General features: G+C 36.9%; 1 protein-coding gene across 1 annotated transcript; it reads right to left on the bottom strand.

Moving 5' to 3' along the window:
* Window positions 1–22,956: 22,956 nt before the first annotated feature.
* On the bottom strand, window positions 22,957–23,316 carry LOC131026757 (uncharacterized). Its single transcript, XM_057956699.1, has one exon. It carries the CDS (start codon window positions 23,314–23,316, stop codon window positions 22,957–22,959), a length of 360 nt encoding a protein of 119 aa, XP_057812682.1.
* Window positions 23,317–72,089: the final 48,773 nt, after the last annotated feature.

Raw genomic sequence — 72,089 nt, 5'->3', positions numbered from 1 at the left:
AATTTTATGTTGTTATTTCTCAACTATTTCCTTAGAGATCCTTTCCCTATCATTCATTGCACTCTAATTTTTTTTTAAGTAACCCTAGAGAGTATCATTCTGAACCTTGGCAGCACCAATGTTATACAAATACTCTTTGATATGCACTACCATAGGTCTATCATATCCCCATTGGACCTGAACTACTCCTTGAACTTCATTCATGAAGTAAAAGTACAAGTATAGGATCAAAGTGCCATACTTGAATGTGTGCTTCTTGTCCTTCTTGATCTCATTCATGTTCTTTATTAGCTCACTCCAGAGTAGTTCACAAAAGTCATATTTCTTGTTCTCCTTAATTATTTCATATGCAACTTAAATAATTATTTTGGACACAAATTTATCCTTGCTGGAGTGTTATATCCTATATGCTATCACCATAAAAGAAAACTTAACACCATACTCTAGAATATCATTGATTGTCATGGCTCTTCAGTCAAATTTTGATCTGGTTGCATCTTTAACCATCTAGTTCTTCACAACCTTCAATGTGGGTAAGTCACTGGTTATGCACATACCATTAACAACCCTAATAATTTTTTTTTTTATCTTGAACGACTTATTTAACCACATAAATGCATCGTGCATCCTACTAAGTATGTACTAGACCCATTCGGGTTCATCAAATATTAAAAATTTGAAATATTCTGCAAAGCCCTATTCCTCCATAGCTTTGAATTTAGGTTTTAGACTACCAACCTCATCTATCATCTGCTTGGTGTATAAATTCAATATTTGTGCACTTCCAAGCTCCTCAATGTTGCAATGCATGAAAACCCTAAAATCCTCAATATACAAACATTGTGTGGTACCGATGAGAATGCACTCTTTGGATCATCTTCCATGGATATAAATGGGTTCTTCTTAAAATCTAGTCAAACTCTCTTGATGATATCTATGACTAGCAGGGTTGTAGTTCCAAAGGTAGCCATTTCATAAATTCAAACTTCAAACTTGAAAGGTTTCACCGATAAATACCTTGATCACTAGATTAGGAAATTCGCATGACAAATCTTCTTCATGCTTTGATCTTTGAAAATTCTACTTGTAGAGCTCTCTCTTCTTCTTCTCTTCAAATGAAAAGTGAAAAATGAAGTGATTAAGTCACCTTTTATCTTCCGCATACCTAACTTTTAGGTGTAATAAATTCACTTTTCCCTAATACTTCTGGATACCCTACATACACAAAATTTATCCACAAAAATCGTCTACGAACCTTGAATATTTCTCAAGCACTTCTGAAAATTCTTTGAATACATCAGTAATCATGAAATACAACTTTTGCAACCTACTAGAATTAGGCACAGATCCCAAACAGGGGGTTTATAAGATTTTCATGAAAACGCCCCCAAGGCCAGATGTCATAGCTTAGTTATTGGATGAAGTTCCAATAATGGAATCAGCTGCGGACCGATTTCTAGTATCTAATTCACTCTTCTTTATCCGTGGCTTTTTTAGTTTGATTTTTTATCTACTACTCTTTTTCTTTCCCTTTCTTGTCTGACTGCACACTCTTATTCTTTTCTACCAGACCATTCCTATTTACATTTCTTTTTCTATATTATCTTGTAATGTGACCAGATTTGTCGCAATTGTAGCATATCACATTTCCATGTCTAGGCCTGAAATCCCCTTGACCTTCTCTTGATTTTAATTATTTAGCAACATTTCCAAACCTACCACATGCATAACATCTAAAATTCCTTATATTTTGAAGGTTATTTATCATACTTCTGCATTCATTTGACTTACGACCATACTTATTGCATTTGAAACAATGACCAGAGAAAGATGAACCATTCTGATTTATTCTATTTCTATATTGCCTAGCCATATGAACAAATTTATTGCAAAAAAATAGTTACCATTGAACTTATGAGCATTAGGTTGTCTTACCAGAGATACTTTATGATGTAGGAGCATCCCTATTTTTTGACAATCTTGCATCAACAAAAACCATTTCTTTTTAGTTTGTTTCTTATTTTACAGTTTTATAATTTCATCCTATATTTTCTTGCATTTTCTCATTGGATTTTGCAGAGTTAGATTTTTCTTGTGGACATGATGATCTTCCTTACCCTAAGTCCGTAGGACATTTGGTTCTTTTTCTGGTAAGTTATTACTTCTGAATTCTGGAATAATTTTCTAGCTTAGAACACTGGAACTGCTTGAACCTATTCTTCTATTGGTGAATCTTGTGGATCTTTTACATAGCTTACAGAGCCTCAGTTTATTGCTTCCAACGTTCCTTGGTGTGTGGCCAATCTTCCCTTTGGTCCACACTTCATCCTTTGGATTTTTCAGAGGATTCTCTTTGGCCGAGGCTGACTTGGTGGGTTTACATGTTTCATTTTGTTCATCGATATTTGATTCATCTTGGGCCAGCACAAATCCATCTAGATCATATAAATCAATATAAATTAGCTTGTATAATAAGTTTTTTTAGGATATCTAGAAGATCTATCTTGAGATTAAGAGATCCAAAGTTGACCAATACTATAATTGGAGCATCTATGTGTTTAGGCCAGTGAGTCAAATCTTATAGCCCACATGTTGCTACTAGATTGTAATTGGTTTTCATGATATAATTAAATAAATTATGTATTACCTCCATCATCTTGTCTTGTTTCTATTGCATTTTACTCTTGTTGCATAGTCTGGATTGATCTCATTGAGGTCCCTCCCAAGCGTGATTTCATCAAGTAGGATCAGAGCGAGATTGCATTGTCTTGTAAGATTTTGTTATAGGGTGGAAAATTGTGGATCCAACCTGTAGCTATAGAGGACTAGCATGAAGATGGTGCAAAGAGGAAATAGGAATGGTGGAGTGTGTGGGAATGTAGACCCTGTTGTGATGGAAATGTTGAGAGGAATTGCAGCTTGGTTAGAAGATGTTGAAATAGCCTGGAGAAGAGGTTGACATATTGAAGATGTGAGTGAAGATGAAGAAGAAGAAGCACCAAAAGAACAAGTAGAAAATCCATCGATGAATGATCTAGATGAAGAAAATTTTATAAGAGCATTGTCAAGAGCGAATACCACACAATATTTTAGTCCACCGGATTATGATAGCAAGTTGGATTCAGATGAATTATTAGATTGGATCACGAAGATGGAAAAGTATTTTTATTTTGAAGGCATCGTGGAAGATAAGAAGGTAAGATATGCATGTACTAAGTTGAAAGGTCATTCATCTCTTTGGTGGGAACATTTGGAGGTTGATAGTCAAAGAAGAGGTAAAGAAAAGATCAAATCATGGGAGTGGATGGTTACCAATTTGAAATTGAAGTTTATGCTAGTTGATTATCAAGTGAATTTGTTTCAAAAATTATAGAACCTGATGTAGAAGGAATCAAGTGGGGAGGAGTATATCGAATTATTCTACAAGTTGAATATCCAATCTGGACATATTGATGATGAGGTTGAACAAGTTGTGAGATATTTTAATGGGTTGTAGATGTCTATACAAGATAAACTCAATTTGATCAAGTTGCAGAGTGTTGAAGAAGATTATCTATATGACCTGAAAGCAGAGGAGAAAATGAACAAAAGACATCAGTAGAGACAAAGAGGTAGAGGTGGAAGGTTTTCCATAGGAAGATTTCAAGGAAGAAGAGGTTATTCCAGAGGAAGAGGAACCTATGTTGATCAAAACAAGGACAAGGAAGAAAGAAAGGATGGTAGATTGTGTTGTCTTGATGATGATTGTAATAGATGTCTTTGTGTTGTCATTGATGGTACATGTATCCACTCACATATGTTTACATTTTCTTAGTCATCTTAGTTAAGACAAATCGGTATTACTCCTAATTCTTTGTATTGCAAAACTATTATTATATGTATAGTAAATTTCAAATGGTTTTGAGGGTGTCTAACCAGTATATGTAGACAACCAGTATTTGTAGGAATGACATGACACCAACTTGGAGATTCAGATGAGACCATCAAAGAAACAATTGGAGGATAATCAGTCCATGAGTTGGAAGAGGTTAACTCTTAATCGGTATCGGTGTTCCAACCTATTTTCATTGATTGTGTGAAAAGTTATCACCGGTCGTGATGAGTTATCCCTAACCAATAGATTTGGCAGCAATATGTGATGTGTTATGTTAGATTGTCCAGATACACTTCACCTAGGAAATTGTGATATGATTCCTAAGCTGACATGAAATCTAATGTCTATATAATGATATTATGATGAACTATTTTTATGGTGTGAGATAGAAGTGTTAAGGTGTTGTGATTTGCTGAAGGAATAGAAGAGTATGTCGGCAATGTAGTTTTGAGTGAGCAAAAGAGGATCTATTCAGGAAAGTTGTGCTACTTCTAGATCACACCACCTCGTGTTTTCTAATTACTACAATAGTTAAATCCCTTAACTGGGTAAGCTCTAACAAGCTTCATTATACAAATCCTCTAACAAGGTGATCCATTAGTTTGGGTTTGAAATCCTCTACCGAGGTTAATCCTAATTGGGTACTACCATTAATAGGGTATAGCTCTTAATAGAGCTTTTGGGATCTTTAACAAGATTCACTCCTAGCAGAGCAATTTGTAGACCTTAACTGGTCAGTTACCTATTACTACAGATAGTTAACTTGCGAGTCCCATCTCACCGTAGTTTTTCCTAGTTGGGTTTTCCACATTTAAACACTTGTTTTATGGTGGATGTTTTACTTGTTGTGGATGATTTACTATCATTTTGGATTGCATGCATAGTATTAAGTAAACTGGTTAACTGTCTTTACTAGTTTGTGTTTAAAGTGGTATTGTTTTTGCTGTCACTGATTCACCCCCCCTCTCAATGTTTCATAAGTCTATCAATTGGTATCAGAGCCAAACTTCCTTAAGGCTTAATCGCTTGGAAGGAAACCCTAAAGCCACAATGGGGGATATGAGTTATTTAGAGATGGCTAGAATGCTTGATGGTACCAAGGAAGAGCTTGAAACCCTAAGGGTCAAATTTAAAGCTTCATAAGTCAAAAAGAGAGAGTTGATTGAGCAACTATTGGAGATATCTGATAATAGTTCTTTAGATGAGGCTAACATTGATGCATTGGCTGAAGAAGTTGAAAAACTGAATGGTGAAAAGCTAAATCTGAGGAGAGAGCTTGAATCCCTAACCATCCACATGAGCCAAGAGATTGAAGCGAGAAGGGTAGCTAAAGACCTAATCAAAGAAAGAGATCATGAGATTACTAAAATCAAATAATAGAATACAACTTTACATGAGAATTGACATGAAGAAAAGGAAGAGAAGGAGGATTTGTAGCTAGATCTTGAAATGGCAACATCTCTAAGAGAGACTCTTACAATACACAATGAAGATCTTACTAGAGAGCTCATTGAAGCTAATGGAAAGTTGGAAAAGTTCAATAAGATTTATTCTATGTTGGATGAGCAGATCCAATGTCAGAGGATGAAAGGTGACACATATGGACTAGGTTTCAATACATTTGAGAAAGGATAATCTTCGGGTACAAAGAGAAACATACACAATGGTAAAACTTCTCCTAAGGCTAACAAGCCTACTGATAAGAAAGATTTTAAACCTGTTTTCGTTATTTGTCACAAACCTAGACATACTGTAAATGTGTGTAGAAGAAGACCTAATGTGAATACAAACTATAATGCAAATGATAGGTATGCCTCTAGGATATTTGAAGGTCATTATTTCACATGAAACATGTATGGACATAGATCAATTGAATGCAGATATAGAGAAAACAATCTGACACCTCACATGAATTGAAGACCTAATGGTAACTGGAGAAGAACCTATGACAATCGGAGAAACATGAACTAGCAGAAACCCTATGTCAATCGGTTCAGTCCATATGAAATAGAAAAGGTAACTAATGTGATTTGCACTATTTGTAATAATTATAGTCAATGTGGCTATGAACTGTAGAAGGAGAACTAGAAGAGGTAATGCAGGACCTTGGAGATCATCTGGGATGGCTTGCTATCATTATCACAAACTAGGATACATGGCAAAGTTCTGTAGAAGAAGGAACAATAAACCAGTTAACCACTTTGAAGATCAGAAAGGTAAGTAGAAGGTCAATGTTGAGGAAACCAGAGAGGAGATGAACAGAATCTGGAAAAAGAAGAGTGAGGACAAGCTTGCAGAAGAATCTATCCCTTCACCTAGTGTGGAGAATCCTACATTGAAGAACTAAGCCTTTCAAATAGGCCTAAGGGGAGCATAGCAGTAAATCTACTTCCGGACCTCTTGAAGAATGCGTGGTAAGAGAGTTTTGCATTTTGAGTTGTTTTGTGAGAATTCTTGATATCATAGTCTATCATTTTTTCAAAAGATTGTCAACCGGTTATATACTTGTTAGTATTGGTGAGTTTTGTTAAGCGGTATATTAGGGTTTGTTACCCTATCGGTTAAGCAATTAATGCAGTGGGTAAGTTTATGAAAGCAATTTTTAATATGTTATTTTTACCCTAATTACATTCGAAGAAGATTTATTGAGCACCTATAGAGCGAAAAAGAGAATTGCAAGCTGATTGTAGAATGATTTGTGTTGCGGATCAAAAGATTGAATCAGATTCAAAGATTAGTGAAGGCACAATGGGTGTACATTCGAGAGATCAACCGGAAACCTTGCTAGCGTGGAGGAATTAAGGTATTCTTTTGTGAATCTCTCAAATCAAGTTTATCCAAAATGACATCGTCGTCTAAGCAAGTAGAGAGACTTATAATCACTGTTGAAACTATGGAGTCCATGGAATCAGACAAAATAGTATCATATAATGCATTGTCTCAAGTAACTAATTGCTTTTTATGATAAAAGGTGATTTATCTAGTTACATTGACTATAAAATTGAGGATTTAGGATCATTATCAATTTATTCTCAAGTAAAATCCTTGTGTGATAAAAGTGGGAAAATCAAACTAGAGTACATTAGGGTTTATGAAAAGGTTTTTCACAATGCGGCATATTTTCTTGAAGATTTTGAAGAACATGTTAGGATAATTCTTAGTTGTGTGCATGGAGAAAATATGCATCTTGAGAAGTCACGCACAATCACAAAGGAAAAAATTCATGCAGTGACTGGTTTTTGGCAAACTAGTGAAGTTCCAAAGATGAGGAAAATTTCAAAAGAGACTGTGGTTACACTAACTAAGACTACTTCTGATGGTTGTGAGTTTTTAGTCAACAACATTACAGACCCAACAGTTAGACTTGCAACTATGGTCATTGGTTATAGGATATTTTATTCCAATGGGATGAACACTGTGTCATCTACTGATGTGCATACAACTTATAGGATGATTGCTGAGAATGAAGATTATGACCTATACGAGGCTATAAGGGGCCAATTGATGTTGAACCTACAATCAATTAAGAAAGACAATAGTCAAAGGTTCAAATTTGGTGAACTATTGATTGGTCTATTCTTTTATTTTCAGAATTTCCTATCGGGAATTGGTGACATTCAATGGCCAAAGGACATACCAGTATTTTCTCAAATAAAGAACAACATTAAGGTTGTAAATAGGTATTTTAATGAGTTCCAAAAGAAGATGAGTATGAGAGTAAGGTTGCCTAAAGATGTCGTGAAACACTTTGCAAAAGACATTTGTTTCACAATCACCACAGGCTTTTGTCTTATAGAGGCTATAGAACCTAGGGAAGATGAAATGGATGAAATGAGTACATTAACTATGACTTATTAACTGGATATGCCAACAACCTTTTGGCATCTCCCAAGGATAAGAAGAAGAAAAGACTGGGAACTTACAAGGAAATAAATGCACCTACTGAGCCCGATACTACCAAAGAGAAGAAGAAGAAGAAAATTGAGAAAGTACCTTTAGTGACTACCGATACAAGGGTGACAAGAAGTGTTCAAGTCAAAAGGAATAGGCACCTAAAGTACAAGCTATGAAGAAGACTGCAATGAAGAAGAGAGGTAGGCAACTTATTCTTCAAGAAGAATCTGAGGATACTGACATTGAAGAGGAACCCAATAAAATGAAAGCAACTGGTAAGAAAGCCAAACTAGTAGAAGTGTCAAAGCCAAGTATTCCTATTATTGTTTTATCTTACAAGCCTATGACTAATTTTGAGAAGACATTGAAAACATTAGGGGGGAGTAGGTTTGATAATGTGAAAAAATGTTTTGATTCATTTGATGATGATCAGAAGAAACAAATTGTTCAAGAGATAATCAACCACTTGTGTCAATACAATTGGTTGCCTAAGGATATTGAAAAGGATATTTTAGATTCTTTGTATTCTATTCTTGCAAATAAGTGGAAAATGGTTGTTGACCAAGATCAAGAAATTATTGATAGTATTTTCATTCAATATTTTTCTAAATTATCTAGAGATGAATTATTAGCATTGCTTGATAATTTCAAAGGACAATTTCATTCTAAGGCAAGAAGATTGAAGTTATTGAATGGGAAGGTTCAATCTGTTGAAGTTGAAACTCATCAGATAGATAGAAATATTCAAAGGATGCATGAGAAGATGAAGTCTCGTAATGATGACCAAATAGAGACTGGAGATTGACCAAGGCTAGATGAAGAAGAGATTATTCCACCAGATATTGTCTATCATATTAAGCATAAGGATGACAATACTTCTCTACTGATTATCTTTGTAGACGACATTGATGAAATCTAGGACACTATTGATACAACTAGAAATATCATTGCACCAGTTATGGAACCTTTACAAGAACCGATTATTAGTGTTACATAGGAAGAAACTGAAGCATCGATAATTCAACCTAGTATGTATGTTAAACTGCCACCAAAAAAAAAAATGCCAAGTGGAAAATCAACTGCAAGCAGTTACAACAGATTCACTGGAGAAAAAAAGAAAAGAAGAAATAGAGAAAGAGAAACCTAAGAAAGAGGTTCAAGTGAAGGAAATTGAACAAAAAAAGGAGGAAGTGAAAGATAAAACAAAGGAGAAGATAGAAGGGAAAACAAATGAACATGAAAAAGAAATGATAAAGTAGCAAATTGATAATGAGCATGACTCAATAAGCATCAAAGGGCCTATAGATGTAGATAATATGAGTGCATTTGAACTCATGGAGATTGCAGTAGTGATACAATCTAGAGCTCAAAAGAAAAGATTGAAAGACCACATGAAGGAAGCAGAAACAATTCAAACTGTCATTGAGATTCTGTCAAGTCTTCTGTCGGAGACTAACATTAGAAATTTGTCAACTCCTCTCGGAAAGATTGGCCAGTTGGTTGCTGATGCATCTAACAAACTGAAGTCCCTTGAAGAAGCTACTCAAACTTTAGCTGAGAAAAATTACAGAAAGAAGAGAGGAGAGAAAATAATGAAAGATATTGATATAGGGAAGATTGCTTTATCCCTAAACAAAGATCTTTTGAGGACTGCTATTCAAACTGGAGGAAGGATACTAGCCTATACATCTAACATTTCATTTTACTATACTAATCTGATTAAGAGGTGAGAGGAGACAAAACAAGAACTCGAAAGGATATGTACTGCCTATATACCTTTACAGTATTCAGCCTTAGCATTTGGCATATCAGTTAGATATCTATGATCGTGAATAAGCTAAGAGACTTTGATCCTTGAAGGAACTCAAGAACCAATTGAGACCCAAAGTGGACATCTTACAATGGGCATATAGGGATGTAGAAGCAGTTTTGGCAACTTAAGAGATGAGCACAGTGGATGCGATGGAATGACAACCATTGAGATCACCCAAACATTATTGGAAACATGGGAAAATGATTTTTCTCAAATGAATATCACTTTCAGTGATATTTTCTTGAAAATTGTAGTGAACACTCCTTGATAAAGGCTCTTATATTTTTGTATATGTAATTTTTGATGCAAATTTTGATATTATATATATACATACATATATATATATATATATATATATTACTTTTCAATTTGACATTGTTGTCAAAGTGGGAGTAGAAATATGTATGTGTTGTGAAAATTTTGTATATATTATTAAGGGGGAGTAGAAATATGATTGTACAATATTTGTAAGCACACTTAGTTGTAAAGATGTAAAATTTTCTAATTGTTGCCATCAATGCCAAAGGGGGAGATTGTTGGCTTGATGATGATTGTAATAGATGAATTCATGTGTTTTCATTGATGGCATATGTATACGCTCACATATGTTCACATTGTCTTAGTCATCTTAGTTAAGACAAACCGGTATTACTCCTAAGTCTTTGTATTGCAAAACCAGTATTATATGTATAGTAAAGTTCAAATAGTTTTGAGGGTGTCTAACCGATATATGTAGACAACTGGTATTTGTAGGAATGACATGACACCAACTTGGAGATTCGGAGGAGACTATCAAAGAAGCAATTGGAGGACAATCAGTCTATGAGTTGGAAGAGGTTAACTCTTAACCGATATTAGTGTTCCAACCGGTTTTCACTGATTGTGTGATGAGTTATCACCAGTCATGATGAGTTATCCCTAACTGACAGATTTGGTGGAAATCTATGATGAGTTATGTTAGATACACTACACATAAGAAATTGTGATATGATTCTTGAGCCGACATGAAATCTAATGTCTATATAATGACATTATGTTGAACTATTTTTATGATGCGAGATAGAAGTGTTAAGGCATTGTGATTTACTGAAGGCATAGCAGAAGATGTCAGTGATGTAGTTTTGAATGAGTAGAAGAGGATCTATTCAAGAAAGTTGTGCTACTTCTAGATCACACCACCTATCATTTTCTAATCACTACAATAGTAAAATCCCTTAATCGGGTAAGATCTAACAAGCTTCATTGTACAAATCCTATAATAAGGTGATCCATTAGTTTGGGTTTGAAATCCTCTATCGAGGTTACTCCTAACAGAGTACTACCTTTAATAGGGTATAGCTCCTAAGAGAGATTTTAAGATCTTTAACAGGATTCGCTCCTAGTAGAGCACTTTGTAGACCTTGACCAAGTTACCTATTACTGTAGATAGTTAACTTGTGAGTCCCATTTCACCATCGTTTTTCCCAGTTGGGTTTTCCACGTATAAACACTTGTGTTATGGTGGATGTTTTACTTGTTGTGGATGCTTTAATATCATTTTGGATAGCATGCATAGTATTAAGTAAACTAGTTAACTGTCTTTACCAGTCCATGTTTAAAGTGGTATTGTTTTTGTTGTCACCGATTCACCCCACCCCTCTCAGTGCTTTATAACTCTATCAGATTGTACCAGAAAGATTACAAAAATTTCTACTAGAGAAGAAAACTTGATTGTTACCAAAATGAGGGTTATGGAAACGATGATAGAAGACAAGATAAGAGAGCGTTTAAAGGAACTTTCTTTAAGTGTAGAGGAGAAGGATATCATTCTTTTCAATGTAGGAAGGTAGAAACCACTAGAAAAATGACATTGGTAGAACAAGACCCTACCGAACTAGCTAACAAACAAGAAGATGGTGAACTATTGATGATGAGGAGAGCCTTGTATCATACCGGAGAGGATGAAGAGCTCTTCTAGAGGAGAAATTTGTTCAAGAGCAAATGTAAGGTATCTGGTAAGTGGTGTAAGCTCATTATTGATAGTAGTAGTTCAAACAATCTTGTTTCAGAGGAGATGGTGAATAAGTTAAAGTTGGAAAGATTGAAACATCATAAGCCTTACCAAATAGCATGTATTCAAGATAATCATAGGTTGTTCGTAAGTGAATAATTATTGGTGAAATTGAAAATGGGAAATTATCATGATGAAGTTTTGTGTGATATTATTCCTATGGGTATTTGTCACATTTTGTTGGGAAGACCTTGGTGGTTTGATAAATAGGAAATAGATGATGGGTGGAAGAACATGTTGGCAATATGCTGAAATTTTTAATGTGTTGTCATTGATGTCAAAATTGTGCTCTGGTCAGTTATGGTTATGTCCCAGTTGGTTACTACTATCTCGGTTGGTTCCTGTACTGGTTGGACTTGGTTATCAGTGATTCTAATCTGGTATGATCAGATTGGCTGTTTAGGTTTTGGATGGTTATTTAGGATGGTTATATTCTTGTCATATTCAGTTGGTTCATCATTCGGTGCTCCAGAAGCTATCTCTTATGTTTTGGATCACCGGTTGATATTTCTTAGTACCGGTTGGCTTTACTGGTTGGCGATATTCAATGATTTGGTAAAGTGATTTTGGTCTGGCTTATAAAAATGGTTCCTAACAAGCTGAAGCCATTCTTGATCCTATCCTAATTGTTTGGTGGCTTCGCATTGACTGGTGTGATGATTTGGTAGTCCTATTTAGATCCGGTTGGTTATTTTGTGTTGTTTGCACTGAGGGTTTCTACCGATTGATGAAACGTGTTGATATAGGTCTTAGAAGAATTTATAGTGGATATAATTGTTTGGGAATTTGAATTAGGTCCGTGCTATGTAATATAAATCATAATATTGGTTCGATGGTATCATGTGGCGAATTTTTTTGTAATTATGGTTTATGGGTTTAGGTTTTAGCCGACCTTGTTATCAAGGTTGATGGTCTCTATTTATAGGTGAGTTATTCATGTAATTTTTATATCGATATGGTTATGTCTGGATTTTGAGAGTGGATTATGTGCAAATAGAGATATGTCATTTAGCAAAGGGTTGCGAAGGATTTAGAGTTCCAGGGCAGACATCTTTTCTTAACAAGAACTGTATCAAGCATTAGGAGATGATATTTTCAGAGTTTATTTTCTCTGGATTGTAGTCTGATGTTTATGTAAGTTAGTGAGACTTCCCTTTTATGTTGAGTAGTGAGCTCTAGGCGGTTGGCCTGATTGCAAGTGCAATCCCCATTGTAATTATTTCACATACTATTGTAGAAGTATTATTTGACTATGGGTAGGGTTTCCCACTATGGTTATTCCCTTTACCATGTTTTCCACATCAAAATATTGGTGTTGTGTGTTCTGTGCTTTTATGCTTTATCTTTCACTATGCTATTTATATTGTGCTTCGGTAAATGGTTTATCATCACATTGTTTTCAGTTAAAGTTCGCACGCGAATTTTTGATCGGGATGCTTCTTTTCTTTCTTTAGCTTTCTAGTCGCACTCGACGTATGGGCCAAGTGTCATCTCAGTGTTGTCCTGATGGCTCATGGTGTATGTATCGAAGTCTCAAAGAGCGTAGAGGTGACAAATGGATCGGTTCTGGTGACTCCACTTTTCTGTTGGGCCATGCGCTGTGGTTCGAGAAAGATGGAGACACCTGGTATCTCCGCATTGTTGGTAATATTTCGGTTGGGAGGCTCTTTCGAAGAGGTTCCCCTGAGCTTCCACGTGTCCTTCAACATGTGTGGTCTACCAGTTAATGCGATGACATGGTTTTTCTATTCAGGCATGTATGAAGATTGTCGTGGTTGGGTGGGAGTAACAACTTCAGAGGTCATTTTGCTGGGTGTGTTCCTGTGGAGTGCCACGACATGTTTTTTTTTTTTTTTTTTCTGGGGTGTTTGTGCTTAGCTGGTGGATGTTTGGGCTATTAGCAGAGCCGTGGGATCTATTTATGCTTGTTTTTTCCCTATTAGGGGGGTTCAGAACTTTCAAAAAAAAACAATTAAGTTTTCTTAGTTAGAATTTTAGCCTTTTAGTTGTTACTATTTTTCCAAGAAGGTTAATCAAATTGTGCCTGCGGCCTTTGTGATGCCTCTTTTCAGCATGCTTTGATGGTTTTTTGTGCTTTCCATTGTGATTCTTATAACTTTGGAAATATATCTAAGACTCTGTCAATTAAACTATGTTTTGCACTTTTTATCTAGTAGATACATGATTGATATTTCTTTATGTTTCAAAGGAATTTTGATTGTATCTTAGTTGTGGTTATGTCCAGCTATGTAGATTGTTGAATGGGCTTTAAAACCACATGTCTTTGGGTTTTATATGTTGTTAATATTTTTTATAAAATGCTCTAGCGTATTGCCTCAGTAGTTAAGATCTTGTTGTTTTGAGTTTTTCCTTCTTCCCCTTTTCTCAAAACCATAAGGGAGAGTCGGCTTCTTAAACCTAGAGGTCATTCAGTGAGTCTCATGCAATTGGTCCCCCATCACTGAATTTCCCATAAGGCTATTTACTTTCACAGTAAATTTTAGAGTCAACAGTTCTTTTTCTAGCATGCTCGGTGGGATCACTTAAAGCTCAAATAAAACTCTGAGTCAGTTTATGAGTCACAGGCCTGTTACCAGGAGTCAAACAACCTTGAATCCTAGTCTACTCTTACCACCTCTGCTGACCACTCATTCAGCCATATCCTCATCCTCACAGAGTTTGCCCGTCTTCCCTACTATCTCTCTCACAACGATGGCACATATTGCCCCCACGAATTTTGTGACCTGGGATAACGGGAGCCCTCTTACTCCCCCAACCCCACCTGTGGTCTGGGGACCCATCCCTACAGTTGCATTGAAAGTCATGCCAAAGTTCACTAGAGAATTCCATAAAACCCTTGGGGAACATTTACAAGATGTAGCCACTGTCTGTACTGTCCATGGCATTAATGAACAAAATGTGGCCTTGAGATTTCTCATAGCTTCTTTCAAGGGAAGAGCTTTGGATTGGTTCAGATCTTCGAGTCTTAATACTATAGGAGATTGGGATCAGTTGGGCGACTTCTTTTTCCAAAGATTCTCCGATAAGGCTGACAGATCATCCTTGATGCACCAATTGATCACAATAAAGAAAGCCGCTCAGGAAGCACTGGTTGATTTCAGTCTAAGATTTTAGAGGACCTAACGGAGGATAACTCTATCCACCTTCCCTCCTGCGGATATGGTATTTGTATTCTACTTAAAAGCCTGCAATTCTGATATATCAGTGATGATTCAATCCTTAGGAGGCAATACTCTCCCACAAGCATTTGACATAGCAATCCAAGAAGAAAATAATTTGATCGATGCCAGAAAGCTTACCCCCCATCCCATCATGTCAGTCTTCCCTGAGATATCCCCTCAAATTCTAGAGGAAGCCTCTCCTAGCACATCTACCCCATAGTCTATGTACTCGTATCTAGTTCCCCCGCCATCATCCTTGGCCACCAAAGTTAGCGATATGAAGAACTTATTGAGATCCTTCTCCAATGAGATTGTTAATCTAAATAGAGCCCAAGTTCTGCCTACCAGACCCCCTTTTCAGCAGAGCTTTCAAGGGAACCGACCTCCATACCAGCATAACCAACATGCAAATCACCGTACTGACAAGCCCGCCCAGTCGAATGGCCAAATAGTCCCAGTCTTGAATCCATTGCAATTTGTCTATCCAAACACTCGTAAAGAGCTGGCAATAGGTCAGAATAACATTGTGGATGATACCAATTCCTAGTGCTTTCCATGTAATAATGCTCACACTCTGAGGAATTGCCCAAGAGGAAATTTGTAGCAGAAAGTTGCAGAGCAAAGGAGTCTAGGCATGGCCTTAGATGAGTCTGTTTATACATCTTTGGGTATGGATAATGTGTCTCTTGTTGCTCAAATGTAGGACATGTCATTGCAACAAGAGGCAGAGATCACCCCAAATCATGCGCTATTTTCTTGGATGGAGGACGAGGGTGCAATGTTCACCAACAATGTATCCACTTCAAGGGAGGGAGCCCCCTTTGTGCAGTTGGATTATAACCTCTACTCCAAAAGACATTTCATGAGGGAGAATACCAGCACTTCAGGACAAACTCCCGTAGATAAAACTCCTGAACAACCGGTGATTGGCCCTACATATCCAAGGAAAGAATTCATCCCCTATAAGTCAAAAGAGCCGAAGGTTCCCACACCCACAATACTAGACATTTTGGAGCAGCTGAAGAAAGCTACGACTCATGTTTCCCTGTGGGATCTCCTAAGTATTCCCTTGAAGAAGAACTGGCTAAAGGAAGCCCTATCTAAGGGCAAGATAAATGCAAGCGAGGGCACCAACAAAGCTCCACGGACCAACGAAATGGGTTTCCAACTCACTGCCGACAAGTCATACTCTTCAGCCATGTTGACCAATGAGGTTTCACCTCCCAAGTCTCAACTAGAAGGTAAGCCCAAGTTGAACCCATATTATCTTACCCTTATAGTCGGGGATAAACTCTTGCATAATTCTATGATAGATTCCGGAGCTAGCACCACCATCATGCCTAGGCAAATCGCCAAAATTTTGAATATCAGGTATGAACCTTTAAATAGGGGGGTTATGTAGCTTGATGGGAACAAGTTCCAAACCATAGGTCTTATTAGAAGTCTCCCTCTGACTTTATTTGCATGTGCTAGTGTTACTGTATCCCAAGAAGTAGTGGGCATTGGCATCCTGCCTATTTTTGGGCTCTCCCTTTCCCAAGACTTCACTGCAAAAATAGGAGGTTATCTGTCTTTAGATTGGTCCCACCTCATCCTCCACACTTAGCATGGCACCAAGCTCAAAATTCTCTTAGAACCCCTCCATGTCGAACATGTAGCACACTAGCCCATGATTAATTTTGAGCTCACTCACACTTCTATTTCAAATGAGGAGAGGAAATTTGTAGAACTCCTGGAAGATGAAGAAGTAACTGGGGAGATTTCACCCAAACAAGAGGTTTTCTTGAATGAATTCATAAAATCTGATCCCTACTCCAACTACAACACCATTAGCCTAGGTACCTATTGCATATTTGATGAAAACCAGGTCATCCCAAAGCTTACTAAAGAACCATTTTCTAAAGAGCAGTTATCTTTGATACTATGGACCCTACACTTTGATGGTGCAAAATGCAAGATAGGTTCCGCAGCCAAAATCTGCCTCACCCCACCCTCAGGCAAGAAAATTTTGAAGTCTTTCCATTTACAATTTGCATGTTCTAACAATGAAGTAGATTACGAGGGACTGATCCAGGGTCTAAGCTTGGCGAAAAGAATGGGCATTAAAAAGTTGAAGGTCTTGGGTGACTCCAAGCTGGTGGTCCACCAAGTTTGTAGGTTGTCCAGTACCAGACATGTCCGCATGAGATCCTACCATGCCAGAACATGGGATTTAATTGAAAGATTTGATGCTTTCAATATTGTGAGCATTCCCTGGAAACTAAATGTTGTTGCTGATCAGATGGCTACGATCAGATCATAGTTTGATCCCACCACAGATTTACTCACTGGCTCCCAAGCGATCTGTGTAGTCATCTGACTAGCTATCCTTGATAACGATACCCACTAACAAGTTTTCAAGAGTGATGATAAGATCACATTATTCATCCAAAGATCAAGAGAATTTGCAGATCAGCTACAACCTAAGGTGAAAGAGGCTTATGGAGATCGGATCATCTAGTTGAAATCCAATAAGCTTCCTAATGTTCTAATCACTCTGGAGAATTTGTTTGACCATGATGATGCCAAAAATGATAAGCGAAAGCTTACAACCAGCAAAGGAGATTATACCAAGATGTTGGTAGGAAATGGGATAGTACTTCAAGTAGGAAAAGGTGTTTCTCCTGAGGACTCGAAGAGGTTGGCCCAATGCTATGATGAATACATGCATGTCCTGGCTCGGTCTTATGATGACTAAAAAGGTTATGATCCTAGTGTCATTCAGCATACCATTGAGCTTGCTGATGGAGCTAAGCCAGTTCGGGAGAAGCAAAGGTCAGTCAACCCAAAGGTCGAGTCCCTCATGGCTCAAGAGTTAAGGAAGTTGATCGAATTAAGGATCATTTACCCTATAAAACATGGAACATGGGTATCCAATCTGGTTCTCGTAAGGAAAAAGAATGGAGATATTTGACTCTATGTAGATTTCCGAGATTTGAATCAAGAATTTATCAAAGACCACTACCCCTTGCCATCAATGGAGCAACTACTGAGCATGGTGGCGGGGTTGGAAATATTCTTAATGCTCGATAGTTTCTTGGGATACAACCAAGTCCTAGTATAAACAAAAGATCAACACAAGACAATGTTATGTCATTCGGGTTGTCAAATGTCGGAGAAACTTTTCAAAGAGCTATGAATTTGGCCTTCAAAGAGATAATCAATAAGATTATTTTAAAATACTTGGATGACCTGACAGTATTTTCTAAACACTGAGAGGATCATTTTGATCATCTCGAGCTGGTTTTCCAAAAATGCCTCGAATTTTGGATTTACCTAAATCCAAAGAAATGCATCTTTGGTGTCCCTAAAGGCAAGCTACTTGGACATATAGTGTCCAAAGAAGGTGTTTCCATCGACCTAGACAGAGTCAAGGCCATAAAATACCTCCTTGTTCCGGTCAATAAAAAGGGAGTCCAGTCCTTTCTAGGAAAGGTCAATTTTGTTAGCCATTTTATTTCTGATTTTGCTAGAATTATAAGGCCCATCACCCTAATCTTCAAGAAGGATACACACTTCAAATGGACTCCTGAGGCTAAAAGAGCTTTTGATAGAATACAAGATGCTATCTATTTATCCCCTGTGTTATCTAACCCGAATATGTCAAAAGACTTCATAATGTACATTTTTTTTTATCAATATAGCATTTCCATGGTCTTGAACCAAAAAGATGCTGAAAAAGGAAGTGAGCATCCTATAGCATTCCATTCAAAGACCCTCAAGGAATATAAGGCCAAATATAACTTTGTTGAAAAATAGGCCTTGGTCGTGGTAAAGGGACTCAAGAAATTCAAGAATTTCATTGCTTGCAATTAAACCATGGTGTACGTATCTCATCCTACAGCCTGAGAGTACATCATGGAGGGGGACATCACCAAAAAGAGGGCTAAATGGATCACTAAGATCCTCGAGTACGATGTTAACATCAGGCTGACAAAGCTCATTTCCAAAAAGTGCATATGTGAGTACATAATTCAGGGGTGGGAACCCCGTGAAGACGAAATGGCTACATAAGAGGTCGTTATGCTTTCGCCCAAGTTTCCAAAAGCATGCTGGATAGAGGCCAGTAATCAATTCATGAAGACCAAGGTTTTTCCCAAGCACCTCCCTCCTAAAAAGAGAAGGTTCTATAGACTCCAAAACATCGGTTTCTACTTGATAGACAAAGTAATTTTCAAAAGGAATTTTGATGGAGTTTTGCTCTGCTGTGTAGATCGAAGACAAGTGGATAAAATTCTACATTGTCATGCCCCGCCAGGGAACCCGGTAGGACAAGAACAAAAGTTCCAAAATATGCTACAATTTTTTTTTAATATAACATACATTTACCACTTCTAGAAAGTAAACATACTTAATGCCCTTACAGGTTCCCTTTAATGTTCATCAACATAATTGAAAGATATAACAACTTAACACATAACATAATGTGAATAAAATAAACATTCAACGATCTTCTTAATTTTTAGCATGATATAATATTTCACAACACACTAACTTTAATATCTATTTGATACGCTACAAATCTTTTATCATTTCATTTGAGACCAAAGTAAAAGTACATAACAATCCTATTTCCCATAATCCCATTCTCACTATAGAATGAATAACTATCCTTTGCATCATTTTCCCCTTGATTATTATTTACAACATCCATGTAATTAATATGTTTTATTTGATAACAACATATATAATAATGCAATTGTAGTTTCTATTAATGTTTTCTACTCAATTTTCATAATAACACAATAAGATCATAAAGAGATAGGATAGGAAGGGTAACATAATTTTTAAAAACATTGTTTCAAATACAAAGTAATCATCCCTTATCATAGTTCCTATAAACTACCCTCCCTTTTACAATAATTTTATAAAATTACATATTTATTATAAGACCAATCATGGCTGACAAATAATCTTTACAATATTTGAATGTACTAGTTCAAAAGCAAGGTCTTCAACATCTTCAACCAAGCATCAAGAAGCATCATCAAAAGAGATCACAAACACACTTCAAAAAATATTGACCACCCAACCATGTGGAACCACAAAGGTCCACTCCCCCGTGCTAGGAGATAAAACCAAGGTCCACGCAAGTACTAGGGCAATACTAAGGCCATGAGACATGTTTCCCCAAAACAATAAAGAAGAACCACATATCACATAACAACATCAAATAACATCACAAGAGAGAGAGAACCAGAACACCTATTAGGTGGGTGTCATCATATAGCCTTAATGTCAGGATCCACCCTGCCTACCATGTACTGTAGTCCCCTCTAAAAGGGATCCACCCAGCCTATAATAATGGTTGCGGTACTCCAACATGCCTATATGGACTAAAATAATAATTTATCTTGTATTAGTGTGTTATAGCCCAACCCAACCCAAGTTCATTTTAAAAAGGTTATCACTTGAATTAAACCCACTCATTGGATCTCCTAGCAACCACTTTGGGTCCTAGCAACCTATAGTGAGCCACCCACCTAGGGTATCTAGTTACCATACTAAAATATTCATTAAATAAAAAATAATAATTCATCTCACACAATTAGCATATAAGTTCAAGTACTCTCCCATGTCCTCTGAACCATAAGGATGAGTCTGACCCTTATCTCTAAGCCACAATCAAGCATGAGAAGGAGGTGGGAAATGCATAACATATATAAAACACTATATTTTTTTTTATCATGAACACCTCTCATACATGAATTAGAGGTCTTTAAAATAGAGGTACCTACTATAGAAAGCACCCAAACCCCTAGGAAAGCAAAACAACTCAAAGACCAACTCAACACCCCATAATATTGAACCATGTTTCCTTGTTGTTTAATAGATATTTATCTTGATAAACGGTTTGAGTGAAGACTGAAATATATTTGAGAAAATAGTATAATGATTTATATTTAATTTGAAATAATTTTTAGCCTCAACCAAAGATTATAATAAAAGTTTAAATAAATTTTCATAAAACTATTTAAAACCCTCTTTGATAGAGTTGTGTAAAAGAGTTTGTTCATAATTTCATTTTAAACCATTAAAAGATAAAATATTTTGGATTATTATAATATTTGGAGTTATCTTTCATATCCATTTATTTTAAAATCATTTGGTTTTAGTTTGAGGAAGATATTTGATGCCCTAGTGACACAAACAATGAATTTTTTTGAGTTTTTATTGACATAAAATTAGTCTCGGTACGGGGAACTTAACTTTCAAACGAACCATTGGATTTCCCTACATTTTGGATATTTTTAGTACACCTAGATTACTAAGTTTTCACTGAAGCGATTTGAAAAATATTACATGTAATGAAAGTTATGAATAACAGAATCAAAACTATCAAAACTGGGACAATAATAAGAATGGAAATCTTGTTTGTTGGGTTGATACTTGACACTTGAAGAATAGTTGTTGGTTAAGATATGGCATTTAATTATAGATGTATTTTTATTTTTGAATCACGATAGATCATAAATAATTTTTATATAAAAAATAAAAATAAAAATAAATACAAGAGTCATTACTCCCCAACATGACACTCATTTTCTCCATATTGAATTTCCCAACCAAAGCTTATCCCTTACAAAAACAAGGAAAGAAGCAAAAGAAAGTATTTCTAGAATAATATTCATATTTTAAAATTAAAACTTTCATCTAATATTCATTTAAATTATGCAAGCATAACATACAACACAAAAATCACAACACAAGCAAGCCACATGGATTCTTCCTGGAATGAGACCTACCTTGGGTCCGGTGGAGAAAATATTTTGAGAAAGAACACGCAAAAATCCAACCCCTTCCTGTGCAAATCTCTCTTCTTGCTCCTAAACCTTCAAATTTCTTCTGATTTATCTTCCCCCAAAATACAAACCCCTTCCTCCAAAATAAAAACTTCAATAAATAATACCAACTTGTATAGTTGGAGAAGTTGTTTTACGGGAATCAACCGTTCCAATCTCTACGGTTGGTATTATTTATTAACACTAACTATAATAGTTTATTTAAAATTTAATAGATACCCCACGGAAATAAGTATACTAAATACTAGATTGCTAAATAAAAATCTCAAATAACACATATAGCTCAATGGTAACTATCAAGACTCATACAAGAGAAGTCATAGGTTCAAAACTCATTGACTAAGATAACATTATTTTAATCCTCGATCTTTTTATTTTATCCTTTTTTTTAATATATAGAATTAATAAAAATAAATCTTATATTACACATACACACACAATATAAATAAATAAATAAATATATATATATATATATATATATATATATATATATATATATATATATATATATATATATATAACATAATACATCTATACTACTTTTGTTTCATCATTTTAACGTAACATAACATAAGCCACTTAAATCATTTAATGTGTAGGTATCCTATCAAAGAATTAATCAAAAATTATATAAAAATCATTACGAACAACATAAATCAGAACCAATCAAAATACTCAAACCAATACCCATCATAAACATGACATTGCCCAACCCTCAAGATAGGGTTATCTTCCTAAACGGGAGACCTATGTTCAATAGGTTTACTTGTGGGAACCTTGGTGTTATCTCTACAACAACAACATTCGAGGATTTAGAGTCACACTTAGACTTGTGTAGCCAGGTGGAGTCGATGCCTAGTACCTACAATCTTGCATCACCAAAACGATAGAAATATATATCCATATATAAATGAAAAACAAGGAGGGGGAGTGCAGCATCGCGTGGGTCTTCGTAGAGTAACTACGACTACCTCCCCTCATCCTACAGATATCTCATATAATAATCTATTCCAAGCATGATTGGGTTAGCATTGTTAGCTCGAGATAATAAACATATAATATAGAAGCCATATGAAAAGATTATCATAATGAAATCATGTACATAAACCAATGAAACCTGTAACTCACTAATGCATTAGATAACATAATGAACCATAAAGGTTCAAATATAACTAAATATGTCTCATCATCTACTCTAACAAGGAAATATAGAGTCCAATATCACCAAACATAACAAATAATGTCCATGCCAAGAAAAGTCGCTAGGGTGGGTATTACATCCTCCCCCCCTAGAACTAGGCTTACTCTTGGAATCCTATAAACAAATAGGGGTAAGAAGCTCTAAGTCTTCCAAAATCCTCCCATGTAGCTGAAGTTTCATCATTTCTATCCCATTGGACCCTTACCTCTTCTTTGGTGTGACCCCTGAGGGTAAGGGTCCACTGTTGCAGTATATGTACTAGCTCCAAAGCCAGCTGCTTGTCTGCGACCTGTAAAGAATTCCAATCCAATACATGTATCAAATCTGGAGTATATTTTCTAAGAATAGAAACATAAAATACGTCATGAATACATGTAAGGCTAGGCAGCAGGGCAAGTCGATAAGAAACTGGTCCTATCCTCTCCAGGATCTCAAATGGACCTACAAATCTAGGTGCCATCTTAGAACCTTTTCCATAACAAATTGGGCTTTTACGAGGGTGGACCCTCAAAAATACCCTATACGCATCTCCATACTTCTTCTATCTATCTTGTGCAGTTGCCAAATGTTCTCTGATACCTCGAACCTATAATTCCATATCCTCTAACATTTCTGATCCAAGAAGTGTCCTGTCATCCAATATATCCCAACTCAAGGGTGTGCGACAAGGTCTACCATACAAGGCCTGATTGGGTGACATGCCGATGGAACTGTGATACCCATTGTTATATGCAAACTTGACTAGATACAAGTAATCCTCCCAAGCAAACTGTTGATCCATCACATACATCCTCAACATGTCCTCCAAAATTTGATTAACTCGCTTTGTCTGACCATCGGTCTTAGGATGGTAAGCAGTACTATAGTTTAGCTGAGTCCCTAAATCATGTTGCAAGGCTGTCCAAAAAGCCAAAGTGAACATTGGATCCTGATCTGAAATAATCTTATGTGGAATTCCATGTAATCTAACAATGTCTCTGACAAAAAATTGTGCTACTGAAGATGCTATATATGAAGATCTAAGAGGAGAAAAATGAGTGACCTTAGTCAACCGATCAATGGTAACCATAATGGCATCATGACCTCGCAAAGATGTAGGCAAGCCAACTATGAAATCCATAGAAATGATGTCCATTTCCATTCTAGAACTACATGGGACTATAAATATCCTACTGGATGTTGGTGCTCTGCCTTCACCCTTTGACACTCAAGGCAACAAGATACAAAGTCTACTATGTTTCTCCTCATTCCTGTCCAATAGTAAAGTTGCCTCAAATCTGCATGCATCTTCTTGACACCAGGATGTGCTGAGTAAGGTGCACGATGGGCTTCCACTAAAATTAACCTTTGAATTCCATCAGAGGGTGGAACATAAATATGTCCCATACACCTAAGAAGACCATCAATATCCATTGAATATCTAGTATATCTGCCTTCTAGCATTCTGCCTGAAGCAATCTCTGATCGGACCTCTTGATACTAGTCATCTGATGGGAGTGCATTAAGTATCTTACTCTTCAAATCAACTTCAACTATTACTGTTGATAACTCATGCCTCCTACGGCTCAAGGCATCCACAACTATATTTTCTTTTCCTTGATCGTATTTTACTTCAAAATCATATTCACACAAAAATTCCATCCACCTACGTTGTTTGGCATTGAGATTGGGCTGAGTAAATATGTACTGAAGGTTGCAGTGATCTGTATGGAGTTCAAATCGATGTCCTAATAAGAAATGTCTCCATCGATTCAAGGCATGAACTACAGCCGCTAACTCTAAATCATGAGTAAGATAGCTGAGTTCATGGTCTTTCAACTTCCTAAACTCATAAGCAATAACTCTACCTTGTTGCATTAACACTGCCCCTATGCCTTCCAAGGAAGCGTTTGTGTAGACCATAAAATCTTCTGAGGGGTTAGGTATTGCCAAAATCGGAGCACTAGTTAGCTTCTCCTTTAAAAATTGAAAAGCTTCTTCACATTTTTTGGTCCAAATAAACTTCTTCCCCTTCCTCTGTAAGGAAGTGATAGGATGAGCTATCTTGGAAAAACCCATAACCAAACATCGATAATAGCTGCTAGGCCCATGAAAATGAGAACTTTTGAGACATTAGCGGGTGTTGGCCATTCTACTATGGCTTGAATCTTTGTTGGGTACACAGATATTACTTCCCCTGAGATAACGTGACCAAGATACTTAACTTCACTTTGGAAGAACTCACATTTCTTAACATTAGCATATAATTGATTCTCTTGTAGGCATTGTAACACTTGGCGTAGATGTTGTTCATGCTCTTCCATTGTTTTTTAGTACACTAGTATATCATCTAAGAAAACTATCACAAACTTATCCAAGTAAGTTCTGAATACTCCATTCATAAGGCTCATGATTACTGAAGGAGCATTAGTTAGACCAAAAGGCACCATAGTGAATTCATAGTGGCCGTATCGAGTACGAAAGGTTGTAAGATAGATGTCGGCCTCGAGGATCCTTAGCTGGTGGTATCCTGAGTTAAGGTCAATTTTGGAAAATACCTTTTCCCCTTTCATTTGATCAAACAAGTCATCAATATGGGATAGTGGGTATCAATTCTTAATGGTAACTTTTTTGAGTTGTCGATAATCAATACAAAGCCTAAGAGAACCATCCTTCTTCTTCACAAAAATCACTAGAGCACCCCATGGTGATACACTAGGCCTGATAAAACCCTTTTCCAATAGTTCCTCTAATTGTAACTTTAACTCACTTAGTTCCTGAGTAGTCATGTGATTTGGAGCCTTGGAGATGGGTTCTACTCCCCGTACCAAGTCTATACAAAAATCAATATCCCTTTTTGGAGGCATTCTTGGGATTTGCTTAGGAAATACATCAGCAAACTCTTGAAGCAAGGGGTGATCAAGTGCTACTTCCTTACTTTCCTCTTCATCAAGATCCTTAACTAAGACTACAAAAAGTTGACATCCCTTTCGCATGCATCCCTTGAGTTGCATTGCAGATATCATACAGAGAGATATGGGTCGCTAAATACTCACTATCACTCTATGCTCACCAAAATCATCAATACAATATATAGTTTTCTTTCTACACTCTATGTTGGATTCATGCTCCTCTAGCCAATCCATACCTAAAACAACCCCATAAGAGTCAAGAGGGATTACATGAAGGTCTACTTTTGTAGTGAAGGGTCCTAATCCCAGTTCACATTCTTGGACACATAAATTTGTGGTCATTTCGGTCCCAGAGGCTAGTTCTACTTGCCACTTAACTCCTTGACCTTTCACCACTAGCCCACACTTTTCTACTAAGGATGGAGATATAAAGGAATCAGTTGCTCTAGAATCAAATAAAATAGATATAGTTTTACCCTTTAACAAACCTGTGGTTTCAATAACTGTACCTTGGTAATCAACTTGCCTTTTCTCTATTGTGGAAAATATTCTATTGGACTGGCCTGCATTTCCTACTGTGGGTTCAGAGGCTACCTGATTCTGGTTTGTGAGGGACTTGGTGCATTGAGGACAATGTACTGCAATATGCCCATGCTGCCCACAAGAATAACAACCCGTGTTTCTCACAAAATTTCTTGTAGATGGTGCACTCGATTGCTGGTAACTCCCTTTATTAATGTTCTGAGAATTTTAGGATGGTTGAGGGGTATACTTCTACTGGGTGAGATAATTACCACAATTTTGTTCGTATTGAAATTTTCTACCACTTTGATTGTAATTCTGGGACTTTTTCTTGTGTGAGAAATGTCCTCCTTTGAGAGTTGATTGTTGATTCTTAGAGCCTGATGTCCCTTAATATTGGTTCCCCTTAGAGATGGCCCCAACACTATTACCTCAATTGCTGGAATGACCTCCTAAACCCAAATTGACATTCCTCTCAACTAGAAAGGCTTTGGCTATTGCATCTCGAAGACTCTTTGGTTCAAAGACCACTACATCCCCAGAAATATGGTCATTCAATCCCCTAATAAAATATTGCACCAGCATAGGTCCATCCTCCTTGTAACCCAAGAAGGGCTTAAGTTCATAGAACTTTCGCCCATAATCTTCAACCAGCATGTTGTTTTATTTTAGGTGATGAAATTCTTCTGCTCTACCCTATCTCCATTGATCTGACATGAATCTATCTTTAAAGCTTTCTAAAAATAATTCCCAAGAAATGGTGTTTATGTTGAGCTAGAGTTTTTCTTCCTCCATTCACCACCATGTTGAAGCAAACTTTCTTAAGTGCATAATGGCACATCTAGCTTTAACATTGCTACTAAAAGGGTGCACGGTGAAACATCTTTCAAGATCAAATATCCAAGTTTCCATCATAGATCCCCCCTCATTGCCAAAGAAAATAGGTATCTTAGCCCTAAGTAAATCCCTCATGTGAGTAGTAGAATCACTATCTAGTCTTTTTGTCTCTCTCCTAGGGCTCCTATATCTTTCCCTATCATGATGTTGAGAGTTATTTCCTTCCTCATGTTTTGATTTATTTTCAATTGTATCTAACCTCTGTAGGATCTCCCACATCATGAGCCTCAATTGAGCCCCTTCAGATTCATTATTCTTACTTTCATCTCTCTCTTCCCTATGGGTACCTTGGGATTGTTCTCCCTCATGGTCTGGTTGGAAACTCTCTTGCTGAGACCTAGAGGCAGAGTTTTGGTTTCCATCCCTAGCTTCTCTATAGGTAATGGGGGCCATCTTGGAGAGTAACACAACATAAGAAGGATATATATAGATTTAAAATATAATCTAACTAAGCATAATAGACCCTAGAGCTTCCAGTGTAGCAACCTAGGGCTCTGATAACAATTGTCATGCCCCACTAGGGAACCCGATAGGACAAGAACAAAAGTTCAAAAATATGCTACAATTTTTTTTTAATATAACATACATCTACAACTTCTAGAAAGTAAACGTACTTAATGCCTTACAGGTTCCCTTTAATGTTCATCAAAATAATTGAAATATATAACATCTTAACACATAACATAATGTGCATAAAATAAACATACAATGATCTTCTTAATTTTGAGCATGATATAATATTTCACAACACATTAAATTTACTATATGTTTGATATGATACAAAGCTTTTATCATTTCATTTGAGACCAAAGTAAAAGTACATAACAATCCTATTTCCCATAATCCAATTCCCACTATAGAATGAATAACTATCCTTTGCATCATTTTCCCCTTGATTATTATTTACAACATCCATGTAATTAATACATTTCATTTGATAATAACATATATAATAATGCAATTGTAGTTTCTATTAATGCCTTTTACTCAATTTTCATAACAATACAATAAGATCTTGAAGAGATAGGATAGGAAGGGTAACATAACTTTTAAAAACATTGTTTCAATACAAAGTAATCATCCCTTATCATAGTTCCTATAAACTACCCTCCCTTTTACAATGCTTTTCATAAAATTACATGTTTATTATAGGGCCATTCATGGCTGACAAATAATCTTTACAATATTTGAATGTACTAGTTCAAAAGAAAGGTCTTCAACATCTTCAACCAAGGATGAAGAAGCATCATCAAAAGAGATCATGAACACACCTCAAAAAATATTTACCACCCAACCACGTGGAACCACAAGGTCCACTCCCCCGTGATAGGAGATAAAACCAAGGTCCACGCAAGTACTAGGGCAATACTAAGGCCATGAGACATGTTTCCCCAAAACAATAAAGAAGAACCACATATCACATAACAACATCAAATAACATCACGAGAGAGAGAGAGAACCAAAACACCTATTAAGTGGGTGTCATCATATAGCCTTAATGTCGGGATCCACCTTGCCTACCATGTACCGTGGTCCCCTCTCAAAAGGATCCACCTAGCTTGTAACAATGGTCGTGGTACTCCAACAGGCCTATATGGACTAAAATAATCATTTATCTTGTATTAGTGTGTTATATCCCAAACCAACCCAAGTTCATTTTAAAAAGGTTATCACTTGAATTAAATCCACTCATTGGATCTCCTAGCAACCACTTTGTGTCTTGGCAACCTATAGTGAGCCACCCACTTAGGGTATCTAGTTACCCTACTCAAACATTCATCAAATAAAAAATAATAAATCATGTCACACAATCAGTATATAAGTTCAAGTACTCTCCCATGTCCTCTGAACCATAAGGATGAGTCTTACCCTTATCTCTAAGCCACAATCAAGCATGAGAAGGAGGTGGCCAACGCATAACATATATAAAACACTAATTTTATTTTTTTATCATGAACACCACACATACATGAATTAGAGGTCTTTAAAATAGAGGTACCTACTATAGAAAGCACCCAAACCCCTAGGAAGGAAAAGCAACCCAAAGAACAACTCAAAACCCCATAAAATGGAACCATGTTTCCTTGTTGTTTAATAGATATTTATCTTGATAAATGGTTTGAGTGAAGATTGAAATATATTTGAGAAAATAGTATAATGATTTATATTTAATCTGAAATAATTTTTAGCCTCAACCAAAGATTATAATAAAAGTTTAAATAAATTTTCTTAAAACTATTTAAAACCCTCTTTGATTGAGTTGTGTAAAAGAGTTTGTTCATAAATTCATTTTAAGCCATTAAAAGATGAAATATTTTGGATTAATATAATATTTGGAGTTATCTTTCATATCCATTTATTTTAAAATCATTTGCTTTTAGTTTGAGGAAGATATTTGATGCCCTAGTGACACAAACAATGATTTTTTTTTGAGTTTTTATTGACAGAAAATTAGTCTCAGTACGGGGAACTTAAATTTCAAATGAACTGTTGGATTTCCCTACATTTTGGATATTTTTAGTACACCTAGATTTCTATGTTTTCACTGAAGCGATTTGAAAAATATTATCTGTAATTAAAGCTATGAATAACAGAATCAAAACTATCAAAATTGGGACAATCATAAGAATGGAAATCTTGTTTGTTGGGTTGATACTTGACACTTGAAGAATAGTTGTTGGTTGAGATATGACATTTAATTATAGATGTATTTTTATATTTGAATCACTACAGATCATAAATAATTTTTATATTAAAAATAAACATAAAAATAAATACAAGAGTCATTACTCTCCAACATTAAACTCATTTTCTCCAAATTGAATTTCCCAACCAAAGAATATCCCTTACACAAACAAGGAAAGAAGCAAAATAAAGTATTTCTAGAATAATATTCAGATTTTTCAATTTAAATTTTCATCTAATATTCATTTAAATTATGCAAGCATAACATACAACACAAGCAAGCCACATGGATTCTTCTTGGAATGAGGCCTACCTTGGGTCTGGCGAAGAAAATCTTTTGAGAAAGAACAAGAAAAAATCCAACCCCTTGTGCAAATCTCTCTTCCTACTCCTAAACCTTCAAATTTATTCTGATTTATCTTCCTGAAAAATACCAACCCCTTCCTCTAAAATACAAACTTCAATAAATAATACCAACTTGTATAGTTGGAGAGGTTGTTTTACGAGAAGCAACCATTCCAACCTCTACGGTTGGTATTATTTATTAACACTAACTATAATAGTTTATTTAAAATTTAATAGATACCCCACGAAAATAAGTATACTAAATACTAGATAGCTAAATAAAAATCTCAAATAACACATATAGCCCAATGGTAACTATCAAGACTTATACAAGAGAATTCATAGGTTCAAAACTCATTGACTAAGATAATATTATTTTAAACCTCGGTCTTTTTATTTTATCCTTTTTTATATATATATAGAATTAATAAAAACAATTCTTATATTACACATACACACACACAATATATATATTTATATATATATATGTTCATAAATATAACATAATACATCTATATTACTTCTTTTTCATTTTTTTAATGCCACATAACATAAGCCACTTAAATCATTTAATGTGTAGGTATCCTATAAAATAAATAATCAAACATTATATAAAAAATCATTACGAACAACATAAATTAGAACCAATCAAAATACTCAAACCAATAGCCATCATAAACATGACATTGCCCAACCCTCAAGATAGGGTGATCTTCCTAAACGGGATACCTACATCCAATAGTTTTGCTTGTGGGAACCTTGGTGTTATCTCCGCAACAACAACATTCGAGGATTTAGAGGCATGCTCAGGCCTATGTAGCCAGGTGGAGTCGATGCCTAGTACCTGCAATCCTGCATCACCGAAACGATAGAAATATATATCTATATACAAATGACAAACAAAGAGGGGGAGTGCGGCATCGTGTGGGTCTCCATATAGTAACTATGACTACCTCCCCTCATCCTATAGATATCTCATATAATAATCTATTCCAAGCATGACTAGGTTAGCATTGTTAGCTGGAGATAATAAACTTATAATATATCAGCCATTTGAAAAGATTATCATAATGAGATCATGTACATAAACTAATGAAACGCCTAACTCACTAATGCATCAGATAACATACTGAACCATAAAGGTGCAAATATAACTAAATATGTCTCATCATCTACTCTAACAAGGAAATATAGAGTCCCATATCACCAAATATAACAAATAATGTCCATGCCAAGAAAACTCACTAGGGTGGGTATTACATACATGAATTTCACTATGGTTCATCCGGAGGCCACTTCTCGACTCCCATAACCATCATCAAAATTACCTAGGCTAGATATTTTTGGCCTTCCATTTTTAAGGATGCGCACAATTTGGTAAGAGAATGCAAGGAGTGCCAGTATTATATTGGTAGAGGCAGAAAAGAAGCAATGCCCCTCAGGCCTATGTTAGTATAAGAGCCTTTCTCTCAGTGGGGACTTGATTTCATCAGGATGATCAATCCCCCAAGTTCGGCTGGACACAAGTGGATCCTGACCGCCATTGATTATTTTGCCAGATGGTCCAAAGTCGTTCCTTTAAAGAATTCATCAGAAAGTGAAGTGTTGGCTTTCCTAGTAGACTTGGCATGTCGATACAGTTCCCCAAAACCATCTTATCAGACAATGTGTGTGCATTCACCGGCTAGAGAATTACCCAATTCACCATCAATAGAGGTATCTATCTCAAAATCTCGTCTAACTACTACCCTCAGGGGAATGGACTTGCCGAGTCCACCAACAAGAACTTGATTAGGATTATCAAGAGGATAGGTTCAGAATATAAGAGGGAGTGGCACCATCATTTGAGAAGTGCATTATGGGTGGATAGAATACCAACCAAGTAGGTCCTAAAAACTTCCCCATACAAGCTGGTCTATGGGAAGGATGCACTTTTTCCTACCTCTTTAGAGATCCCAACCCTACAGGTACTTAAGTCTATCGAGGTGGCAGAAAACGGCCCCATGACCATAAGATTGGTAGAAATTATGGAGCTGGGAGAGGCTAGAGAGACAGCCTTCATCACTCTCCAGGATAGGTAGGAAACCATCAAAAATTGGTTTGACAGTAAAAAGAGCTCTAGTGCAGTTTTCAGCCCTGTGGATCTCATGCTGAAATACAATGAAAGGGTGGCAAAGCCCGACCATCATGCCAAGTTTGATTGTTTGTGGAAGGGGCCTTTCCACATTTTAAATTGGAGGGGTGCTAACGCATTCGACCTCAAAGACATGAATGGACGCCCCCTTTGGATCCCAGTTAATGGTTTCCACCTTATGCCTTTCTATTAAAGTTTTCTTCCTCCCCATATGTATAAATTGTAAATAGTGCTTTTGCATGCCTTATTTATTTTAATTATTCTTAGTCATATCCAAGCAAGGTAATAGAAATAACAAAATATGCCATGATTGAACAAAAGAGAAAATTTATCATATTATGCATTTTGTTTTTCTTTTACATTAAAGAGCAAGGCTTCTGCCCCCCTCCTATTTTTACAAAATGACAAGTCAAAATCAAAACTACAAGGTAGGCCATTGCTAGTTCATTGATCTTCTTTGTCCTCATCATCCTCTATCAGGAAGTTTGGGTCTCCACTATGATCAGGAGTGTCATCCTCCTTCGACCACTCGAGGTCATAATCACCTCCAAGCACCCCAGCCATAAAGATAACAACCACATTTAGTTGTATGTGCAGTGTCAGGACTGAAGGGAATATATAGTCCCTAAAATCAAAATACCATTCGATCTCTCCAGGGATAGGGACTATCATATGGACCTGCAAGAGGAATTTTGCAGCAAGCTCGACGCGAAACCGATGAAAAGACAATGTCATCATCTTCAGACCGCTGATGAGTGGATGCCAGGGTACTTCATTGCTAGAAAGGGACATGATAAAATAAAATGTCTCAGGTCAGATGATAAAGGGAGCCCCCTGAAAGGGACATCATATGTAATTACCTCCTCCAATCTTCCTAGAGAGTCCTGGAAAATGAGAGCCTTGGTAAGCTGCGAAGCTAGTGGCCTAGGCAGACCACAATCTAGTAGTGAGGCTATAAAGCACGAACAAATATTAGTGTTCACATGGTATCAATCTGCATTTTTTATGAAGTCCTCTCCAAGTACCCACTTAATAGCAGCAATTATCATAGGATTCTTTTGCCGCATCATCAGCTGCAGCCTCTGATCAGAGATATTTCCAAGGAAATCGACCTACGCTTTGCTGCTGACAAGCCTAACAGGAGTATCCATGGTTGAAGAAACTCCGTTGTTGAAGCTAGCACTATACAAAAGAATGTCTGAAAAGACATATTTATAGAAAAATTGCAGCTCGCAATGACGAATTCTTGAGGTGCCAACCTTCCCAAACTCCAATGCTCTTGCCATTTTTCCATTAATTAATCCAAGGAAATCAACCTAGATTCAGAGTTGGCAATGTCCTACAAGGTGTTGGTATTTTGGTATGGTTTTGTCATTTATGTCAACACCTATCAACACTTATCAACTCTAGCACTTTGGAGGATCAGCAATGTTCACCGACAAGCAAGTGACTTATGCATAGTCACTGGTATCTAGTACACCGACAAGATATAATGTTCACCGACACTTGGAATGATATGGAAAACACCTAGTTATGTCGAAGACATCAGTTGGATACTTTGTCTTGGAGATTTTTTCATTGGCATATTCGTATTTTCATATTTGCTACTACTAGCAAATAGGTCCAGGTTATACACCAGCAGGTTTATCTATTCCAGATCAGCACGACATGCTTTGGTGATAATTTTGTTGTTATTGTAAATGAATTAAGCCGACATGTTGAATCAGATATTGCATCGGCTATTGATTTACTTGTAATTGTTTTACTGTAATATCTTTTAGAGATGACCTACTAAAATTGGTCTTAGGTTATGGTATATATGTAAGATCTTATTTTTAAGATCGATATGCGATAAGGATAAGGAATTGTAAGAAGGTATATGCGAGAATAAGAAGAGCTATACACGTAGACATCATTTGAAGGTGAAGCAAGGTATTTGTAAAGACAATCAGAACTACACCGATACTGAATCCAGCATATGAAGATGCTATTTTGAGCAGTACATTCTTATTGGATTTAACCATCCAATTGTGGTCAATGTGACTCCTATTTGTGTTTGAGCAATGAACTCTGGGTGCTTGGCCTTTCTACATGTACAGACCCCATTTGTATACACATACTATATGCAGTAGTATCATCTGATTGTGGGTAAGGTTTCCCACCATAGTATTTCCCCTTACGGGGTTTCCACGTACAAATATTGGTGTTACATGTTGTGGATGTTATTTTCTTTCTATTTCATGCATTAATATTTACCGCTACTATAATTAATTGATAAACTATCTACCGGCATAAAGTTTGGTTTACTGGTATTAAGCATTAAGGTTGGTTAAGTTGTTTTTGGTTTGAATTTGGTTGACAACTGATTCACATTCCCCCCCCCCTTAGTTGTCTCTGGGACCTAACAATTGGTATCAGAGCCTAGTCCTCTTTTTGCAGAAGTTTAACAGCTTGAGGAGATCCAATGTCTACTAACTATTTTAGGAAGGACAGTCTTAAACTTGATGGAACCAACTATGGAATATGGAAGATCAGAGTGCAGACACATCTAAATTGCATTGGAAAGGACATCTAGGATGTTACAAAGAATGGCTATACAACTCCTACAAACAGTTAGCCTAATCCACCACACTTGGCTAAAGATGAGGAAAATGATTGCAAAGAAAGAGAAGCACTTTTGAGTGCATTAACAGATCAGAAAATCATGGGATTATCAAATAGGTCTACTACTAAAGATATTTGGGATCATTTGGAAACATTGAATGAAGGAGATTCCACAGTCAAAATTGCAAAACTTGAAAGCTTCCGAGTCAGGTATGAAAATTTAAAAATGGAAGAAGATGAAAGGATTTCTGCTTTTATGAAAAGAGTAAATGAAATTGTTTTGGGTATTAAATGTTATGGAGGAACCTTAAGTAAAGATGAAATTGTTTGAAAAATTTTAAGAGGATTGTCATCGACATAAAAAATGAAAGTCACTGCTATAAATGAGTTGAGAACAATGCCTAATACATCAGTAACTAGGGATACATTGATTGGAAAACTTTCAGCTTTTGAAATTGAGGAATTTGGTCCTGTTGCTACTATAAAGACAGATTTAGCTTTTAAGGCATCAACATCATATGCACCATCATTTGACAAGTCTGATTGGAAAGCCTTTTATGCAAAAGAACTTGAGGAAAGCAGGAGAGAAATTGAAGAACTTGAAGAACTTGAAGCACTATTTGCAAGGAAAATGCCTAAAGGTCCAGTTGGAAGTAAGTATGAAGGTAAAGCACCCTTTAAATGCTTTAACTGTAATAAGATTGGTCATATGGCTTCAAGATGCCCTGATAGACATGCTAGACTAAGAGAAGAAGCTAGAAGAACATACAAGCCTAACCCTGAATACCAGAGATACAGATTTAAGAAGAACAAAGATAAATATTGCTATCTCGCCGATGAAGGAGTCATTGATGATTCTGATGAAGATCTGATGGACAATGGATGGGTTTTTGTTGCTATAACAGAAGATCAAATGGCACCTACTGTTCAACCGGTAGAGCAGGCCCTGACAACTAAAGTTGAAGTTAAGGATGAATGGATCATTGATTCAGGATGTTCACATCATATGACTGGTGTTAAAGGTAAATTCTTGAACTTTCAGGAATATAATGGAGGTCTGGTAAGATTTGGAGATGACAAATCTTGTTTAATCAAAGGAAAAGGTACCATATCTTTTGGTGGAAAGCATAATACTAACAATGTTTACTATGTAGAAGGTTTAAAGCATAATCTTTTGAGTGTTGGTCAACTAGTTGAAAAAGGATTTCAGTTACAATTCAAGAATGCTAAATGCAAAATCATGAACATAACTAGTTTGGAAATTGCAACCGGTAATCAAACTAGAGGTAATCTCTTTCATTTGAATAACAGCGAAAAGACATTCTTGATTGCACATATTGATAAAAGTTGGCTATGGCATAAGAGACTTTGTCATGTAAATTTTGATTGCATGGTAAAAATCAGTACTACTAAGGCAGTTAGAGATTTACCTAAGATTGTCAAACCTCACAATCCAGTATGTAAGGAATGTCAATTTGGAAAACAAGTTAGAGCATCTTTTAAAAGTATTCTAGAAAAATCAAATAGTGCTCTTGACTTAATTCATACTGATTTATGTGGTCCAGCTAGAACTAAAAGCTTACAAGGTGATAGATATTTCATGCTAATTATTGATGACTATTCTAGAATGTGTTGGGTTACTTTTCTCAGAGAAAAATCAGAAGCACTTGGAAAGTTCAAACTATTCAAAGCAATGGTAGAGAATGAAACCAGTAAGAAAATCAAATGTCTGAGATCAAATCAAGGAGGAGAATTCACATCTAAGGAATTTAATACACTCTGTGAAGTGAATGGAATCAAAAGACAGTTATCAGCACCTCGGACACCACAGTAGAATGGAGTTGTAGAAAGGAAAAACAAAACTATCTTGGATGCAGCTAGAACTATGTTATCTAAAGAAAATATACCACATGTATATTGGAGAGAGGCAGTAAGAAGAGCGATCTACACATTCAACAAAGTTCACATCAAAGGAGAAATTGGTAAGACCCCTCATGAACTATGGTCTGGTATTACTCCTACTCTTAAATATTTTAGAATATTTGGAAGTAAATGCTATATTAGAAGAGATGAGTATATTGGAAAATTTAATCCTAGAAGTGATGAAGGAATATTTCTTGGTTATTCATCTAAGAGCAAGGCATATAGATGTTTTAACAAAAGATTGCATAAAATTGTTGAGAGTACAAATGTGAAGATTGATGAACAGTTTAGAGGAACTTCAAGTTATATAGACTCTGAACCGGCAATAGAGATACTGACAAATGAACCTACACTGAATCCACCGGTATGGAATGAAGATCCAATTACACCAGTATCATCTGAAAATTCCACTATAACTAAGGAACAATAGTAAACAAAGACACCCCGGTATGTAAGACTGAATCACTCGGAAAATCAGATAATTGGGAACAAGTATCAAGGAGTTATGACAAGAGGAAGACTGACAAATGAAGAGGTATGTCTTATTTCTTAAATTGAACCATCATCAATTAATGAGGCATGTGAAGATAAACATTGGATTAAAGCTATGGAAGAGGAACTAGAATAAATTGAGAAAAATAACACATGGACATTAGTTCCCTAGCCTAAAGACAAAAATGTGATTGGAACAAAATGGGTATTCAGAAACAAACTAAATGAAGATGGTAATGTAATAAAAAATAAAGCAAGACTAGTGTGCAAGGGATATTCTCAGAAAGAAGGAATTGATTATAATGAAACCTTTGCACTAGTAGCTAGAATTGAGGCAGTCAGATTATTCTTGGCTTTTACAGCAAACAAGAACTACAAAGTATATCAAATGGATATTAAATGTGCATTTTTTAATGGAGATCTTGAAGATGAAGTTTACATTGAGAAACCTGATGGATTTTCTTTGACAGATAATAAAGATATGGTTTGCAGGTTAAGGAAAGCTTTGTATGGGTTGAAGTAAGCTCCAAGAGATTGGTATGCTAGATTGGATAAGTATCTTTTGAAGATTGAATTTTCTAAAGGTAATGTTGATGGAAACTTATACTACAAAGTGACTAATGATGACATCTTGGTTATAGATGATATAATCTTTGGAGGAGAAGATGGATTATGTAAAGATTTTTCTATTGAAATGCAACAAGAATTTGAAATGTCTATGATTGGAGAGATAAAAAAAAATTAGGATTGCAGATTTCACAAACTGATAAAGGTATATTCTTGAGTCAATCCAAATACTTGAAAGAGTTACTAAAGAAATTTGGGATGGAGAACTCTAAACTGGTAAGCACACCTATGACTACAAATGAGAAATTATCACTAAGGGATGAATCTACACCTGTTAATCTGACTACGTACAAATCTATGATAAGAGGCCTACTGTATTTGACACAAACAAGACTTGACATTATGAATGCAGTATGTATTGTTTCAAGATTTCAAAGTAATCCTAGAGAAAATCATGAATCAGCAGTAAAAAGGATTTTCCAGTACTTACAAGGTACTACAAATCTTGGCTTATGGTATCTTAGAGATGAAAACTTTGAATTATGTGCATACACAGATACAAATTTGGCAAGAGATGTGGATGCCAGAAAAAGAAACACCGACGAAGCATTTTTTCTTGGAAGCAGATTAATTTCTTGGTTGAGTAAGAAAAAAAGTTGTACATCTTTATCAACAGCAGAATCAAAATAAGTTGCAGCAACAACTAACTGTACATAGGTATTATGGCTTAAGAAAATGTTGAAGGACATAAAGGAAAAATGCAAGGAACCTATAACTATCTATTGTGATAACACTGTAGCAATTGATATATCTAAGAATCTGGTATTACATTCTAAAACCAAACATGTTTCTATCAAACTGAATTTTTTGAAAGAGAATGTAGAAGCAAAAGAAGTAAAAATGGTTTATGTGAATAATAAAGAGCAGATTGATGATATTTTCACCAAACCTCTGCCTAAAGAGACCTTTGAATATCTTAGAGACCAGCTTGGGGCATACCCCCACCAGTAGAGACTTAGATAGTTGATGTTTGTCATCAACCCGCAGAACTAACAACGAAATCTTTTACTCTGGCTTTGATGAGGAGAGCTACTTCTCAGGGGGAGTAGTTGGCATACTAAATTGGTTGGTATTTTGTATTTACATCTAGTTTTGTATTGGCTTTGGTATTTGATGTCAAAGGGGGAGATATATCTATGGAAAAACACATTATCTTTTGGAGAGAGATTATTCATTCGGGGAGAGATTGATACTTTGAGATGATTGATTACTCTCTATATCTGAATTTTGATTTCTGGTTATGATCTCTTTTGGGAGATGTTGGGTTTTGGTATTTGGCATTTCTATTTTGGCACTTTGATGGTTTTTCCACCTTATGTTGCCATCAATGCCAAAGAGGGAGATTGTTGGTATTCTGGTATGGTTTTGTCATTGATGTCAACACCTATCAACACTTATCAACTCTGGCACTTTGGAGGATCAGCAATGTTCACCGGCAAGCAAGTGACTTATGCACAATCACTGGTATCTGGTGCACTAGCAAGATATAGTGTTCACCGGCACTTGGAATGATATGGAAAACACTTAGTAATGTCGAAGACATCATTTGGACACTTTTTCTTGGAGATTTGTTTATTGGCATATTTGTATTTGTATATTTGTTGTTACCAACAAATAGGTCCAGGTTATGCACCAGTAGGCTTATCTATTCCAGATAAGCACGACACGCTTTGGAGATAATTTTGTTGTTATTGTAAATGCATTAAGCCAACATTTTGAATCGGATATTGCATTGGCTATTGATTTACTTGTAATTGTTTTATAGTAATATCTTTTAGAGCCGACCTACTAAAATTGGTCTTAGGTTATGGTATATATGTAAGATCTTATTTGGAAGATCAATATGCACTAAGGACAAGGAATTGTTAGAAGGTATATGCGAGAATAAGCAGAGCTATACACATATACATCATTTGAAGGTGAAGAAAGGTATTTGTAAAGACAATCAGAACTACACCGGTACTGAATTCAGCATATGAAATGCTATTTTGAGTAGTACATTCTTATTGGATTTAACCATGCAATTGTAGCTAGTGTGACTCCTATTTGTGTTTGAGTAGTGAGCTCTAGGCGCTTGGCCTTTCTGCATGTACAGACCCCATTTGTATACACATACTATCTACAATAATATCATCTAATTGTGGGTAAGGTTTCCCACTGTGGTTTTTCCCCTTATAGTGTTTCCACAGACAAATATTGGTATTATGTGTTGTGGATGTTATTGTCTTTCTGTTTCATGCATTAATCTTTACCAGTACTATAATTAACTGATAAATTGTCTACCAGCATAAAGTTTGGTTTATCGGTATTAAGCATTAAGGTTGGTTAAGTTGTTTTTGGTTTGAATTTATTTAACAACTGATTCACCCCCCCTCTTAGTTGTCTCTGGGACCTAACACTAGGTACCTCAAAGAAGGAGTCTATGTAAGTGGATGCCACATGTATGTGCAAGTACATCACATTTAAAACTCAACCTCCATAGGACTGTCTCAACTTGCACAAGCTTCACTGCCTGTTGATTCTCTCGGTTAAAGAAAAGATCTATCCAGACATGCCTTTTCTCTCAAACGTTTTCAAGTAATGGAGGGTTAACTAAACACTTTCTTGGAAATTAGGAATGGTGGTGGTCATCCTCCTTAGGAGTTTATTGTAGCTACAAAATGAGCTAGCATGCATGTAGGCAAGCACTTGCCATTAAGCAATCGCTTTTGCAAAAATCTGGGCATGCAGTGCATTTAAAGAGAAAGATTACCCTCTTTTTTTCGTCTCATTATGATTTTGTAACCTAAGTGGTTTTTTCTCTCTTAATTTTTGAATGTTTTATAGAGGTAAATTAATAGCCTAAAAATGGAGGCCGAAGAAACATCCTCAAGCTCTACTCATGGAAGATTCTGGGAGAATCTTTTTGGAGAACTCTCATATTATTCGCACGCCATTCCTCCCAAAGTGGAGTACCCAAGAACAAAAGTCAAGGCAAATACGGTCACTCAAAATACATCCGTTGTACTGGATCCCTTTGAAAACGTTTTCGAGCTAGAGGTCCGCAAGCAACCCAAGAACCTAATAGAGGTCACATGCATGTAATAGAATGCTTCACCATAGAGTAGAATCACAGTCAATGGTAGTTAATTTCTGGGGTAGTGGTGCCCCCCAATTTGTGGTCCCCATGGTTCCATATTGCTCATAACTCATAGTGGTCTACACCGATGTTTTTGACCCCACCATCTATTCTATTAGTGGCTCTTCCTTGAAGGTGGTAATCTCTCCAGAGGCTGTTAGGAATATGATGTATGGCCCTATCTTCGAAGGATCAAAGGAATTCTTAGAGAATTCAATGGAAGAGTTTTGAAATACCAAGAGAGGTTCATTGACCTTTTGCCAAAGCACACTCAGTTGAAGTCTATCTTCCAGGCTTTCGAAGTTCCCACTATCATACAATGATCTGAAGCATGATGACCTCAAGGATATTTCTTCTACCCTCATCTGGCTATGGAGTTATGATAATGACAAATACATTATAACTGCAAGGATTGGTTTTATTTTTAAGTGCAGGAAGCAGACAGAGTCCTTTCATTTTGACTTCTCAATTGCCATAGCTAGAGCCATGGTGAAGAAATTATCAGAGTTTCAACAGTTCTGATGATTCAGGTTTTCCTTAGTCTTAGTCCATCTATTGTTGCATTAGAATGAGGCTTTCTTCATCTAGCACATGTGGTTGGTAACTTGTGATGAGTCAGGAAATAGGATGTCAGTGTCAGCTTGGACACCCCTGCTACTAGCTTCTTTCGATGTGTACTAGTTTCATGACCTCTTCCTAACTCTGGTGCTCAAAGATTTCAGTTCATTCCCTAATGAACCATTAGCTTTCTTTTCTCAAGTCCATATGAACTAGATGTAGAATGAGCGCCCTCCCTGCGATTGGTTCATAGGTCACAATTTTCTTTTGCTCGAGTGCATGGGTTTATCAAGGAACCTTTCCATTTGCCCATCTATGTTATCGAGAGGACCCTTGCTTTGGAGATTGCACAACAATTGGTAAGAATTGAGAGGGCTATAGGAGCAAAAAAGCATGATACCTCCATTATTGAATACCACAAAGCTATCAATTTGATCACTCTGGTACAAAGAAACATTGCTGAAGAGCTCCTAACGTCTAAGCTAGTGCAGCTTGGGCTAGTAGTGATCAATGACTCCTAGAGCTATGACCCTGATGGTTGCCTTAGTAAAAGAAAGAATGCAGTAAAGAATGAGCAGCAGAGCTCATGAGAGGGGTGCAGAAACCCTCAGGTTGATTAACCAGGTTTGTATGTGGGTTTTGATGATTTCCCTGTCCTTAAGCGCCCCTTATGGTTGAGTTTCTATTCACTCTTGCAGAGGTACAACCCCGCAAAGCCTATTCCTCAGATGATGTTAGAAAGTATGAAAGCAGAAGCCTAGCCTGGGATAAAGAGGGAACACTTTTGGATTTATCAGAGAGAAGTAAGCCAATCTAGAGCTAATATTGTAAATACCCCTTATCATGAGCGCTTCGAGCAAGAATTATGTCAGCTAAATAAATCTGATGAAGAGATAGGTGATAGTTCCTCACATGGGGACTTGTCCCCCAAGGTGACCCCATGACAGGAGATAGACATTATAAGTGTCAAAGAACAAGATCTAGAGCCTAAAATCCTCCTCCCCCTAGCTAGTTCTGCTTGCACGCCTAGTTCCTAGGCTGGTAAAAGACAAGCTGAGAAGTAGTCATGCGGCACCCCTCCAAGGAAAAGGCAATATCCAAGTTCAACAGGGAGGAGTCCCACTTCTCAAACTCCAAGAGTGCTCCCAGATCCATAGTAGTCGGTGCCTTTCACAGCTCAGGAACGTCCTTCTGTATGTTTGTCTCTTGCTCAAGCTTTTTCCTCTGCTATCCGTCTTGCCACAATGCAAACCCAGGTACCTACTGCCCTTACATTGGCACTCATCGGGATGCTGGTCGAACCCCAACATATATTCCTACAGGCTTTCATCCCTTTCTCAGCCGCTACCTTCATCCCCATAGCTTTTCCCACGCAAATGTTTGAAGCAACCTCCGTGTCACGTAGGCTTGGTTTTGGAGAGTCCACTCCCCCCAAATCATGGGGTCATCATCCATGTTTCCTTTTCCATTTGGAGCCTCTCCTTTCATCCCATTGTTTTCCCCACTAACCCTTGCCCAACCTATTCAGACCACTTTCAGTGGGCCTATTTCCCAGTTTCCCTTTGCAATTCCCCTAGGTGCAGCTTTTGCAGGCCAGGATATTGATAACCCAGATGATTTCTAGAACCAAGTTGCCTATTCCATGACTACTCACATTAGTAAGATGGGCAAGCAAAAAGAAAAGGAAGGTTCCATCCATCCCATCCACACCTACAAACGCATTTCAGTGAAGAGAAAGATTGTCTTTTCTTTGCAAACCTTCTCCCTAAAGTCGACAAGCCAGAGTCCCAAATGAGACCAAGTGACTAACACCTTGCATTCTATTGGCATCAGCCTTCAAAATGCTATGGCATCTAACAAGGTGGAGATGATGGAAGAAATTTCAAAGGCTGTGTCTTAAGATTTCATCAGAAAGACCTGTTGCCTAGAGAAAATACAAGTAGAGTATGTGCATCTCCGAGATTCCTTGACCCGGTAGAGGAAGGAAGACAAGGCATGGAGCTCAGAAATTAATTGCTTGGAGGGTTTGTTGATGCAAGCCAATTAAGAAAAGGGAAAGCTGTAGTCAGCCCTTAATAACATGAGCACCCAATTGAAGGGTCAGGAAGTGACAAGGAGTGTGGTCTTAAAATAATTATAGGAGAAAGACCTGGAGATCCAGTAGCTAAGGGAAGCTTTGAGAGATTCCACCCAAGTACAAGTTCAACTGTGTGGATAAGTCCATCCAAAAGAAGAGTATGCCCGACAACTGAGTGATGCACAAATTATGCTCTCAGAAGAGAAAGCGAGGTTTGAAGTAGAACTCCAGAGTAGGGAGGATAGTCTAGGATCATTCGAAAGGAAATTCCTAGACATGGGAGTTTTTTTATAGCAAGAATGGGATCATACAGTGCAGCTCCACCAAGCAATGCAAGACGGAAGCGTCAGGATTCTCACTTTGGAAAGCTAGGTGATCATCGAGAAAAATAGGTGCAAAGAGTTGCAGCATGAAGTAGCTTCCAAGAGCAAAGAGGTTTTGGAGTTGCAAAATATTCCTCCCCCCGCGCAGGTTTCTCAAGATTTTTCATCAATTCTAATCGAATTGTATGTTTCCCATTGGGAAAGAATTAAGAAGTATAGCCCCTCACAACAGCCTGTGGTGATATTCATTTGGGAAGTGCAATTCCTCTACACCAAGGCAAGAGCCCTTGTCAACAGCTCTATGTTCATCCTCGGTCCTAAGATCCCCATGGCTCAGAACCTAATCCAAATGTTATACACAACCCAAGATGAAGAATTGAGAGCAAAGAGGATAGCAGACTGCTGGCAACTGATCAAGAAGATGAATATTTTCATCAATCATCATAGGGTGATCATGCATGTAGTAGTGACACTTGAGCCCTTGCAAATCTCTATCTAGATATCAAACAACGTATAGAGAGGTTTGTCTCATTAGGTGTACCTTATCCGTTCCCTCTAGATGGATCTATACTGGAGGTTGAAGAAGTATTAAGTCAAGTCAAGCATTTGCAGCATGATAGATCTTTCATCTAGTACCTGAGTAATCCCATCTCCATGAAGGAGGTTAAACTTCTCCTGCACCCCTTAGCTCATCTTTACACACTCTTGAAGTTGGTTCATGATGAGCCAATTAGCCTTCCTTTTGATGAAATTATCTGCCTAGATTAGCATTATCAAAATCTAGAATCGCAAGTGTTGCCCCCTAAAGAAGATTGGACCTCCTTGTAGCAGGTCTTTGATTTGCTCTGCCTTGTTCTAGCATGAAGTATGGTCTCCAAACCAGCAATTTTGGGTTCTCAGTATTTTGTAGGCAGAATTCCCCCTTTTAGTCGACAAGAAATGTTCACATTGTTTTTAGTTAAAGTTTGCAGGCACATTTTTGATCGAGATGCTTCTTTTCATTCTCTTTCTTTCCAGGCGCGCTTGACGTACGGGCCAAGTGTTATCTCAGCATTGTCTCGATGGCCTATTTTTTATGTTTCGAAGTCTCAAAGAGCGCGGAGGTGACAAATGGATCAATTTTGGTGACTCGACTTTTCTTTTGGGCCCCACCCTGTGGTTTGAGAAAGATGGAGATACCTGGTATCTCCACGTTGTTGGTAATATTCTGGTTGGGAGGCTCCTCCGAAGAGGTTCCCCTGAGCTTCCACGTGTTGTTCAACGTGTGAGGTTTGCTAGTTAATGGCACAACATGGTGTTTTTGTTCAAGTGGGTATGAAGATCGTCACGGCTGGGTGGGAGTAACAACTTCGGAGGCTGTTTTGCTGGGTGTGTTCCCGCAGAGTGCGATGACATGATATTTTGTTTTTGGGGTGGTTGTGCTTGGTTGGAAGATGTTAGGGTTGTTAGCAGAGCTGTGGGCTCTATTTATGTTTGTTTTTTCCCTATTAGGGGGGTTTAGAACTTTCAGAAAGAAACAATTAAGTTTTCTTAGTTAGAATTTTGGCCTTTTAGCTGTTACTGTTTTCTAAAGAAGGTTAATGAAATTGTGCTTGTGGCCTTTGTGATGCCTCTTTTCAGCATGCTTTGATGGTTTTATGTGATTTCCATTGTGAATCTAATAACTTTGTAAGTATATATCTAAGACTTTGTCGATTATACTATGTTTTGCACTTGTTATCTGGTAGATGCATGATTAATATTTATTTATGTTGCAAACAAATTTTGATTGTATCTTACTTGTGGTTTTGTCCAGATATGTATATTGTTGAATGGGCTTTAAAACCTCATGTCTTTGGGTTTTATATGCTATTAATGTTTTTTATAAAATTCTTTGGTGTATCGCCTCAATAGTTTAGATCTTATTGTTTTGAGTTTTTCCTTCTTCCGCTTTTCTCAAAACCATAAGGAAGAGTCGGCTTCTTAAACTCAAAGTTCATTCAGTGATTCTCACTTAATTGGTCCCCCATCACTGAATTTCCCATAAGGTTGTTTGCTTTCAAAGTAAATTTTAGAGTCAACAATTTATAATCTCTATTAATTGTTATATTTGTGGGAAACTTATTCACCTCCCCCCCACCCTCTCAGTTTTCCTCTAGTATCAAAGATTCTAACAATTAGTATCAGAGTGAGGTCCTCTCTATAGAATGTTAACAGCTTGAGGAGATCAGATGGCATCAAGTTCTACATTCAATCCCTAATGGAAGGAGATTCCCAGATTTGATGGTACATATTACAAAATATGGAAGGAGAAAATGAAGATTCATCTGAGATTTCTTGGAGCTGAAATTTGGGAGATAACAGAGAAAGCGTATACACCTCATGATCCTAATTCTGGAACTTCAGCACCTACTGACAAGTAGAAGAATGTTGATAATGATGTCAGAATGAAAGAATCTTTTTTAAGTACCCTATCAAATGAGAAGTTGTTGAATGTTATAGAGCTGGAAAGCGCAAAGCAGATCTATTTGAAGCTTGAAACTCTTTATGAAGGTGACCAAGCAATAAAGATTGTAAAAATTGAAGGTTATCGGGTGAGATACAAAACTTTGAAGATGGAAGAAGATGAGAAGATAAATTCTTTCATGGATAGAGTGAATGAGATTGTCATGGGAATCAAATGCAGCGGTGGAAATGTTAATGAGGATGAGGTTGTTTCAAAGATTCTCCAAGTTCTACCTACAGCTTACAAAATGAAGGATACTGCAATAAATGAACTCCGAACAATGTCAAACACCCCTGTTACCAGGGATACATTACTTGGGAAGTTGACTGCTTTTGAACTTGAATAACTTGGAGATTAGAGTTCTACTAAAACTGAGACTATATTTAGAGCATCTGCTTTTGGTAAGTAGAAGATATAGTAGGAGTTATATGCTAAAGAATTGGAAGACATTGAGAGAGAAGATAGAGAAATTGAATAGTTGGAAGCCCTAATTTCCAGAAGAATCCCTAAAGGACTAGTTGGAAGTAAGTATGAAGGAAACCTTCCTTGTAAATGTTTTTCATGGAATAATATTAGTCATTTTGCTTCTAGATGTCCTACAAGAGATGCTAGGAATCAAGAAAGATTTATGAGGAATTATAAACCTAATCTAGAGTATCAGAGCAGACCTAGATTTAGAAGGAATAAGGATAAAACATGTTACTATGTTGGTGATGATGATTTTGGTATTATTGATGATGATGATGATGAACCTGTGAGTGGATCTGGTAATGGAAGCTCCAGCAAAGATTGGGTCTTTATTGTTATCAAGGATGATTCTCCATAACCTATCCTTGATCCAAATCATACTAAGGAGAAATCCCTAGCTGCTAAAATTGAAGAGAAGCATGAGTGGGTTATAGAAAGTGGTTTCTCACATCACATGACTAGTGATAAGAGGAAATTCCTGACTGGAAGAATTTGACGGTGGACTAGTCAGATTTGGAGATAACAAGGCATGCAGGATCAAAGGCAAAGGAATAATATCCTTGGATGGTAAGTATTTGAACTTTGTCTTTAAATGAAAGTTCTGTAATTTTTCACTCGCTATGGGTGATAAGAAAGGAATTGGTGTGTGGGAAGACATGGGCTAGGAAGACTTGCCACATGTCCCACAATTGGTTTTCAAAAATGGGAATTGGGTGGATATGGTGGCATAGAACGGTCAGAGGGAGACTACTAGATTTATTAGGCCAATTTCTAAGTATTTTTGAGGTTTTTGGAAGAAAACGGAGGGTTATGGAACATGATAGATGAGAAATCGGGATAGTAGAACCCAAGGTTTTGTGCTTGGTTTTTGAAAACATATTCGGCAAGGGTTTCATGGTCATTTGACAAGAATGTAGATCAATTTTTTCATAGACATAGTCGAAAGGATCTAAATCAAAGGTATTTTCGGAAACATTTTTTGGAACTTCCAGGAAAAAGTTCTGCAGAGATGAGTGGTAAAGATTCATATGCTAAGATTGTAAAGTCTTAGAAGGTGGTGGAGAAGGAGGGAGTTAGGGACTTAGCCCCTTCGAAACATGTAGAGGAAAAATTGTTGAAAGAGACAGATAAGGGTTTTCCGATGGAATCACCTATGTTACATCAGCAGGGGACAAGGTAAGTGAGAATGTCATTGGCCCTAATCCAACAGATGATTCTTCATCTTAGGTATGGGCTCCTATCCCTTGTTTGGACCTAGCTAGGTCATACATAGAAAAGAAAGCAAGTTGTTTACATTCGGTAGCAATTTGTGGGGTTATTTTGAGTAATCAAACATGTCTGTCTAAATTGCATCACAAAATGCAAAAACGTTGGCCAGGAATGCGTTATTTTCAATTATTGTCTGCCAATTCGTTCAACATTGTCTTTGATTCTCCTTTGGTTAGGAATGAGGTTCTTAAATCAGAATATCATTGGTTTGGGAATAATTTGATCTTTGTTTCTGCTTCGAAGCCTTTTTTCGTGCCAGACAGGTCAAAACCTAAAATCTATCCAGTATGGTTTGGTTTGCCTAAATTTCCATTTCAATTCATGGATCCTGAGGTTTTGAAAATCATTGGTTATAAGTTTGGAACTTTTTAAACTTCTAAATCAGATTTGGTGGATGGGATGGTTCTGGTAAAAATTTGTGTTTTGATAAGCCCTGATTGTGTTTGCCCTAGGACTTGTAATATCAAATCTAATAATGGAATTTTGTGGCAACTGATTGATAAACTGAATAATGATCTCCTTTTGTCTCCTTTAATTATGGATGCACCTCTATTTATGGATTTTAAAAAGGGTAAGGTTTTGTCTAATAATCTAGAAACAGCCGTAAATCATTCTGATATGGGTAATGAAGTTGATTATAAAGATCGTGAGAATATATTGAACACTATAACTATGTCTGGAGCTCTTCCAGAGCTAGATGATAATATCATAGAACAACCTAAGTCTATTCTGAATAATATTGGTGTGAAATCTTCTGATAAGAGCAGTAAGGATAAACCTGCAGAGAGTCTGGATAACATTTCAAATATGAAAAATGATAATCTGATTTTGGGGAATAGGTCTGAAAACAAAACTATTAATAAGGGAGCTTCCTTGAACATATTTATGAGCTCTCCAAATGAGGAACATGTGGTCCAGTAGATAAAAGATTTAGTGAAGGATAAAGATAGGAGGGGTAATGTTTTGCCTTCAGATGATTCGGTCATCATCCTAGATATTAATGTAGTTCATCAAGTTAATGATCTTCTGAATGATCATGATCACCAGTTGGATGAGAATGTCATTGAGTGGGTCATTAATTCAATTGAGTGTGATTTGGGAAATATTAATGTCTCTTCCTTTATTTTCTTTCGAGAATCCTGTTGAGGTTTTAGCTTCTAAGGATTATAAAGAAATTTTAGGTGAGATGGTGTCTCCTAACTCATGCAAGAAATTACTAATTGTCCAATCTAATATGGTTCTGTCATCTCTGGTGGCTTCTCTTGGTAGAGGGAGACCTCCGAAAAGCCGCAAGACACAAATGGAGATTGATGCAGGCATTCAAAAAACTCTGTTAGTATCTCTTGGTAATAGGCTAGGGAAGCATTCACTCTCTTTAGGTAGACCTAAAAAGCTAGGTCATATATCTGAGACCTTGGTAAAGAGGAATTATAAATTAGTATCTAGTCCTCCGGTTACTAGGTTGGTGGCTGTTAAGAGGAATTTGCAAAGTAGTTTTGGAGATAGTAAAGTTTCTCCAAAAAATGGGAAGAACGAAGCTTCTGCCTCCCTTGGAGGACAATGAGGATCATTTCATGGAATGTTAGGGGCTTAAATGCCCCTAACAAGAGACACTTAATTAAGTCTTAGATTGACTTAATTAAGTGTGATGTTTTTTTGCTTCAGGAAACTAAGTTGTCTTTAGAATCTGTTGATGTGATTTTTTCTTCTTGGAAAAGGTGGAAGTATGTCTCTATTTCTTCTTCTGGGGCCTCAGGTGGTTTGGCTCTTTTATGGAATAGTTATAATGTTAAGTTACAACTTGTTTCTTTTGCGGCTAATTGGATGTTGACTTTTGTCAAGAGTAAGGTCTCAAATGTTAAGTTTTGGATTTTTAATATATATGCCCCTTCAGTTTTTCAAGACAAATGTAAATTGTGGAGTGAGATTGGGAGGATCCCCTCCCCTTTGAGACAAGGATCTTTTGTTGTTTTGGGGGGAGATTTCAATGCTATTTCTGAATTAGGGGAGAAGAGTGGAGGTATTCTCCCTAACAAGAGGATTATGTATGATTTTGGGGCCTTCATGTCTGATCTGGGTCTTTTTTATTGCAAAACTTAGAATGGTGTTTTTACATGGACTAATATGAGAAGGGATTTTTCTCAGATAGCTGAAAGATTAGATAGGTTCTTATTATCTAAAAATTGGATTGATTCGGATGTTGAATTCTTTTCTTCTATTCTTCCCAATCTGGGTTTAGACCACTTTCCAATCTCCTTCTCCATCCTTGAGGACAAGCCTCTTCACAAGTCACCCTTTAAGTTTGAGCCTATGTGGTTTAGAGATTCCTCTTTTCTACCTTTACCTAAAAAATGGTGGGAGTCTGCTCCTTTTGTTTCAGGTTCTAGAATGTTTCAAATTGCCAGAACGCTCAATTTTTTAAAGTTGAATATTTGAGAGTGGAACTTAGTTCATTTTAAGAATATTTTTGAAGAAAGGAAGAGGATTCAAGATATATAGAATGTTTAAACAATCATATGATTCAACATGGGATGGTTCTTAGGGTTTTTGTTGAACTAAAGTCACTCAAGTTTTAGCTTGAGGAGATTTTGGCTAGGGAGGAAATTTATTGGAGACAGAAGTCTAGAGAATTATGGCTTTCAGATGGGGATAGGAATACAATTTTTTTCATTCCTCTACCGAGTTGAAGAGGAGTAGGAATAAGATTGCTTGTATAAAGGATTAGGAAGGTAAAATATTGACCAAGTAGGATGATATTGCTAAGGAGGTAGTTAGGTTTTTTAAAACCCTTTTGACATCAGAAGTAAGAGATGCCAGCAATTTTGATTCTCATGTCCCCTCTCTGGTAACCATGGAAGATAATAGGATGTTAATGGCACCTTTCTCCCTAGAAGAAGTTTAAAAAGTAGTTTTTTCTACGAACCCTGACAAAGCTCCTGGTCCTGATGGTTATACACCTTTGTTTTTTCAGAATTTTGTTGGAAATGATGTTTTATTGGCTCTTGAGGAGGCTAGGTGGAATAGGTCTATTTTGAAATAATTGAATACAACTTTGATTTCAATTATTCCTAAAAAAGAGGATGTAAATTCTTTTGTTGACTTTGGGCCTATTTCTCTGTGTATTACCTTATATAAAATATTCACTAAGGCAATTTCTATGAGGTTACCGAAGACTTTACCTAAGATTATTTCTTTGGAGCAAGGGGGTTTTGTTCTAGGGAGGGAAACTACAGAAGGTGCAATTGTGGGGCATGAGGTGTTGCATTCTATCTCCTCCCAGAAAACTCCGACCATGATTATAAAGCTTGATATGATGAAAGCCTATGATAGAGTAGAATGGCAAGCTTTGTGTAGGATACTATTGAGGTTAAGTTTTTCCAATTCTTGGGTAAAGTGGATTCGCTCTTGTATATCTTCTGCAAGATTTTTGGTGACTTTGAATGGTTCTCCTTGTGGTTCTCTTCTTCCAGAGGTTTGAGCCAAGGAGATCCCCTTTCTCCTTTTTTGTTTATTCTTCTTGTTGAGTCTTTTAGTTGGGCTATGAGGGTTGCTAGACTGGGGGGTCTTTGGAGAGGTATTATGATTCAGAATTATCCTCAGATTATTCACATTGTCTCTTTGTAGATGATACTCTGTTATTTGGTCATGCCTCTTTAGAAGAGGCTATAGTTATTTCAGAGATAATACAGGAGTATGCTTTGTTCTTTGGCCAGGAGGGTAAATGTTGACAAGTCAAAAGTTTTTTTCCTAAATACTTCACTGCTTGTCTAGAAGAGATTGCATTCCTTTTGGGGTTTTGAGATTGGTAATATACCATGTACGTATCTTTGGATCCCTTTCTTTGTTAAGAAAGATAAGCTTGGCTTTTCGGATAAGGTTATTTTGGTCATTTCAAAAAGAATTCTTTCTTGGAACCATAAATGGTTGTCTTTGGATGGTAAAATGATGTTAATCAAATCTATTTTGAATGTTGTTCCTATTTATCTAATGTCGGTATTAAAATCACCAAATATAGCTATTGTGAACTTGCAAGATAATCTAAGGTCATTTCTTTCGAATAACAATAAGGATGGCAAAAAGAGGTTGCCTTTGGTAGCTTGGGATAATATTTTCCTTCCTAAGGAATTCGGTGGTACTGGTATTCGTAATTTGGATAATCAAAATTTAGCATTAGGGGCTAAATTGGTTTGAAAAATTTATGATAGGACAAAGTCTTTGTGGGCTCAGATTATGTTTGCTAAGTATCTGAACAATGGTCCCAGAGTAAGTATTTTTAAGTTTTCTAATCTGCCCTATGGATCTGTCATATGGAATTTTTTATGTAAATGCAAAGCGGTTATTATTCCCCGTCTCTCATGGGTGTGCATAATGGAAGGAAAGCTAGGCTTTGGGATGAAGCATGGAATGGACATTGTTCCTTGATTAGCATTAGAGATTGGTCTCCCTTGATTTCAATCCTTACTTCTCTTTGGGGTGTGTATGTGGCAGAATATTTTGATATTGTTCAGAATGGTCCTCTAAAAATGGCTAAATGGAAGTCGATTGATTTCTTTGATGTGGATCTATATTTGAAAATAGAGTTTGATAAGATTCTGGGTGAGAGGATTGTCACTCTCTCGGATTCAAAGGATGAACTTATTTCGAGTGGGAATGACTCTAGAAAGTATTCTGTTAAGGATGGTTATAACTCCCTTTTACCTACTAAAACTTGTTCATATTGGCCTTGTAAGTTGTTTTGGCACTCGGCTTGTTTACCTAAAGCTAGAGCTTTTTCTTGGTTGGTTGTCCAGGATAGAGTTCTAACAAGAATGAGGTTGGACAAATTAGGTATTATTATTGTTTTTCCTTGTGTCCTCTATAATAAGAACCTAGAGTCCTCTTCACATTTGTTTCTTCATTATGATTTTGCTTATGAGTGTTGGCAATGGCTGCTGGGAAATTAGGTTTATCTTTTGTTATTGGTAAGGATCTTGTTTCTCACTTTTGTTCTTGTCCTCTCATGTTTGCATCATCTTTCTATGCATATCTTTCGGTTATTTCTCCCTCTATTGTGCTCTGGAATATTTGGCTTGAATGAAATAATAGGATTTTCAAAAAGGTGTGTTCTTCTATATCAAATGTTTTGTAAAAAATTGAAGCCTCTATTTTGGAGTTTGCATTGTCGTACATTTATAAGAACTTGGGTAACTAGTCTTCTTTTTCCCATTGGGATAATAGGGTTACCAGGGTTTGGAAATCCCTCTCGATCTTACCCTCTCATGGTTTAGTCTCCAAGAGTAATAAGTCCTTAGGTAATAGGTTGTTGACTAAGTGGAAAACTCCTCCTTGGGGACATTTCAAACTTAATTTTGATGGTGCCTCCCAGGGAAAGCCTAGGCAGGAAGGAGTTGGGATGGCTATTTTTTATCATAATGTGCAACTCATTCTTGCTAAATGTCATGACATTTGTATTACTACTAATAATTTTGCGGAGTATCAAGCTTTATCCTTTGGCTTGGATATGGCAATCTCATTAAGGATCAAAAACATAGTGATTGAGGGTGACTCTATGGTAATAATATAGAGTGTTATGAAGAATAAATCCAATTGCTGGAAATTGCAATATTTGCTTGATCATATTTTACAAAAGTTAGATTCTTTTGATTCCTTCTTAATATGTCATTGTTATAGAGAAATTAACATAGTGGTAGATTTTCTGGCTAATCTAGCTATTGATAGCAAAGCACATTTTCGTAAAGTTGATCCCAAAGAAATTCCTTCTAAATTTTGGGAAGGAATTCAAAATGATTAATGCTTTGTATGGTTTTATTACAGTTTGGTTTCTAAATGATTTAATTCTTGGTGATTTTAAATTCCTTTCCCGCCCTCCTTGAATTGTCAGGTTTGTGCACATGTTCATTTTATGGATGACTATCATTATATGCCTCGTATATGATGTAGAAATTGTATTTATATTTTATGTACTAATGATATACGATGTCATTCATAGGGTGAGGGTGTGGATATTCATGATACACTCAAGGGTGGCGGTGTGTGCTATGTAAAGGCTTGGATTTTTAGCTTAAAAAGGATATTGGCATGTGTGAGGTATTATCTGATGTACGTACTTGGGATATTATTGTTTGATGATGTCTCCAATACTAACTTGCAGATTATTTGTGTGAGTTCAGTCATGGTAGGAATGACATTGTTCTATGATGTTTGTAATCATTTTTTGGCAAAGGTATTTTCTCCCATTAAGTTATCACTGATGGCTGTCAAGTTTGAAGTGTTGTTATGTATTGTGAAATATCACATCAATGCAATTTGCAATATTGAAATGATATTTTGACTATCTTTTTTTATCGTCAACAAGGTGGTAAGTTGCTGGTGGACATTTATTACTTCAATTAAGAAACTTTTTCTGTGCCTTTCGCTTAGATTATTTAGAAAGTGGTATGTTGCATTTTGTTTCACATGTACTGTGGGTTGTCTTGGTTTGATTATTTCTACAAATGTTGAGTCTCTTGTCCTCTGTAAAATATAGACTGGTGCTTGAATCCGTGGTTTTGGAGGAGGAAAATGAGGATAATAATCAAAAGCTCGGTAAGGTTTTTAACCTGTTTTCTCCTGAGGTGGCTTATCAAATCCGCAAGCTTTTGGGGAATCGTTGGTTGGAAATATGTGTTAATATTTCTTACTCTGAGATTATGTTTGGATTTGTTACAATATGTTATGATGTTTTACTTGATGTTGAATTGGTTCATCTCCTCGTCTCCACGTTCATGTTTCCAACAATGTGTAATTGGGATATGGTTTTTCCTGCTTTGGATAGTTATCATTTTGATGTGGGAACTTTCTATTATGGTGGTTTTCTTCCTCATCATGAGATTTTGGGTAATGGATGGTATGGTCAATTATTGTTTGAGTTAAGAATGGGGTTGATATGTGATACTTTGGATCATACCCTGGCATGTATGGAATTTCTTGTGAATCGGGTACTTGCTCAGATTGTGGATAAGGCTTTGGTTATTTTTGTAGCTTTGCACTCGCTACTTTCTTTGAGCTTTCAGTTTTCTACTCCTACACGGTTGGAATTTCCTCTAAGGGTTGTTCTTCCTCTAGATGTAGCTAATGATCCCCCACCTAAAGGCACTAGTACTTGGTTTTTGAATGTCTGATACTTGTCTATGATATCTTGGAAATGTGGTATGGTTTTTTGATTCATGTATGGGAAAATTTGGTATATAATTCAGTTTTGACAAGCCAGGTTGAAGAATTTTTTGCTATCCAAATGGTAGAAGCATACGGGCATCTTGGTGCCTTTGCATGATTTTCTTGAGGATATATTTGTTGACATCCAGTGCTTCATTTTGTAATCAGTTGAGCTTATGTTTTGTTGGATATAACCATATGATAAACTATTGTATCAGGAAAAGTTCTAAGGGACCTCATTGTATGTTTCAAATGAATGGGTTTGGGTGGGATATGTGATCAATTGTATATGTAACAACTATTTTTTAAGGGTAGAATAGTTTGGTTTATATAACGTGATAACAAAGGTTTTCTTGTGGGGTCTTTCCTGCTCGTATGCCTTTTGAACCCGTTGTAAAAAATTATAAAATATAATAAAAAAGTTTAGTGGCTTGTCCACTTTTATTGAACAAAAAAATAGAAAAATATCCTTGGATGGTAAGACTAACACTGACAATGTTTATTATGTTAAAGAATTGAAGCATAATCTTTTGAGTGTAGGTCAGATGGTAGATAGAGGATTTCATTTACAATTCAAAGATGGAAAATTCAAGATTATCAATAGATCTGGTTTGGAAATTGCTGCTGGAACTCAGACCAAAGGAAATATCTTTCATTTGAACTTCAGTGAGAAGGAATATTTGATTTCTTAGATTGATGAAAGTTGGATATGATATAAGAGGATGTGTCATGTGAAGTTTGACTGCATAGTGAAGATCAGATCATATGGCTACGGATCAGAAGATGAGATTGTCAAATCAGAACTGGTTCTGTAAGAATTAGTCTAGAGTATTGATCCAGTTGCTCCAGTAACATCAGAAAATTCCACAATGACTATTGACGAGCATAAAGAGTCAAAAAGTCAAGATAATTCAAAGACTCCTAGGTATGTAATGTTGAATCATTTTGAAGATCAGATCATTCGAGACAAAAGGAAAGGTGTGATGACACGAAGAAAGTTAACTGCTGAAGAGGTATGTTTAATTTCTCAAATTGAACTAGAATTTTTTATTGAAGCAAGTAAAGATGAGAATTGGATGAGAGCTGTGGAAGAAGAATTGAATCAAATAGAAAAGAAAAAAACATGGGATTGGTTCCTAGGCCTAAAGATAAATTTTTTATTGGAACTAAATGGATTTTTCAGGAATAAATTAAATGAGGAAGGTGAGGTTGTAAGAAACAAGGCTAGATTAATTTGAAAACGATATTCATAGGAAGGAGTTGATTATGATGAAACTTATGCACGGGTTGCTAGGATTGAAGCGATAAGACTATTTCTTGCCTATGCTACACACAAGAACTACAAGGTATATCAAATGGATGTTAAATGTGTATTTCTAAATGGAGATATTGAAGAGGAAGTCTATATTGAGCAACTTGATGGATTTTCATTATTAGAGGATGAGGACATGGTTTGTAGATTGAAGAAATCTTTATATGGATTGAAACAAGCCCCTAGAGCATGGTGTGCTAGATTAGATAAATATCTTTCAAAGCTCGGTTTTAGGAAAGGTAATGCTAATAGTAAGTTATATTATAAGATTGAGCATGATGACATACTGATCATTGAAGTCTTTGTTGAAGATATCATTTTTGGAGGAGAAGAAAGTTTATGCATGAAATTTGTTGATGATATGAAGAATGAATTTGAAATGTCTATGATTAGAGAGATTGAATTTTTCTTAGATTTGTAGATTACTCAGACAAATAATGGTATTTTCATTTGTCAAACTAAGTATGTGAAACATTTTCTTAAGAAATTTGGTCTTGAAAATTCAAAAGCTGTTGGTACTCCAATGATAACCAGTTGCAAATTGTCTAAGGAAGATGAATCTCCTAGAGTGAACCCATCTACATACAAATCAATGATTGGTGGATTGTTGTACTTAACTCAGACTAGACTGGATATAATGAATGTTGTCTATGTTGGTGCCCAAAAATGGGTTTACACTGACTCAAAGGCAGAGACCAAGTTGTTTTCTCCTGAAAATATCTATGGAAAGCCACTTCCAACTTTTTAATATTATTTAGACTTGGACCAACAATGACAAGAATGCAAGATCCTTCTGCACTTTAGGCTCTGCAAAACCAAGGAGGGTGATCCCCATGTCTATTTTTTATTTTACGCCACACTCACAAATCATGCATGAAACAAAGCAGATAATCTCATATAAAGACTCAACAATAAGGGAGAATGCTCAGGGATAGCAAATTCTTTAGTGATCCTCAACTAGCTTGGAGCATGAGATGACTAATACACATGACAACATTCATGTAAAATGAAAATATTCTGATATTCAGCAAGTTATAGAAAACAAGTGGTGATTCCAAACAATAAATAAATACCCATGCATTCACATAACTATGATCAATTCCTTATTCCATTAGGTACATGAATTCATACTGCATTAGACTGTACTTCTGACAAAATTTATCTAACAACATATAACCTGAGATAATATTACCTTGTAACATTATCTATTTGTAATCCCCGCCCAAAACTACTTATCAAAATCCTTGTAAAGATCCCTATCACTCTGCAATTTCATTCAAGCATTTAATTGACCTCTCAGACCAAAGCATGAATAAAAAATTACATACACCACAACAGTGTAATGAGTGATAAAATCCTTGATAATATGCATTCAAAACATGATAGAACAATACATTAGAGAGAAATGGGTTTAAATAATGGGCAAGTGCAAGGTAATGAGTCACAAATTTGTGGAAGTCCATGTGTTGGAAAACACGCTCTTATAAACGGGGGCCCATTTATGCTTCGGGCTCTCGAGCCGAAAGGTAACGGGGGTTTGAAGCCAAAAAAACAAAACGGAGGCCCGCTTTTAAACAAAACGGGGGCCCGTTTTTGTTTAAAAGCGGGCCCCCGTTTCTAAATGGCATTTTTCCTTTTTTTTTCCACAAGCCGCGCTTGTTTGAAAATCGGGGCCCGTTTTGTGGAAGTTGATTCCACAACCCGTCACTTGGCTTTGGATTAGGCCCGGGATAGGCCTGGGATGGCCACACCTGAGACATGAACTTGCAAATTCAAATCTCCTTGAATGAAAGCACAAATATGAACTTCAGAAATAGTTTGCGTGCCTCTAATCAGAGAATTTTTATATGAAATTAAAACCCATTTCCGATTATACTGTCTAGATTCTAAATATGTAAATTTATTTAAAAATTGATTATTTTAAATATTTTTCATTTAATTTATACTAAATCGGGTCCGTAAATTTGAAATATTAACTAATTTTGTTAATTTAATAACTTTTTTATTTTAAAGAATTTTGGGAAAAAAATTATATGTCATCAATCTACACAAAATTATTTTGTATTTTAAAAAAAATATCAAAAAATGTTAAGTTTACATCAAATTATGTGGGTCGTACACGTCAAATTTTTAAAAAGATAATTACGACCATTAAAAAATTAATTAAAAAAAAAATATTAGAAAAAAAAATACAGAACAATATGCTCATCAATCTTCAGTGTGTTACAAACCATTTCCCAAAACGGTTTGAGAAAATAATTTTAATTGTGTCAAAAAGTGTGGGTCGTACACATGCATGGTATGGTCCTGAAACAGGCATTTTTAAAACATAGTTTTTAGAACTCCATTCAAAAAGTTATTTTTTATTATGTGGGTATTAAAATAAATTATATATTTGGAAAGTAAACTTAGAGGGCTATCTTTTACATTACTGACTTTTTCCAAGATTCAATCTCTAAGTATTTCAAAATTTAAGCTCAAATGAGACAAAATCTGAAAATCAGGGAAAACACTCCACTTTTTGGCCAAAAAGTGGACTCATCTTCTTGCACTGGCCCTAACATATTTATTTATTAATTTTGTTAACTCTGTAAGAATACAATCCATACATAACTCCTTTAAGAACCTACAAAAGTTATAGACACAAGACTCTTTATATTTTTCTGTGTAAAATGACTTTTTACAATCCTTTTGTTTCACCTAGACTTTGTTTTTTTGGAAACAAAAATTCGGAACACTTAAGGGAGCAAAAATTACGAACCCCGTCTCATAGCCCTGAATTCCCTTTTATAAAAAACAAGGGAGCAAACAAGCTTCAAACCAGAGGAGAAACCTGTCATCTTAGAATGACTATTGAAGAGGGAAAAATAGATTTGAAAGGTAAACTGATCAAAACATAACGAAATAAACATACAAAATGCTAAAATATCATTAAAAGACTATTTCACCTTGCTATTTTACCTTCTCCTTCGGATTGAGCTTGATGAAGTGAAGGTGCCCCTTGCTAATGCTACACTTGATGTGCTCCTTTGATTGTTGGATGTGGATGGCTCTCCAATATTGTGCACAAATGATAAGGATGAGATGATCAAGTTGCCAAGATGATTTCCTAGGCTCAAAAGGGCAGCATAAGCTTACTGAATTTCAAGATGTTTTTGAATGAAGGGATGAAACCCTATTTTATAGGAAGAGGAGAGGAAAACGAATGGCTAGGATGAATTCAAGATGAAGGGCTAAGATTTACTTGTGAGGTCACACAAGGTCCAAGAGAGGGTGTGGAGACCAAGAAATATGCCTTAAAGGCATTTCGTATCTCCACACTCTACAAGATGCATTGGAGGAATTAAAAATTCTTCAAAAATGGATATTATGGGGATTAGAAGAATAAAAAGGAATTAAAAATTCCTTGGGAGAGGGAAATGCCTAGAGGAATGTAAGATTTCAAAAATCTTACATTCATCTAGAAAAAGAGCATTTAAAGCTAGTGGTTGGATGAAAGGACAAAGAGTTGACTTTGTGGCTAATCATGATGATTAGCCATTAACGACTCATTAGGAGGGGAATTAGAGGAAATGTTAGGTGGGATTTATATTTGTAGGAGAATTTGACTAAAAGAATAATGTTAAGTGAGTTTAGGGACTTTTTAGAAGAATTTATTAGGTTAATGATGAATTAAGAAGATGATCTGTAGGAATCATGTAGGTTAACTAATTAATTGAAATTAATTACCTAAGAGGAAGGTTTGTGAGGATTTGATTTTTTAGAAGAATAAAGAAAGGGATTGATTTATTAAATAAATCAATCATATGCTATAGTGACAATATTAATTATATTTAATTAATATTGAGAAGAATTTTAATTAACATAATTAATTAATTAATTATGTGAGGAATTAAAAAAATAATTAAAATAATTATTTTTTAAGTGTCTACATTTTGCCCCTCTTTGAAGCGAGGTGTGATGACGCATTGATTCAAAGAATAATCTTGTTTTGATGTTGATATTGGTTTGATAGGATGCCCCGGCTCTTGATTTATAAATTACGGTATGGTGATGCCCCCTTGAGAGATCAATTGAGGTATTTGATCTTTGGAGTTTTGCGAAATTGATATCCTGATAGATTTGATTTGATTCGATTGATAAGATCTAGATTCAGTCTGGTTTCAAGACGAATTCATCCTGTATAAGACAAAGATGATCAAAGTGTCTGGTTTCAGGAAGGATTCATCCTGTATAAGACATGATTGATCACAATGTCTGGTTTCAGAAAGGATTCATCCTGTATAAGACATGATAAGAGCGTCTGGTTTCAGGAAGGATTCATCCTGTATAAGACATGATTGATCACAACGTCTAGTTTCAGGAAGGATTCATCCTGTATAAGACATGATCAATCACAACGAATGTTTGGTTTCAGGAAGGATTCATCCTGAATAAGACATGATCAGAGCATCTGGTTTCAGGAAGGATTCATCCTGTATAAGACATGATCAGCTCATCTGGTTTCAAGAAGGATTCATCCTGTATAAGACACGATTAGATCACAACGTCTGGTTTCAGGAAGGATTCATCCTGTATAAGACATGATCAGATCACAACGTTTGGTTTCAGGAAGGATTCATCCTATATAAGACATGATTAGAATCAGAATTGATTATGTGAGGAAAAGAAAAAATAAAATAAAATTAGAGGAAGAAAATTAGGGTGGAAGGAACAAATGAGGAAGATATATGAAGTAGTCATGAGGTATTTGGAAAGAAGAATAAGAGATGCAAGACCACGAAGGAAAATGGGGGCAATTGAGAACTCCATGAGATTATTGAGTTTAGGATTTGATGGAATGATGGTGAGATTTTGTGCACAACAAATGTGGAGAGCCAACCTAGTTTGATGTTGCCCTGAGTGACTTGCACCACTGCTTATAGAAATCAGGATGCCATGAGAAACCCAGGGCATGGACTAACTTTGTAGACAAACGGGAATTTCTTGCACACAATGATGTAAGTGTTAAGAAACACTAATACAAAGTTGTGGGTTTGTGCAAGGAAACCCTCAGACATGTCGATACCTCTTGTATACGAGAAGGTAAGTGTTGATAAGCACTAGTACCAGGTCGCTGGTTTATACAAGAAGGATCCAAAACATGCCATACTATGAAATATGCCCCAGTATGCACCTATCATAACATACCTAGATATGGAAGGACCCAGGTAGTCGTAAATAGTGGCATTTGTAGAGAAAAAGATGCAAGCCTATATGAAAAAAAATAAAAGAAAATAAATAAATAAATCTAACAAAATCTAGCAAGTCTCTTCCTTGCAACCAAATGATACCTCTTGCCAAGAGTAGAACTAGGATGGACTTGGGATTGTTTCTCAAGAATTCTTGAAGCTTATACAGAGGCATGAAAGCTCAGTTGCACTGGGACATTTCTTGTTCATGACTTAGGCAAAGACTCATCATCATACGCATGTTTTATTCAGAGGCGGAAAAGAAGGAATGTTGTGCATGGGTGGGCTGGATGGTAGATGATTTGTAGTATCGACCTGATAGACAGTGGATCCGATTATTTACCTTGGCACCCGTGCAAAGGTTTTCACCAAGATACTTGCCCATAGCACCACGAATTGTTTTTCTTTCTTTTTTTTTTTTTGACAATTTTCTCTTCTTTTTTTTTTTTTTTTTTTTTTTTGACAATTTAAGACTTTCTGAGGACTAAACATAAAACCTTTTGAGGTGCATGATATTCATCGGATCATCCAAAGGATTGCCTTCAGGAGTAGCCAACTGATAAGCTCCTGATCCATATTTCGCTGTGATTACATATGGTCCAAGCTAGTTAGGCTCGAACTTGCCTTTCTTTTCTTGTTCTTGTAGATTTTTCTGATTCTCCATGAGGACAAGATCACCAACTTGGAATTCTTGAGTTCTGACTTTTTTATGATAACTCATGCGCAGACGGTTTTGTAATACCCGGAGATGATTCAAGGCCTTGAGGTGCCTTTCATCTAACAATTCTAGCTCTTGTAAGCGGGCAATTATGTATTCTTCCTCTGGTAGGATGTTTTGCAGCAATACCCTTAGAGAGGGGATCTCGATCTCAAGGGGAAGGATAGCTTCAGAACCAAATACTAGGGAATAAGGAGTGGCGCCTGTGGGGGTGCGGATGGAGGTGTGGTAGGCCCATAATGCAGGATGGATTTGGAGGTGCCAATCACGGCCCGCTTCATTGACTGTCTTTTTGAGGATTTTTATTAGGGTTTTATTAGAAGCCTCAGCTTGGCCATTGCCTTGGGGATAATATGGAGTGGAGAAGCGGTGTTGGATGTTGAATTTTTGGCAGAGTTCTTTGACATCCTGGTTTTTAAATTGTTTACTGTTATCTGTGATGATAACTTTTGGGATGCCATATCGACAGATTAGGTAGTTCAAGATGAATTTGGATATTTGCTTGCCGGTGGTGAAAGTAAGAGGGATAGCCTCTACCCACTTGGTGAAGTATTCGGTGGCGGTGATAATGAATTTATGTCCGTTGGAAGATGAAGGGTGGATTTTCCCAATGAGATCGAGCCCCCACTGCGAGAAGGGCCATGGTATAATGAATGGCTGCAATTCTTGTGACGGTGCATGAATCTTGTCACCATGTTGCTGGCAAGGGATGCATTTCTTCACATAGTTGTATGCATCTTCTTCCATTTTAGGCCAATAGTATCCTGTTCTCAAAAATTTTTTAGCCAATGTGAGTCCACTTGAGTGTGCCCCACAGATGCCCTCATGTACTTCGCGTAATGCCCATTTGGCTTCTTGTTTATCTAAACACCTTAGGAGGGAACCATCAAAATGCCTTCTAAACAAGGTGTCTGCAAGGATGGTGTAACGGGTGCATCAGCGGATGAAAGTTTGTTGTTGGGTTTTGGTGAGATGTGGGGGAATAGTGTTGTCTTTGAGGAAAGCGAAGGTTTCTTGGTACCAAGGGGACTCTGGACCAATGAGAACACACACCATTTCAGATTCTGGTAGGTCGTATGTCGGTATAAACAATTGCTCGACCAAGAACTCGCACTTCTGACTATGTGCTAGCATTTGAAGGAGGGAGCCAATGGTGGCCATTGCATCTGCAACCCTATTGTTTGTTCGTGGGATTTGATCAAACTTGATTGCCGTGAAATGTTGCTTAAGATCTTCAACCATGGTACGGTAGGGAAGGAGTTTATCATCTTTTGTCTGGTATTCATCATTGACTTGTTTTATGACGAGCTGGGAATCGCCATAGACTTGTAATTCCTTTATTTTCCAATGGATAGCCAAGCGTAAACCTGTCATGAGGGCCTCGTATTCTGCTATGTTATTAGTACATGCAAAGGCTATCTTGTATGATTTGGGGATGCCATCTCCTTGAGGTGTGACCAATAATATTCCTGCCCCCGATCCATTTTGAGTGTAGGAGCCATCAAAATACAATTTCCATGTGGAGGATGTGGTAACAGTCATAATGAACTCATCTGGTAATTCTGTGAGAAGAGGATGGTTGCCTGGAAGTGGAGCTTCAGCTAGTTGATCTGCAATGACTTGTCCCTTGATTGCCTTTCCATCCACATATTCAATGTCAAACTCGCTTAAGAGCATGACCCATTTAGCTATTCTACCAATGAGAGCAGCTTTTGACAGGAGATATTTAAGTGGATCAATTTTAGCAATTAATTTTGTCTTGTTGTTTAGCATATAGTGTCATAGTTTCTGTGTGCTGAATACTAATGCCAAACATGCTCTTTCAATGGGGCTGTAGTTGAGTTCATATCCTACTAGCGTCCGACTGATGTAGTATCATCTGTTTGTGCCAGCAATACCCCCAATGCCACTGTAGTAGCACATATGTACAAAATGAGGGGTTTTCCAAGGGTAGGTGGCATCAAAACTGGAGGTGATGCTAAATATTCTTTTAATTTTTCAAAGGCCTTTTGACATATGAATTTTCAAAGGCAATCCCATTTGAATTTTGTGTCTTTTCATAAAAAATGTGCAAATGGATGGCACTTGTCGGCTAGCTGTGAAATGAAACGCCCGACAGACTGGAGTTTTCCCTGGAGACTGCATAGTTGTTTGAGAGTTTTTGGTGGAGGCATTTCCATAATAGCTTTTACTTTTGCGGGATCAACCTCAATGCCTCTGCGGGAAACAATGAATCCTAGTAGTTTTCCTGATGTGATGCCAAACACACACTTTTTAGGATTTAGGCGCAGCTTGTATTTTTCCAATCTTTCGAAGATCTATTTTAGAATAGGGATGTGCTCTTGTCTTGTCTTGGATTTGCCTAGCAGATCATCCACATAGTCCTCCATAATTTTGTGCAAGAGGTCATGAAAAATTGTTGTCATTGCCCGTTGATATGTAGCTCCAGCATTTTTAAGGCCAAAAGGCATGACCCGGTAATAGAAAGTACCCCATGGTGTTGTGAATGTGGTTTTATGCTGATCCTCATCTGCTATCCTGATTTGGTTGTATCCAGAAAACCCATCCATTAGCGATAGCAATTTCATGTCCTGCTGTAAGATCCATAATCATATCTATGTTTGGAAGCGGGAAATCATCTTTAGGACAAGCTATATTTAGATCTCGAAAATATGTGCAAATGCGGATGCCCCCAACAGGTTTGCCAATAGGCACAATGTTGGAGACCCATTCAGCATAGTCTATGGGTTTGATAAATTCTGCGTCTAACAACTTTTGAAATTCTACCTTGACCAAGAGAGCAATATGCAGGTGCATTTTGTGGAGTTTTTGTTTTACAGGTTTTGCATCTGGGCGGACGGCGAGATTGTGAACCACCAAGGCAGGATCCAACCCTGGCATATCGGAATAGGACCATGCAAAATTGATTTTAACCTCTGTAAGGAAGTTGATGAAGTCTTGTTTCTCGATTTCGGTGAGGGATTTGGCAATGAGCACATTTTTTGAAATGACTTCAGTGCCCATGTTGATGCTGTCTGTTTCTTCTATCAACAAATTTGATTTGTCCTATGGAAGATAACCAATGGTAGGGAGGTCAAATCCCTCATCATCAAGTGCCTTTTCCAGGTTTTTACTTTCAGATATGCCCTTTGTTTTTATTTCTTGTTCATCCAAAGGCGCCTCAGGGAGGTTTTCACCTAGGAAATCATATTTTTTTCTTTTATTATCTTTTTTGTGGATAAGGGTATTGACTTGACTACCAAAGTATCCCTTTTCGTGTAGTTGAATACCCTCAATTCTATTACCATCTTCCATATTTTGCATTGTTAGGAGAGCAATGAGAGCATTATCGTCGACGCAAATATCTAAATTGGGTTTGTCTCATTGGCCCCAATCAATGAGTTCAGGATGGACAAGATGTAGCTCATGTGAAGTGGGAGGGGTTACGGGGGTGATGGTATTGATGTAAGCATCGAAGAAGGTATCTTTCTCATATTCATAAGGCATTTCATGGAATTCCTCTTCGTCAGTGCTTTCGATATCCAAAGAAGGACTAGAAGGGGCACCAGCGATAGTAATCTTAGGCACCGGGGTGTACCCCAAGCCTCTATTGTATCTGTAGGAGATAGGATTTATGGGTGCTTTTCTTCCTTTCTCCTTTGGTCCTAGACTGTGTCCTTTGTAACCCATTTTTTCAACTATGGCAAATGCTTTTGGATACATTTCTTTGGATATTCTTGTTGGATCATCGTCCTCTTCCCGGTACAGCCATGAAGAAATATCTGCTTCGAGGTTCTCGTTATCAAGTGGGCCCCATTGCTGGAAGGTGGTGCTTTGGCATTGCATGACTAGTTTCGGGTCCTTTTTTAGCTCTTTTGGTTTGCCAAATGACTTAGGAGAGAGAGGGAGGTTTCCTATTAATAAGACGTCCTCCAATTTGTATTCTCCACAGCCATTATCCAAGATCTTGATTTGATTATTTGGTTGGGATGATGTGGAGGCAACATTTGATGTGTCAGATGGAAGCGTTGGCGAAGGTCTATTTAGTGGGCAATGATACGGATGCTTCCCCTCTAATAGTTTGCAATATTGAAAAGGCTGGGGATCACATTTGATAGTGATCACTCTTCCATTATAGGGGAATTTGATACATTGGTGATAGGTGGAGGGTACGGCTTGCAAGGAATGAATCCATGGCCTCTCGAGGAGAATGTTGTAGGGGAGATCAAGATCTAGTACTTGGCAAGGGGTTTCAATTGTAATGGGGCCCACTTGAAGAGGTAAGGTGATCACGTCCTTTGAAATTCTTTCTGCATCATCATATGCCTTTATTGTGATTCTTCCTGATGTGTCTATCAGATCCTCAGAAAGTCCCAATTGTTTTATCAATTTGTATGTACACAGATTAAGCCCGGATCCACCGTCTATCAGGATTCGTTTGACCTTGTGCTTGTGGATGAGAGCTTCGATGTGCAAAGGTTTGTTATGGTCCTCATCTGCGGGAGCATCTTTGGAGTTAAATACAATGTGTTGCTAGGTAACAAGGTTTCCAATGAGGGTTTGAAATTGGGTGGCATTGATGTTATCAGGAACGCGTGATTGGAGAAGGGCTTGTTCCAAAATTTATTTATGGACTGGAGAAGTCTTGAGAAGTTCCAAAATGGAGATCTACGCGGGTGTCTTCCCAAGTTGATCAAGGAGGTCATATCGGCAGGTGGAAGACATGGGTGGAGGGTTTGGTGGGGGAGGAACTCCTTGGATGGTGACTCTTCCTCGGCGTGTATTTGCATTACAGTCATTCTGGAAATGGGAGGTGGAAGGCGTGGCACCTTGAATGACTATTCTAGCCAGGTTTGGTCTGCTTTGGGAAGAAGGAGGATTAACTCCTTGGATGGTTATGACATTGACATGAGTGTCTATAGGTTCAATGCGACTTACTAAAAAATCAAAACTGGTTACGTGATTAGCATAGTCATAATCCATTATGTTAGATGACGAGCCTTTTCCTTTATCATGCTTTGGGAAGGGTTCTTGGTACATTTTGAGTTTGTCATTGTTATTACCAGGTTTTGCATTTGCTACCTCAATCTCACCTCTATCAATGAGATCTTGTATGTAGATCTTCAATTTCATACACTTTCGTGTATCATGTCCCTTGATACGATGGTATTCACAATACTCATTTTCATTATACCATCTTGGCTTAGGTTGATTGGGATCAAACGGGCGATTAATTGGAAAAACCACTATACCTGCTTGGACAAGTTTTTGAAACACCACTTCAATAGGCTCAGCAAGAGGAGTGAAATCTCTTGGAGTCCTGCTATTCGATCGGGGTGGTTGTCCTTGGATTGAAACATTGTTGTGAGGTTTTTGAGATTGATTTGAATTATTTTGATTGTTTAATTGATGAATATTGGTGGTGGACTTTGGGGGAGTGGCCACGGTTTGGACCCGCTTCACATCAGTTACACTATCATTGACTATGTTTTTATTTTTAGCCCAGAATTTTGGCTTGTCATTATGATAAGAGGAAGAACTTTGTGATGACTTTTGGTAATGTTTCAAGGTTCCATCGTCCAACAAAACACGTTCGAGGGCGAGGCCCTTATCGGTCAATTTTTGGAAGGATTTGATACATTGAGATATTAAAGGTCTTGAAAGTTCAGGCACCAAGTTCTTTTGAAATAGTTCAATTTGTTGTTGTTCTGGCATGTCCCACTGGAATTTTTTGATAAGATGTCGCCATCTTTGTAGGAAATTTGCGAAGGTTTCTCCAGGCCTTTGTTTTGTATTACATAGGTCCATCATAGAAACATCATTACCCATGTTGTATGCATAGTGGGCCACAAATTTTTCTGCCAAGTCTGGAAAAGAGACAATGGAACCTCGTGGTAAAGATGAGAACCATGCTAGGGCATCTCCCGTGAGACTCTTGGGAAAGAGTTTGCGAAGATAAAGGTCACTATAGGAGACTTCTTGGCATAAGATGTGGAATTTGCGGACATGGTCGCGGGGGTCTCCTTTGCCTTCATACTTGGTGAATTTAGGGATCTCAAATCCCAGGGGATACGGTGCAACTGATATAGATGGGTCATAAGGACAAGGGCAAAACTCTTCGAATGAGTAAGCTTTCCTTTTATTAGTGTTTTCTTTCATGTTTTTGATGATATTCTTCATGTCTTGAATTTCCTTGATGAGGTCTTATTGTGGACTTTGATATTGATGAATTGTATCTGCCCGAAGCATTGGATGAACTAAAGAAGGTGCACCACCACCAATATATTGATATGATGAGGAAGTGGGAACGTGGGGTGTGATGACCGATGTTGCTGGGGTTCGTGTGATAGTTGGTTGTGATCTGCCAACTGTTGTGACGGGATTGAATGCGATCTGGATAAAATTTGCGACATTGTTGGGAGAAAGAGAAGTTTGTGGAATAGAAATATGTGGTTGAATAGAAGGAGGTGGTATAGAAGTTTGTTGGAGAATGGATGAGATTGGATTTCATAGTGGTATGGATGGTAAGGAGGAAGAAGGTGGGATAGAAATCATGGTGGGAGGTGTCGCGAGTGGCATTGATTGGGCTTGGATGATTGATGGGGCTGCAATTGATTGAGTTTGAATAGTAGGTGCAACACTTTGTGTGGGAGCGAGGTCTCCTTGTGGTTGTTGGACAAGAGCGGATCTATTAAATTCAGGTGGAAGTTGAGCTCCATGTTCAAGAAGAGTTTTCAGAAGTGCAATAGGATTGTGTTTAATAAACTTTTCTACCATCTCTTGGTTATAAGAATCCGCTAGGAAAGTTTGCACTTCCGGACAAAGTTCATCTTGGTTAACCATGTCAAGATTTTGGCTTTGACCTTGATCGCTTGGTTGCCCACTTTGTGTATGATCTTGCGTGGGATCTTCATATAGGACACCAATGTCTGGCATGCCATATTGTTGATCAGCCATCTTTTTCTTTTGGGATCGAGTTGCGACCATACACGATATTTGTGATGAAAAGACTTAGGAAAAATGTGATGAAATGACTTAGAAAATTTGTGATGGAAGGTTTTTAGAAACTTCTGATGAAAGGACTTAAGAAATTTTGAGAATGAAAGGACTTAAGAAATTTGTGATGAAAGGATTTAAGAAATTTGAGGATGAAAGGACTTAAGAAATTTGTGATGAAAGGACTTAAGAAATTTGTGGATGAAAGAACTTAAGAAATTTGTGATGAAAGGACTTAAGAAAACTGTGATGAAAGGACTTAAGAAATTTGAGGATGAAAGGACTTAAGAAATTTGTGATGAAAGGACTTAAGAAATTTGTGGATGAAAGAACTTAAGAAATTTGTGATGAAAGGACTTAAGAAATTTGTGGATGAAAGCACTTAAGAAATTTGTGATGAAAGGACTTAAGAAATTTGAGGATGAAAGGACTTAAGAAATTTGTGGATGAAAGGATTTAAGAAATTTGTGATGAAAGGACTTAAGAAATTTGTGATAAAAGGACTTAAGAAATTTGTGGATGAAAGAACTTAAGAAAATTTGAGGATGAAAGGACTTCAGAAATTTGAAGATGATTGATGAAGAAGGTATGGTAGTGATGGTTTAGAAGAAAACTTGATGACTAGGTTGTCTTTGGCACGAACATGAAGGATCTATTTAAATGGCAAGTTGTATGAAGGGATATGACCACCCTGATTTGGATGATAGTAGGTGTTTCAAGGGACAAACTTGAATGTTGACGTAGAGGATAAACTCTTAGCTTCTCTCTTAGGCTTATGAAAAATGGGACGGACGGAGTTTTGACGCAATTTTGAACTTGGTGTGGGTAATAACTTGGACAATTTGTTTGTGTCTTGACAAATATTTTTGCAAAGTTTTTTGTGGATAGTGATGTGTTTTTAGTCTACTCTTGGCAAGTATATATCAAACAAAGAAAACACAATGATTAAATACATATTATCTCAAAGACACTCATGCTCATATACAACATTCTTAAGGCTGGCAAGGACAATAGTCATTGAATCCCAATTGGTTTCCCATCTACGCTTACCCAGAGCGGACACTTAGATGCTTGACCCCACTGGCTCCCCTCCACGACACTCACTTCTCGGGGCAGCCAAGCATCAATTCCCATGAAAACTCCTCATGGTGAACTTTGTGTCTCTACTAAGGGCCGTAAGAATATGGGCCGCTTCAGAGGTCCGACCTCCTGCACCAATGACTAGAGGGTTTTTGGCCACTATGAACAAGGTGTTTAGTAAGTCTTCCCATTAGGAGCTACCCTTCAAAGTTGCGCAAGCGCAATTGAGGCCTATAGCCCAACGAAGCACCAAGAACTTAGTAGTCACGCAAGCATGATTGAGATCTCTAGGATCCTACTAAGCACCCAATGTGAGAGTGAACTCTCATATAGCCCCAACCATTAACCCTTTCGTAGTCAATGGCTTATTTATTATAGTGAGTTGGGAACCCCAGGTCCGGGTGTACTCACTTGGGTCGTTCCCCTCTTACCTTCTCAAAGAGCAAGTTGGGAGGGCAGGCCCGCTAGAGATAAACACACAATCAAACAAGAAAAGGTTGGAGGGTCTGGATTTCTGATCGTTTAATAAGACGAGAGCATACTTTCCTACCTTTACGCTTTTCTTAAAGACACATAAGACAATGGTTCATTCCATTTTAATTAATATCTAGGTGCTTTATTTAAATAAATGCACAATATTTGGTTGACTCAGCTAGGCAACCTGCAAAACCACTTGATTAGTAGTTTGAAAAATGGAGTCTTCAAAAAGCATCCTGCAAAACAACTTGATTAGTAGTTTGGAAAAAATAGTCTTCAACAAGCGTCCTATAAAAAATCAACAAAATGGCAAAAATATTAATTTTTTTAATTTTTTGGGAATAAATAGAAAAACATGAATAAAAACCTTTTTACTAATGACAAATGTGGATTTGAAGAAAGCTTTGATGGGTAAATGGGGTTTGACTAGGTTTTTACCACTTTCTAAGGGATATACAAGTGAAAAAAATGGGGATTTTGGAGGAGAGATGAAGGAATGGGAAAATTTGTCTAAGAGGGACAAAGAAGCAAAAGTTGAAGATGGATAATATGGGAAAAATTTGGAGGTGATTGGATGAAAAGGGAAGAAGTTATGGCAAACCCTAAAAATAGAGAAATATGGGATTTTGGGCTTCAAAAAGTGAATTTTGGAGATAGGGCCTCCAAGGAAGAAAATGTGGAAAATGGCAATGTAGATAATATGGTGAAGTTTGAAGGGAAATGGAGTCAAGATAAAGAAGATATGGCGAAAAAACAAAAACCCTAAATTTAACAGTATAGAAACCCTAAATTTAACAAAACAGAAAC

The sequence above is a fragment of the Cryptomeria japonica genome, chromosome 9 (assembly GCF_030272615.1).
Source record: "Cryptomeria japonica chromosome 9, Sugi_1.0, whole genome shotgun sequence".
NCBI classification, from domain to species: domain Eukaryota; kingdom Viridiplantae; phylum Streptophyta; class Pinopsida; order Cupressales; family Cupressaceae; genus Cryptomeria; species Cryptomeria japonica.
The sequence above is the reverse complement of the archived record's forward strand: the minus strand, read 5'-3'. Positions and strand labels throughout refer to the sequence as shown.

Bases quoted from the DNA above. Each gene is read 5' to 3' on its own strand.
- LOC131026757 (XM_057956699.1), bottom strand. From the start codon at position 23,316: ATGGCACCTAGATTTGTAGGTCCATTTGAGATCCTGGAGAGGATAGGA.